Genomic DNA, 62,270 nt, shown 5'->3' with positions numbered 1-62,270 from the left:
GCCCGCCGCCATTGCCGTCGCTTGTTGCTGTCTCTCGTTGCCTGCCGCCGTCTCTCGTCACTCGTTAGCCGTCTCCCATCGCCCGTCTCCCTTCGCCATTGCTGTCGCCCGACTCTGTCACTCGGAGCCCGTCGCCTTGGCCATTGTTTGTCACCCGCCGCCGTCACAGTCCTTGGAGGTATGCTCTAAATCTTTGATAACAATAATGTAGTTTCGGATGCGCATTAGGCACCACTAGCGACTCAGTCGAACTCCTCTTTTGAGCGACTCCGTCGAGCACCTGCAATGGCTAGCACAATATCTAACCGCTATCGAGCACCTTTTGTTGATGCCTCCTCTCCCCTAACCACTTGTAGGTCCTCTTCCTCAAAACCTAAACCCTAATTTGAATATTATCTGAAATGTTTGTGTATTTGTTAAAAATTTTTGGGTACTTTCTAGTTAGGGTTATCTACACCCTCAAAAAGTCTTTGCTACTCGAGAAGCCTCCGGTGAGACTATCGATTGTTACTTGCCACCTCCAGCGAGGTTGCCTTCTTCTATCTCTAGCTTGTAAGTTCTTTTCAAATTTTCCATGGGGAAATCATCGTTTGAGAACTGTGCTTATATGAATGATTTTTTTTGATTTATGGTATTTCTTTTAATTTTTCCTTTCATATTTAGATATTATCATCTTGAAATTCTCTATAAGTATTCTATATGAAGAAGAATCTCTATATGAAGAGGCCAAAGAGGGAGGACGGTGATGAGAATCAGAAGAAGATTCAGTTCCTTTGTTTTCTTTCATTTATGTTAATTTGGATGTTTTTGTACTACGAATTTTGGTTTCCCCCCTTTGTGCTAATTTAGTGTTTGAATGTAGGACCATATTAGGTGGCAGAAGGATAAAAAGACTACTGTACTTGTAGACAAATTTAAGCTGAGTTGTTCGTAGATTCGTTCCTTCTCTTTACACATTTTTAATCAATCAATACTAAAGCTTGTTATAATTAGATGTTTGTTTCAATCTTTGAAGAACTTGTTAAAGATTGTGATTATTGTACCTAAAGCTTGTTATAATTAGATGTTTGTTTCAATCTTTGAAGAACTTGTTAAAGATTGTGATTATTGTACTATAATTATAATACTATGGAAACTATGTTTCAATCTTTGAAGAACTTGTTAAAGATTGTGATTATTGTACTATAATTATAATACTATGGAAACTATAAGCAACAAGATAATTTATTAAATAATTATTTGATACATGAAGTTTATTGAATGATTGACGATCTTTAAAAATGAAAGCAAAGATAATCAACTTGACCATAAAACGAATCACATCATTTTAGTTGTCATTTTTTTAGAAATAAACAAATGGTACTTTATGTAGTAGAGAAATGAGAATGAAGCTTAATCAAAAAAAACTTATTTGGACTATCATTAAAGATGTGTTAAAGCGACAAAGACGTGTACACACGGGTGAAAAGAACGTTGGGCTGGTTTCGGCAAAGACGCCTTACTAAAGAGAGGCCCAGCCCAACGGGTGAAAAGAACGTTGGGCTGGTTTCGGCCGCCCCAACGGTTCAAATAGTTGAGGCGAGTAGGTTTCGCGAAAATTAAAAAAACCAACCAAACCCCCCCAAATTAACCCCGTTCTCTCTCTCTCTCTTCAAAAAACCCCAATCCTGTGCTCCTTCTCCCCCCCAACTCTGAACTCGTCGCTGCCGTCAGAGGCCGCCGTCGAGGCCTGCAGTTTGCCGCCGACTCCCCCTCAAAAAACCCTAGTTCTTCCTCCCCAAATCGGACCTCGCCGCCTCTCTTGCTCCCCATTTTCGCCGGACGCCTTACTTTTAAGTCCTCTACCTCAAAACCCTAACCCTAATATATGACAAATTAAAAGGTATTTGTCGTATATTATTCTGACTTTTCTTTATTGCTATTGAGATTTTAGTGGATTTTGGTTTGTTTTCTAATGGTATGTTTGTCATATATTATCTCTGTCTAGATCTGCTGGTCTTCAGCTTAGGTTTTTATTGTTGTTAGAATTTGTATCGAGGGCTTCAGATCGTTGGAAAGATACGTCCTTTTCTCGATTCAGAGGTCAGTAAAGCTCCTGATGGAGAGTCGAGCGTCTCCCAAATCTCGATGTCAAGAACTGAAGGAGAATTCGCCTCTGTTTCTTTCGCTGATCAAGTGAATGGGTAACTTATCTTCCCCCTTAAATTTCATTAATTTTCTACTTTTTGATGGCGATTTCTTTTGATTGGTCTAAGGATGATTTTGTTTGTTTGTATGTAGAGAATGATCCTTAATTTTAATCACTGTTAATTTGAGCTCCTAATCTGCAGCCTTATGTTGTTTAAGGGTTTTCTTTCTGTGAAGACAAACTGTTTGATGTTGATTTTGAGAAATAACCTGAGTTTAGAGAATAGGATAATATATTTTCTCCCATTTTTGATTAATTGCATTTTTTAATGTCAATTCTATTGATAGTTTAGGGACTTTTATCTGTGTGTATGTAGGGAATGATCCTTTTCGTTGATTACTCTGGATTTGTGCTCCAAACATGCAACCTTATGTTGTTTAAGGGTTTTCTTTGTGTTTAAGACAATGTTTTGTGATGGTAATTTTAAAAAATAATCTGAGTTTTAGAGGATATCATTTTTATATGGATTTGGAATCTGGGTTGTTTACAGACGGAAGGATAGCTACAAACTAGATTGGTGCTACGGGCAAGAAGAGACCACTGGTGATATTTTCTCCTGAGAGATTAAACCTCTCCTTGAGGGAATTCTCAAAGGAGGTAATGGTTGTGTGATTGCTTATGGTGCTCAAGGAAGTGGGAAGACACAATTAGTTCAGGTGACTTCAAGGTCCGTTAAGGTTTTTTTAATCATACAACTGTTTATGCTATTATCATTGTTAAGAGAAAATTTCTATTGTTTTTTCACATGTGTGATCAACATGTCAAACTTTCTTAGATGTTCTTGAATGTTCATTTGCAAGTGGATTTAATAAATTTCACAATCTATAAAAGTTTTTTTAATTGGAAACTGTTTGATTTGTTAGTCGGAGAATTCGCTAGTCAAAATCGGGATTTCACTAGAATGGAAAATGTAGGTGTATAGTTAACATGTTATAGAGACTTATATTCATCTCACAGGCACATGCTCGTACAAAATGTCAGCCACCATGGATTATTTGAGATGACAGTCTACCATTCCGACTTATTTGTTATTTAAGACGATAGTTTGTTTTAAAGGAAAAATATAACATCATTCACATGCTAATATCTTCTAATAACACCCCTCTCGGCACTATCTCAATGAAGTTATCGCATGGTTATGATTCCATCGGGTATTTTTGTCTTCATGCCTCTTTTATTATATTTTCTTTTGTAGTGACACAGTTTCTTTTGCATTGCATTCCCTATTCATAATATTTTTTTACTCGTATGAAAAATCTTCAGTTGTGGGTGTATTTGAGAAGTTATGCTCTTGAGCAAATGGTGCAAGCAACAAGCTCTACTGCTGGACTCAGAACCATCAAGATAGTTGATCAGACTTTGTAGGATATTGGAGAAGTTATTAAAAAACAATTTAGTGCTTTTACCTTTTTTCCAGTCTTCAGTAGTTTTTAGCTGAAATTGTCAGTCTTGTTGACTTTGAAATCCAAATTGTTTCTTCCAAAGATTCATTTTGACATATCACTATTCATTTCCTTTCTAGGTCCATTTAAAGCCAAAGGTCTCGACAAAATCCGTTTGTGCAGAACATCTTGAATTACGTAAAGAAATTCTCACCCTGCTCAATTTACAGAAACATGTTCGTATTCTGAAAATCTGATTATCCTATTATCTTGTATATGACATCAACCTTTTTGCTTTAAATCTATCTCATTTTTTTAACCTATATATAATTTGTTGTTTATTATGTTTGCTTTCTATATTCTTCAAAAGTTTTGCCACCTGTCCATGCGAGCAGCTCTTTGATGGTTAAACCGTTAATATTTTGACTGGAATTATTAATTCCGTAATCACAGGTTTGTAATGTCACCTGCACCTCAATAGTTAAAAACAATCTGTACCAAATAATATGGTTAGCTTTTGGTTTTCACTTATTCACTACGTGGAGCTATCTTGTCAGCTGAACTTAAAAGGACTTATTTTAACTTCCAGTAGAGTAAATATTGCATTGAACTAAAGCTATGAAATCATTTTTATTTGCCATTTCCCATGACCTCCATTTGTTCTATGACAGGTGCAAAATAGTGATGCTGAAGCTGCAAACCGTGACAGTTCATATACAGAAGCATCAAGCACTCCTAAGGTAAATGTTAGCCACAGTTCTTTGTTCAGCAAATTTATATGGTAGTAAATTTATATGGTAGTATAGTCTGAAAGCATCTAATCCATGATACTTCCTTCAGAAAAATGCATCACCTGGTGGGATGTGGAGTCTGAAAGCATCTAATCCATGATACTTCCTTCAGAAAAATGCATCACCTGGTGGGATGTGGCATATAGATTTCTATTTTATATTTTCTATGATACTTCCTTCAGAAAAATGCATCACCTGGTGGGATGTGGCATATAGATTTCTATTTTATATTTTCTAAACGGCAGCGGAGCGTCCTCCAAGTTCCAGAACGATGTCGCGCTCCTGCTCTACGGATTGTATCAGCAAGTAAGGGATCTCGACCGATCTGTTGATTTTTTTTTGTTGGATCTAGGGTTTGGATCTGAGGTTTGCTAGGGTTTTCTTTGGTTTGGCCTGTGAATTGGAGTGGAATGCATGTTTGATTTGTGTAATTGCGTTGAATTTGTGGTGGTGTTGATGGATTTTCTGTGTAGGCGACCGTGGGGCCTTGCAATACAGCGGAGCCTAGGGCTTGGAATCCAATGGAGCACAGCGAGTGGACTAGGTTGGTGATTTTCTTATGTTTAATGATAATATATTTGACAAATTATCTTACTTTTGTGATAATGTTTGAAAAAAAAATTATTTAAAAAATTTGAGATTTTACATGAAACGAGAATGTAGTTCATGTATCGCAACTAGCCTGCATCTTTTTGGAAACTTTGGGGGTTGCTTCTTATGAGATCAAATTAAATGTCCAAGATTGTAGGTTTAAACATTTGCCAGTTTAAATTATAGGACTTTTATTCGATTAGCTCTTTCTGCTGTTGTTTAATTGTCTAAGGACTTGGATTCTTTTGCCAGAAAGTGATTGGGTTCTTTTGCCATCTCTCTGTTGTTGGAAAACATGATTACCTTCTAAAGAATGCATTGTGTTTTTGTCTCTATTAAGAGTGTGATTACACTTGAACATCATTGATTTTTTTAAATTAGGTACTTGCCCCAATGGTTGTATTCGTTGGGGTTAATTAAGACCCCAACGGTTTCATCCGTTGGGGTTAATTAAGGCTCCAACGGTTCCGTTAATTAAGGCCCCAACGGTTCTAACCGTTGTGACTTTTTTTTTAATTTTTTAAAATTAAAAATGAAACAGTTATAACTGTTGGGGCAAGTTTTTCAACCGTTGGGGCAAAGTCAACCCCAACGCGCTTTGCCACAACAGGTGTTTTAGCAGCCCTAACGGTTGTAACCATTGGGGACACTCTCTGCCCAACGGTTACAAACCGTTGGGCTGCTACATTTTGTAGTAGTGGTAATAGGAGAGCTTAGCTCATCATGATAAAAAATTCCCTCTTAATTATACTAATTTGTATTTAGAAACTTCTAAATTTGTTTTTGTAGATTCATTGACACACTCATATGTTGGTTTAATTAAATGATTGTTCATCTTAGAGGAACTTTTTTTTGGTGTCGATATAGTTAGTGTCTGCTATTCAATTTTTATTATATCTCATACCCTAATAATATTGCGAGTTCAAGGATTGTTTAGAATTTAAAAAACTTATTCCTAGCTTTGCAAATGTATTCTCAAATGATATTATTTTTTGAGATTGATCTCGAATTAATTTGGTTTTTGTTTTTGTTTTGTTTTTTTGGTACGTATTGTGCAGCTCGAACAAGAAACCCACTCTCAGCTTGGGGATGCAACTATAATTTCTTATAGATGCGGCTACAATTCCAATTCCAAATAGACACAACCTTCTTTATCACCTTGCAGGCTATAAGTGTGGAGGTAATATTATGATATCAGCATAACGTAATGATTAATTTGCTGCCACCTATTAATTTTTATGTGTCACAAATGTTTGCATCTCATACTTTACCTTAAAGAGGTTAAAACATCTACGGAATGAAGGCTATGTTTACGATAGCTATTCGTGACTAAGTAAGGTGACAATATTATTGTCACGTAGTTAGCCTTTGTTTTATATGAAGCACTTTTTTTTAAATAAATGATGATGATATTAGCATGTGCGAAATTTTAGTTTCTTTCAAATGATTTACATATCATATGGTTTCTTAATATGCATCATGTACAACGCACGTATTGCATCCTAGTACAAAAGAAAAACTTATCTACTGCAAACAGCTGCAATTGTGTGGGGGCTTTATTGTTACTTGCTCTTCTATATTTAATAATCAATTGGAAATTACTAAAACAATTGAAAATGTAAATAGGTGAAAAGTTTGGGAGGGAAATCAATAAAAGACTACTATAAAACGCTAAAACAATTGAAAATGTAAATAGGTGAAAAGTTTGGGAGGGAAATCAATAAAAGACTACTATAAAACGACCATTGCACTCCCACTCAATTCACACCGCTTCCCAAAACACTCGGCAGACTCCCTAAGGTATCGATAGTTCCTAAAACCCTAGTTGCTAGTTCTCTCTCGATAATTGTTTCTGATGGTGATCAAAGCCTCCTGATCTGTTCACAAGCATTCGATTGTAGCCAAGGCAGCCATCAAGAAGATCCAATGTCACATATGCAAAAAGTGCTTCTCTAAGTCTCAAATGGTTTCTCACTACTTGGATGTGCATCCGCAGTACAAGCATTTGTGCGCCGTTTGCTATAACGGCTACAAAAGGGAGTCCGAGAGGATCGTTCACAAGAAGGAGAACGGCAAGGAGGACGCTGAGGTTTTCAACCTCGAGGTGGCGATCAGGGATGATGAGGAGCAAAACGCCGGAGAGCATGAGGAGATTGAAGAGAAGGATGCTTAGATCATGAGCTTATGGTAAGTAAGTAGTAGTTAAACAATGAGTTAGATTTACATATCTAATCTCAATCTCAAGTTGCTTTCTGAGTATCGAACATATATGGTTCCGTTCTATTAATGAAACTTAGTTGTTTGATTTGTTGATCTGGTTCCGTTAGTTGCTATTAATGAAACTTAGTTGTTTGATTTGTTTGATATGATCTTGTATCAAACAGATTTGGTTCCGTTGGTTGCTATTAATGAAACTTAGTTGTTTGATTTGTTTGATATGATCTTGTTTCTGTTTGATCTTAATTTTGTTGCTATTTTTGGGTTTCTTTTTCAGTCAGATATTTTATTACTTGTTTTGTTTTTGGATCATCTAATTAATATCCTCTCATCATATTTTCTATTTTTGATTAATGGCAGTTGTTTGCTGAATTGTTTGATGTTAATATAATCTCTAAGTGGTAATTTTCTAGTTTCTTTTCTATTGGTTGATCAAATTTAATCGGTCGGACGAATATAGCGAATCTCATAACCTTTACATCAAATAGTTGAACCAATCTAAGACTTATGTTTTATTATTTTAATAGAATGAATAATGGCAAACTAGATGGAATATTCTAGACGGAAATTTTCCGTCTAGTTTAAAGCTAACCAGATGAAAAAAAAAATTCGTCTAGTTGATCCGTCTAGAATAACACTAAAGAAAATTTCCTATTGTTCATTTTATTAAAATAATAAAACATACGTCTTAGATTGTCTCAACTATTTGATGTAAAGGTTATGGGATTCTCTATATTCGTCCGACCGATTAAATTTGATTAACCAATAGAAAAGAAACTAGAAAATTACCATTTAGAGATTAGATTAACATCAAACAATTCAACTAACAACTGTTGTTAATCGAAAATAGAAAATATGATGAGAGGATATTAATTAGATGATCCAAACACAAAACAAGTAATAAAATTTCTGACCTGAAAAAACCCAAAAATAGCAACAAAATTAAGATCAAACAGAAACAAGATCATATCAAACAACTAAGTTTCATTAATAGCAACCAACGGAACCAGATCTGTTCGATACAAGATCATATCAAACAACTAAGTTTCATTAATAGCAACCAACGGAACCAGATCAACAAATCAAACAACTAGGTTTCATTAATAGCAACCAACGGAACCAGAGCTGTTCGATATTCTGAAAGCAACTTGAGATTGAGATTATATATCTAATTCTAATTCATTATTTAATTACTACTTACCATAAGCTCATGATCTAAGCATCCTCCTCTTCAATCTCATGCTCTCCGGCGTTCTGCTCCTCATCAGCCCCGATCGCCGCCTCGGGTTTGACAACCTCAGCTTCCTCCTCGCCGTGCTCCTCCTTCTCGTGAACGATCCTCTCAGACTCCCTTTTGTAGCCGTTAGAGCAAACAGCACACAAATGCTTGTACTGCGGATGCACGTCCAAGTAGTGAGAAACCATTTGGGACTTGGAGAAGCACTTTTTGCATATGCGACATTGGATCTTCTTGATGGCCGCCTTGGCTGCAATCGAACGCTTGTGAGCGGATCGGGAGGCGTTGATCACCACCAGGAACGATTATCGAGAGAGAACTAACAACTAGGGTTTTGGGAACTGGCGATACATTGGGGAGTCCGCCGAGTGTTTTGGGAAGCAGTGTGAATTGAGTGGGAGTGCAATAGTTGTTTTATAGTAGTCTTTTATTGATTTCCCTCCCAAACTTTTCACCTATTTACATTTTCAATTGTTTTAGTAATTTCCAATTGATTATTAAATATAGAAGAGCAAGTAACAGCACCTATTTACATTTTCAATTGTTTTAGTAATTTCCAATTGATTATTAAATATAGAAGAGCAAGTAACAGTAAAGCCCCCACACAATTGCAGCCGTTTGCAGTAGATATGTTTTTTTTGTAGTAGGATGCAATACGTGCGTTGCACATGATGCATGTTAAGAAACCATATGATAAGTAAACCATTTGAAGGAAACTAAAATTTCGCACATGCCAATATCATCATCATTTATAAAAAAAAACGTGCTTCGTATAGAACAAAGGCTAACTATGTGACAATAATATTGACACCTTACTTAGTCACGAATAGCTGTCGTAAACATAGCTTTCATTCCGTAGATGCTTTAACCTCTTTAAGGTAAAAGTATGAGATGCAAACATTTGTGACACATAAAAATTAATAAGTGGCAGCAAATTAATTATTACGTTATGCTGATATCATAATATTACCTCCAAACTTATATAGTCTGCAAGGCGATAAAGAAGGTTGTGTCTATTTGGAATTGTCATTGCGATTTCAAATTTAATCCTTGCACTATTTAAGAGCAGAACAATTATAAATATCCCGCTTAACGTGACACAGATATTTTCCGGTTTCAAGAATCCATGCACTTAACCTCATAAATCAAAGGATAATCTCAAATGCATTAACAAAACTAAAATATTTCAAGAATCCATGCACTTAACCTCATAAATCAAAGGATAATCTCAAATGCATTAACAAAACTAAAATACGCAACGCATCACATTAACTTTTATAGAGGATCAAAGGATAATCTCAAATGCATTAACAAAACTAAAATACGCAACGCATCACATTAACTTTTATAGAGGTACATAGTGCATATTAAGATCCTTGGAAACGCAATGGCCTCACTAAAAAATATTGCATCACAAAGGTCTTATGTCAGCTACATTCAATTTATTTATCCATATATTAAATAAGTTCCCTAAGGTTAATAACTAAGAATATATTTTCGCATCTTTCATATTAATATTCTTTGGTAAAGCATAATAATGATCACATGTTTTCCAATGAATGGGCCGAAGTTTCATATAAATACAAAAGAACTCATCAATCTTCAAAAAGCTATCGGGCAGTCAAAATCTTTCCCTCAAAGCTTTATTTGACAGAACTCTTTTTTAAAAGACTTGTAGAAATTTGTAGAGTTAATTTCAACCTAATTATTATCCTAATTACCATTTATAGAGGAGAATAATTCCTGCAATGAATAACAAGTAAATTTACAATGTCTTGATGCGTCCAATTAAGTTGTAGTTACATAAATCATAATAGGCTCACATAGTATTTAGGATAAATCTCATTTCATATTTAGTCAATAATTGTGTTCAAGTGAGTTATAAATAATAAATATTTTTATAGGAATAATGAAAAACACAATTCTAACTCTAAATCGTTAATCAAATTTCATCAGCTTTCTAGCAATGCCAGAGACATTTTATAAGTTAAAAACTAAATCAAAACTTTAAGAATTAGTCAGTTCTTCATAGAGATGAAACTGAGGGGACTAAACATATCACAATCTTAGCTAACTTTTAAAATATATGTTATGTGTTACAAACCAAACTCCATTAGAGCTAGCTCTCTACATGAGGAAAAGATCAGTGAATCAGCCACAACCTTCACTAATTCTACATCTGCATGGATTAAGACCAAAAATTATCAACATCATTAAGACCAACATCAAATTGGCCGAGTAGCCATAGTCAAGTTCAGCAATAATAAAGCGCAGATAAATTTGATGGTATTGGCTTGAATGGAAAATTGATTGATTCTATTTGGAGAGGAATATGCTTCCTTGGACCTTAGTATCTCCTTGGTCAGTCCCTATCATGTTAGCCTTCATAATCTTTGTTGTTCACTATCTTTTTCAATCACTGTTGCCTACTTCAGCTAACCCTACTCCTCCTGACTTCAGGCAGATCCAAGAATATTGAAAACTCGTGAAAACTCAGCTTGTCCTCGTCTCATTTTATCAATCACTTCCTTGAAACCTCTTAGGCTAACCAACCTGTGCCAGTAGAAACATCGTTATTCATAGTATCTTCGAATGGAGATGCATGTATCATCAAAAAAGCAACTTCATATATCACAATTCACTACTTTATGTAATGTATAATTGTCATAACATCTTGATTCTAACTATCAAATGGCAATAGTTAACCCATGGGCAATAATTAAAGCACAAGGCAGCTACACAGAAAAAATAATTCGCAAGTATATTCACATATCATCATATGTCTCATCATAGAAGAAATCAAGTAAGGACTAATTTGAAATTCATATCTCCTGATTAAACAACAAATATGAATTAGAAGAGACAATATTTACCTTATGGGAAGCACATCAACCAATATAGGCATCCATGTATATTTTCCATGCTTTCATGCTCTCTCCTATATTATGAGTTAGCTGAAACATACAATTTGTTGAATATTGGAAAATAAAACATAGAATGCTTGTATATTTGTATGGACTATGACTAAAACTTGGAATATCTCAAAGAAACTTGACATTACTTGATCCCATTCACTAAGTCTAATGATTTTACTAAGCATAAGACATGTTTAATAACCAAATTAGATTAAGAAATTGGTATTGAAGAATGATAGGGAGCAGTGTATTCATATTAGATAGAGAGGATAGAATTTAATGTGGACTTATTAAACCAGCCGATTGAATACAACACGCTTGTTCCTACCTTCACTCAACCCTTGGATACAATAACACCTCCACTTCTCCATACAATTTATTATACAATTCAACACCAATTTACTCCAATTAAAAATTTTTTTTAGAAGTTTCTAAGTACAAATTAGTATAATTAAGAGGGAAATTTTTATCAGGATGAGCTAATTTCTCCTATTACCACTACTACAAAATGTAGCAGCCCAACGGTTTTACAACCGTTGGGGCAGAGAGTGTCCCCAATGTCCCCAACGGTTACAACCGTTGGGGTTGTTAATACACCCGTTGTGGCAAAGCGCGTTGGGGCTGACTTTGCCCCAACAGTTGAAAAACTTGCCCCAACGGTTAGGGCAAGAAAATTTCATTTTTAATTTTAAAAATAAAAAAACATCCACTGTTGGGGCCTTAATCAACCCCAACGATTGTAACCGTTGGGGTCTTAATTAGCCCCAACGAGTACAAAGAACCGTGGCTAACATTTACCTTAGGAGTGCTTGATGCTTATGTATATGAACTGTCACGGTTTGCAGCTTCAGCATCTCTATTTTGCACGTGTCATAGAACAAATGGAGGTCATGGGAAATGGCAAATAAAAATGACTTCATAGCTTTAGTTCAATGCAATATTTACTCTACTGGAAATTAAAATAAGTCCTTTTAATTTCAGCTGAAAAGATAGCTCCACGTAGTGAATTAGTGAAAACCAGAAGCTAACCATATTATTTGGTACAGATTGTTTTAACTATTGAGGTGCAGGTGACATTTCAAACATGTGATAAAGGAATTAATATTTCCAGTCAAAATGTTAAACGGTTTAACCATCAAAGAGCTGCTCGCATGGACAGGTGGCAAAACTTTTGAAGAACATAGAAAGCAAACATAACAAACAGCAAATTATATATAGGTTAAAAAAATGAGATAGATTTAAAGCAAAAAGGTTGATGGTGTTGTGCGCAGCGAAAATTTCGGCAGAGTTTCTGGTGCACAATAAGAGAGAAAGATCGATAAGAATTCTTGTTTCTTAAAGGGAATAAGAATCTGAAGCCTAATATCCCATCAAAGTGGGATATTAGCTCTTACTCTCGTCAGCTCTAGGACTGCGCGTCGAGGGATCCTAAAAAACTATTACAATGGCCACAAACTCAAACAACCAATTTTACGTGGTTCGGCAAACTGCCTACGTCCACGGGGCAAGGAGGGGGAGATCTACTATTAAAGAGAAAAAGAATACAATGGGTTTACAACTCTCACAATCTAAACCCAAAAGGGATACTAAAACCTAAGAGACGCTGCACAGAACTCCTCTTCAAAACAGCCAAAAAGCTATCTGTTTTTCTCTCTCTGCTTTGCTTGCATGCCGCCCAAAAGTTTCTTTTCACCCTCTGCTCTTTACCCGTTGCAGCCGCCAAAAGCCAAATTTCCTTTGCCTTGCCGTTTATTCCCCCTCAGCCTTCGCACCTTGCAGCCGCCAAGCAAACTCTCTCGCACGCCAAAACCTAAGTCACCGAATAAATGCTATTTATATACCTACAGCGTAACAATCGGGTGGGCCTTTGCATTAATGTCCGCAATGAGGAAAAACAAAAAAAAAACAAAAACGCGTCTTTGCTTTGCTTCAATCACATGGTGGCCCCCACTGACTCTCCTCACGCGGTTTCACGTTCACAGATGGCATATACAAGATAATAGGATAATCAGATTTTCAGAATACAAACATGTTTCTGTAAATTGAGCAGGGTGTGAGAATTTCTTTACGTAATTCAAGATGTTATGCACAAACGGATTTTGTCGGGATCTTTGGCTTTAAATGGACCTAGAAAGGAAATGAATAGTGATATGTCAAAATGAATCTTTGGAAGAAACAATTTGGATTTCAAAGTCAACAAGACTGACAATTTCAGCTAAAAAATACTAAAGGCCGGGAAAAAGGTGAAAGCACTAAATTGTTTTTTAACAACTTCTCCAAGATCCTGCAGAGTCTGATCAACCCTCTTGATGGTTCTGAGTCCAGCAGTAGAGCTTGCTGCTTGCACCATTTGCTCAAGAGCATAACTTGTCAAATACACCCGCAACTGAAGATTTTTCATACGAGTAAAAAGATATTATGAAAAGGGAATGCAATGCAAAAGAAACTGTGTCACTACAAATGAAAATATAATAAAAGATGCATGACGACAGAAATACCCGATGGAATCATAACCATGCGATAACTTCATTGAGGTAGTGCCGAGAGGGGTGTTATTAGAAGATATTAGCATGTGAATGATGTTATATTTTTCCTTTAAAATATAACCATGCGATAACTTCTTTGAAGAATGCATGACCAGCATGTGCCTGTGAGATGAATGTAAGTCTCTATATCATGTTAACTACACACCTACATTTTCCATTATGGGGCTGTTTGGTTCGTTTCCTTGATATAGAGAAATGCAATTCCATGTAAAAAAACACAAGTTTTGAGTTTTCTAAACTTTTCCAAGAAATAGATTATTTTGCTTTGGTTCACACATAAAAAATGGTGGGAAACCAATATATTTAATTTTCTTATGTTTGGTTCGCATAGAAAAAAAAGGAAAACTTTTGTAAACAAAGCAGAGAAGGAAAAAAAATCTGACGGTTTGGTTCGCATAGAAAAAAAAGGAAAACTTTTGTAAACAAAGCAGAGAAGGAAAAAAAATCTGACGTGACAGAGTTTTCATCAATTGTAAACAAAGCAGAGAAGGAAAAAAAATCTGACGTGACAGAGTTTTCATCAATTTCACTTGGTTGGGAAAGGAAATCGGAGAGGGGGAAAAATCTTAGTTGGCGGCGATTTCAGCAGAGTTTTCCCTCTTCCATTCGAGCGAACCAAAGCGGCACAAAGAAATGGAGGTAAACAAAAAAACTGACGTGAAGGGATAAAAATCTGACATGGAGGGGTTTTCTGAGTTTTCCACCCCTTATAATAGTGAACCAAACAGCCCCTATAGTGAAATCCCGATTTTGACTAGCGAATTCTCCGACTAACAAATCAAACAGTTTCCAATTAAAAAAAACTTTTATAGATTGTGAAATTTATTAAATCCACTTGCAAATGAACATTCAAGAACATCTAAGAAAGTTTGACATGTTGATCACACATGTAAAGAAAGAGTCATAACATCTTGTTTCATGATTTGGCTGAAACCAAGTTAAGTAAAGGAAACCAGAGACGCATAGACCTAATATATCCATACACGTATTTGTCGCTTTAACACATCTTGAATGATAGTCCAAATAAGTTTTTTTTTAATTAAGCTTCATTCTCATTTCTCTACTGCATAAAGTACCATTTGTTTATTACTAAAAACATGACAACTAAAATGTTGTGATTCGCTTTATGGTCAATTTGATTACCTTTGCTTTCATTTTTAAAGATCGCCAATCATTCAATAAACTTCATGTATCAAATAATTATTTAATAAATTATCTTATTGCTTTAGAGTTTCCATAGTATTATAATTATAGTACAATAATCACAATCTTTAACAAGTTCTTCAAAGATTGAAACAAACATCTAATTATAACAAGCTTTAGCATTGATTGATTAAAAATGTGCAAAGAGAAGGAACGAATCTGCGAACAACTCAGCTTAAATTTGTCTACAAGTACAGTAGTCTTTTTATCCTTCTGCCACCTAATATAGTCCTACATTCAAACACTAAATTAGCACAAAGGGGGAAAAATCAAAATTCATAGTACAAAAACATCCAAATTAACATAAATGAAAGAAAACAAAGGAACTAAACCTTCTTCTGATTCTCATCACCGTCCTCCCTCTTTGGCTTCTTCATATAGAGATTCTTCTTCATATAGAGTACTCATAGAAAATTTCAAGATGATAATATCTAAATATAAAAGGAACAATATAAAAGAAATACCATAAATAAAAAAAATTCATTCATATAAGCACAGTTCTCAAACGACCCCAAGGAAAATCTGAAAAGAACTTACAAGCTAGAGATAGAAGAAGGCAGCCTCACTGGAGGTGGAAAGTAACATCCGATAGTCTCGCTGGAGGCTTCTCGAGTAGCAGAGACTTTTTGAGGGTGTAGATAACCCTAATTAGAAAATGCCCAAATTTTTTTAACAAATACACAAACATTTCAGATAATATTCAAATTAGGGTTTAGGTTTTGAGGAAGAGGACCTACAAGTGGTTAGGGGAGAGTAGGCAGCAACAAAAGGTGCTCGATGGTGGTTAGATACTGTGCTAGGCATTGCAGGTTCTCGATGGAGTCGCTCAACAGAGGAGTTCGACTGAGCCGCTGGTGGTGCCTTTCGAATCGCTGGGTGAAGAGAAACTATACGAAACAAAAAAAAAAATGCTATTTCCGCTACTTCCTCCTTTCGAATCGCTGGGTGAAGAGAAACTATACGAAACAAAAAAAAAAATGCTATTTCCGCTACTTCCTATTTCATAGTTTTGAAAGTTACTTCTGTAACTTACTTCTTACTTTCAATACTTTAATTATCCAAACGGGCCCTAAGTCGTCAAATTTTGATACTATAATAGACGGTTAATTATTCATTTCATGTCTGACAAATTGCCAATTATCACCCCAAGTATTAACTATAAACCTACAATTATACGCCAAATATTTGAACTTGTTTCTTCTTTTGTCATGACCGACAAAATATTAAAACCCTTGTATCCTTCCAGTTCTCGTAGATAGACTCCGGAAGCGCTCATTTTGAATATATATTTACATAAAAATATAATGAAATAAAATAAAATTGAATTGAGTTAAAAAATTGTTGGATCACTTCTGCCTATAAACGTAAGCATATTACCCGAGTCTGAGGATTGGTTTCCTCTACCAATTCTATCTTCAACGTAACTAGTAACTAGTTTTCAGGTCCTGCAAATGTTTAACAATCTGAGAGCATATGACTAAAAATAGACAAGAGTAATGTACTTAAATAAATTAACCATACTGCATATATAAAAATCTCACATACAGAGTAATGCACTTGACTAAATTAACCACACACTGCATAAACATATTAAGGTACCTGACTGAATTGGCCACACCCTATAAATAAAAACCTCACATATCGGAAACAAGATCGAAATAACGAACAATACATCTATCTACCATGGGTTTGGAGTGATCCAAATGGGCGGGACATGATACCTGTCATTTAGTTGGGTAAACTCTTCAAAATACTTATCTTTGAAGTTATAAATGGCCATGTCACAAGCAGAGTATTCATGGATCTTCTCCTGGTCCAAATTTCCCCTTGCAATGATGCTATGGAGCCCTCCATGATCTGTAAAATATATGCAATTTGGCTTGCATCCTTGGTATTCACCTGCAGGCACACAAAATGAGTAGTTCTGACCCACGAATATCGCGTGATCTCCCAAGTTTTCCATCTCAACCCATTTAAACTTGAATTTGTGGTTAGTTGGGATTCTGCGGTCAAGGGTGGTGTTCCAAGTTTTGAGGGTGGAGTAGCCAACACCTTCAGGCTGTGGAGAAGAATTGGAAAAAGCAGATTTTTGGTCATAAGTCGACTCATGCACAGGCATAAGTCGACTTATGGTAAGTCGACTTATGTTGGTGCATGAGTCGACTTACGTTCTGCTCTGGATTGTTGGTTTTTTGCTCTGCCAAGTCGACTTATCAGGTCTGATAAGTCGACTTATGATCTCTTCTCCAGTTGCTGTTTTTCGCTCTGCCAAGTCGACTTATGCAGACTGATAAGTCGACTTATGACGGGTTTTTTGGAAAGTTCAGGTTCCTATTTGCAGTCTGTTTGGGTTTCTGTTTTGGTATAAATACCAATACGATTTGAGGGTTTTGTGTGGAGAATTTTGGGGTTTTGGAGCACAGAAAAAGAGAGATCTTTCTGAGCTATTTGTTAGGGTTATTGGTTGAGAGATTGAGAGATTTGTTGGTGAGATTAGTTGGTTCGTTTGAGCGATTTGTAATCTCAATTTGTACTCTCCTTCTCTATTAGTGAAAACCCACCCCCTTCTTGCCCCGTGGACGTAGGCAATTTGCCGAACCACGTAAAACCTTGGTGTTTGTGTTTTGTTTGGTCTTTCTCTCGGCGTTCGTTGGTTTGGTTTCTCAAAGCATCAGTCGCAACAAGTGGTATCAGAGCACGGGCAACGCTTGGGCTATTTGGAGGAGTAGATCGCTTTGGAAGTTCATCTAGGGCTTCGTTTGGTGATAAAGGTGGGATCTTTTTTTGTAAAAATCTCGTCTTTTTCAGTTTGGATCTATTTCTCGTTTGTTTCCGCATTGGTTTGGTGGTGCCTTGAGGATTATGGCCGAGAAAGAAGGAGTTGTGGGCAGTACTTCCGGCGTGAAGACCGTCCAAAGCTTGAATATCCACTCAATGAAGATTGATGTGGAAAAGTTCAATGGCACAAACAATTTTGGACTTTGGCGATGCGAAGTCATGGATGCGCTCAACGCGCAAAATTTGGAAGATACGTTGGAGTTGGACGGGAAACCGGACAACATTGATGAGAAGGTTTGGAAAAAGATGAATCGAACGGCGTGTGGTGTGATTAGGTCTTGTCTCACTCAAGATCTAAAGTATGATGTGATCAATGAGACTTCTGCAAAGAAGATTTGGGAGATCCTTGAGAGCAAGTATTTGACCAAGAGTGTGGAGAATCGCTTGCATTTGAAGAGGAGGCTTTACCGCTTCCAGTTGAAGAAAGGAACCTCCATTGGTGATCACATGAACCACTACACGAAGCTTCTTGCGGATTTGGCGAATGTGGATGTTAAGATTGAAGATGAGGACAAGGCGTTGTTGCTATTGAGTTCCTTGCCTGACGAGGAATATGAGACCTTCGTTCTTACTCTTATTAATGGGAAGGCATCTCTTTCGTATAGTGAGGTCACCGCTGCACTTGTGAATTATCAGCTTCGAAAGAAGGATAAGGAGACTTCGTTTGAGCCGGTAGCGGGGGCGTTGGTCGCAAGAGCAAAGGGTCCAAACCGTAGTGGGAGGTCGCAGTCTAGAGGGGCACATCTTGGAGTTCGTAAGAATCAATGTGCCTTTTGCAAAGAAGATGGACATTGGAAAGCCGATTGCCCAAAGTTAGTTGATCGAGCCGGGAAGAATAAGGGAAAAGCTATTCAAGCTTCAGAGGCGAATGTTGTCAAGGCTAGTGGCAACGATTCAGATTCGGATTCTTCGGGCTACTCGTTATCTGCACTGCCGTCAGTTTGTGTTGCCTACTCTACAGAGTGGATATTGGATTCGGGTGCTACATACCACATTTGCCCTAGGAGGGATTGGTTCTCCAGCTTTCAGGAGTTGGAAAGAGGGGATTTCGTGCTCATGGGGAATGATCACAAATGCTCTATTGGTGGTATTGGTACTGTTCGGATCAGGATGAGTGACGGGGTGATTCGGGAGTTGGTTGGAGTGAGGTTCGTTCCTCAGTTGAAGAAGAACATCATTTCACTTGGAGCTTTGGAGGCAGCTGGCTATAGGGTGACCTTGGCGGATGCACGCTTGAAGGTTACATTTGGGTCCATGATTGTGATGAAGGGCGTCAGAAGAAGAAATTTGTATTATTTGCACGGAAGCACGGTGATTGATAGGGAAATGACGACTTCATCAGATTCGGCTAGACTGTGGCATTGTTTGGTGCTGGGGTATATGATTGGTAATACCGTGCATTGGTTGTTGAGGAGTGCTATGACCTGCAGATTGAAGTCCTGTGAGCACATTAGGATGAGCGAGACCGTGGTGGAGTTTGGCACTTCTATCCATCGAGCGAGGGGTCTTTTTGGAGGTGTTCAGTCAGGCATTTGGGGGCCTTCCAAGGAGGCATCATTGGGAGGTAATCGTATCTTGGTTTCCACAGTTGGTGATTGTTCTAGGCATTATTGGGTCGCGACCAGTTCCCGTTGGTGTAAAGTCCTAGAAGTCAACAACAATTGGAAGAAGTGTATTGGCAGAAAGGTAACTCATTGTTTCAGCTTTGGTAGGGGTCCTTTCTTGCGTTGGTGCCGAGCTCACGGCAATAGGAGACACTTCATTGGTGTGGAGACTTTGGGGCGACGAGATGAGATGACAGTTTCGATGGGTCGTTCCTTTCTGGAGGAGGATCGGCGTTTGATGTCGAGCATTGGCATTGGTGTGCGGGCTTCGACATATTTGGGTCATCTTATGCATAGGTCGCCGACTGCTGCTTTAGGAGTTATTAGATCTGGTGGAGCTGCTTCAGATTTTGGGTCGCGTCGGATATTTGGATACCCAGCATTTGGTCACATCGTGGATGTGAGATTGGATCCGATTGCGCGTTTGGGGTTCGGAGGCTCAGTTGATTATCGTTTGGGAGCTTCTGATTTTGTTCTGAGCAGGTATGTCACTTTTGACTCTCGGCAGGTGGAGAGTGTTGATCAGGTCATTTGGATATCGCAGCAGGTGGAGAGTGATGCTACTCCACGTTGGGTGGAGATTACTCCACATACTCCAGATCATACTGCGTCATTTGGGATTCCAGCTAAGGTGACACAGGTTGGAGATCATTTGGTTTTGGATGCAGATGATGGATTGGTTTTGGATTCAGTTGCAGCTGGTAGATATAGTTTGGATATGGCCATTGGTTTACCTCAGGTGGAGGTGTTTGATTTGTCTCAATTTGGGGTCATTGGGAATACTATCAGTTGCAGATCGTTTGGTGATATTGGAGAAGAGTTGCAGACTTTTCTATTTGATTGAGGGCCTTTGGAGGCCGTTTGGGTGAACTACGTGAAGGCTTGATTCCTTGGGCAAAGGATACGTAGGCAGTCATTTTGATGCAGCCGATTTGGTGAGCGACATCGACATTTGGGGTGAGTGTTCACACTCTCATTTGGGTCTCAGCATGTGAGGCATTTGTTTGGTTGGTGTCGGCTCAGTTTTGGGAAAACTTCGCCGAGGTGGAGAATTGTGGAGAAGAATTGGAAAAAGCAGATTTTTGGTCATAAGTCGACTCATGCACAGGCATAAGTCGACTTATGGTAAGTCGACTTATGTTGGTGCATGAGTCGACTTACGTTCTGCTCTGGATTGTTGGTTTTTTGCTCTGCCAAGTCGACTTATCAGGTCTGATAAGTCGACTTATGATCTCTTCTCCAGTTGCTGTTTTTCGCTCTGCCAAGTCGACTTATGCAGACTGATAAGTCGACTTATGACGGGTTTTTTGGAAAGTTCAGGTTCCTATTTGCAGTCTGTTTGGGTTTCTGTTTTGGTATAAATACCAATACGATTTGAGGGTTTTGTGAGGAGAGTTTTGGGGTTTTGGAGCACAGAAAAAGAGAGATCTTTCTGAGCTATTTGTTAGGGTTATTGGTTGAGAGATTGAGAGATTTGTTGGTGAGATTAGTTGGTTCGTTTGAGCGATTTGTAATCTCAATTTGTACTCTCCTTCTCTATTAGTGAAAACCCACCCCCTTCTTGCCCCGTGGACGTAGGCAATTTGCCGAACCACGTAAAACCTTGGTGTTTGTGTTTTGTTTGGTCTTTCTCTCGGCGTTCGTTGGTTTGGTTTCTCAAAGCATCAGTCACAACAAGTGGTATCAGAGCACGGGCAACGCCATCTTCTTCTTTATCTGACCATACTCTCTCTCTCTTACAACTTGTAGCAAGTCTCCATTTGTCAACACAACCAGATACCTCTCACAGTCAAGTAAATCGTCCGGTGAATATGCAATTTGTTTGATCGTCTTATCACCTGCAAAATCGTAAACAACAGCTACCCCGTACTCATCAACCGCATAAACCTCACCCTTGTACCAGATGACATCTTTGATATACAAGGGGGAACCCTCTACATTAGTCCACTTGTCATCTCCGACCCTACAAAATGATAGCACTTCAAACATAGTGATGATTGCAATCACTAGTATGCAATCTTCATCACCATTCAAATTTCTCCTCTTATTTGAAGGATCTGATGATATGACACCCTTGAGAACAAATCGGAAATCAGTGTGTTCATCGTAATTGACCCAACTAGTGGGATGTTCGAATGCGTCAAGCGATGGGAGAGGGATTTGGGCCCTTGTTAGCGGATTCAGCAGCTGTATGCTTCGACCTTGTGTATCAACCGTGAACAACCAACCATAACGGGATCCAACAGGCCACTTATTTCTTATTTCTGGCACGACAAACTCCCCGTGCCGTTTCCCATCTGAAATAGAAAAGAAGTTGATGTTTTCCCACTCGTTGTCATTACACTGCATTAGCATTGGCAGGGGAGGGGGTTTACTAGGCAGGACACAGAGGCACAATGGTAATTTCGACGGAAGTGAGTGAATATTATCCATGACAAAAGAGCGGAATTTCCTAGAAACAGCACCAAACCGAATAACATCTGCATGACCAACTATCTTTTCAACTATCAGTCGCAAGATATCGATAGGGAGTCCATCGAGTGAGCCCATTTTTTACAATATTTCTGAAAACAATGAGTACCAATAAAAAAATTAAAGAAAGAAATAAGATGCTATAGGCTAAGTAATTAATAAGTTAAAACATGACGCAAAACAGTAGCACATAATCACATACATTCCAACCAGGAAGGAGGACATATTTAGAACAATTATTTTCATTAGAAATTAACTCTTAAATCTAAGATTGCAGGTCATGTTTAAATTGAAGGTCAAAGATTATGATCACTAAAATTGAGGAAAGACAATTGGCAAAAACTAGTTCCTAAACCAAAGCTAGAAAATTATCAAAATAAACGAATACGCGTATCAAAGTTCTAGGCATTCAATTTTGTAGAAAAATGTCATTCCTACTACATACATATATATAGGAATAGTCAGTGGTGGATAAATGATTTATGGAAAGTGGTGTCAAAACATAATAATATTTAACACAACGCTCACCAATTAGTTCTCATATTTTGATAACAATACATAATGACATCATTAAAAACACTATCAAATATAACATTTGTAACTATGTCCAATACATAACTGCAGTTTAATTAACTTTAACCAATGGGGTATATAAGCAGAAAAGTCTTAAGTTTATAAAGAGAACTCTTTTTAAACCTTGACCTGGTCCAACTAGTTTATATCTCAAGTTGGTCCAACATTTTCTCTTTATTTATTGCTGCGGGCTGAATTTGCAACACAGGAATTTCATTTAACCTGGGCTTCATTTGCTTGTATGGCCCTATGGAAATCAAGCAACTAAATAAAGGAACCAAAGGAAGTGATGCCACTTGACATCACTGTCTTGGATGTGGATCTGCCTGAATAGTGTACAATGATAAATGAGAAGGGAAGATTGTCAAATAAAGCGAAAAAAATAAAAGCACTAAACTATAGATAAAACAATATTGCTAGGTGGGTTTACATCCTAACCAACGCCTTCTCAATCTTAAATCTCCACTACAATATATACAAAATTGTAGTTCATCTCTAATATAAGTAAGAATAAGAATAGGACAATGTTTTCAGACAATTCAAATTTCAAATTTGTCCAAGAAAGCAACCATGTTAAAACTTATGTACAAAAAATAAATCAAGTTTTCCATGTCATCAACTACTAAGATTGATGGCATGGCCAAAACTGGGTAATAATTATTTATACATGATACCTAAGTGATATACTTTAAATATTTTTGTATTAAATTACTTCATATATACAAGCACATATATTACAGAAGCTTTATTCTTAAGTTCAATTTTTGTAATTTAAAATAACGTAAAGATTATATATCGCTAACTTTTAAATAAAAAAAATGTCTAAAAAATGTTACATATATATGAAGTAGATAGAAACACATGAAAAAAAATGTCCTTTATGTATCCGCATCTTATCGCTATAAATGATTATGTAGTCTTTTTCAAGAAATTACGAAATTATTCTGCAACAAAAGATGGATTTTTTCTTCAAATATTCTAATTTCCAAATTCAGATATGAAAACAACCCTATTTCAATTTTATTAAGGGGGTGTTTGGTTCAATAGTGGGCAAGAATAGGATTAGGAATCCCATATTTTCTATGGATTCCTAGCTAATCCATAAAAAAGTTTAAGACAACTTTATGTTGTCATGGAATCCTTTTTTTCATTTATATGTTTGTTTCATAACATGAAAAAATAGAATCAAACTTTATAGAAACACTCCAATTCCTATTCTTTAGTTTGGTTTGGAATGAGAATAGGATTTGGTCTCATAATAATATATGGTTTGCGAAGAAACGGAATCCCAAAAAAAAAGAGAGGGGGAATAGTACAGATGCGTCAGCTTTCTGCCCCAAATCCGCCCAAATCATTAGGATTTTGGTTTCTATAAAATCACCATACTTTCTTAACTTTATAGATTCCGAAATCTATAAATTTTTGGTGAACCAAACTCAAGAATAGGATTAATAAAGAATCGTTTATTTACAATTTTGCCATTGTCAAACCCAAATCCTATTCCTTTTCCATAAAAATGGTGAAACAAACATCCCCTAAAAAAAGAGACCAAACCGTAGCAATGTCATTAACCTCCGTTGATGACATGACAAAACTATGTAATTTTTTTAAAGAAAGGTTAACATGATCTATGTATTGCATCAATTTTAGCAACATTAATAACAAAACAATGATCAATTAAATTAGTTGGAGTAGAAGATCTGCCGACCCTTGTAGTCGCCGCTGCGGCCCCCGTCAGATTCTCCATTCAGATCCGAAGACATCGCCTTCGGATCGATCTACTCCGGAAAAGGCTCGAATCTACTTCAGATTCGACGCAGGAGTTCTTGAGAGGTGAGATCGGAGGCTAGGGAGAGAATTTGTTGGGCATCTGCTGCTGCTTTTGTGTTTTTTTATTAGGTTTGGGCTTTTCTTTTTGTTGGGTCTGGTTATTGGATTTTTAGAGAGAGAATTTGTTGGGCTCTTCTTTTTGTTGGGCTTTTCTTTTTGAGAGGAGGAAGAGGCACGAGCAACACTAGTTGAATATATATTCTATTATTCTACTAAAAAAACAGGGACCATCCTAACCTTCAAGTTCATTTTAACCTTCAGGTTCGTTCTATTTTAAACCTTCGGGTTTCATCCAAACATTCGGGCTCTATTTTAAACCTTCGGATTTCATCCTAACCTTCGGGTTTCTTTTAACCTTCGGGTTCTATTTTAAACATTCGGGTTCCATCCTAACCTTCGAGTTCTACTTTAAACATGGCTGCAAACTTTATTGAGAGGTTTTCTCAGCTTGATATGAAATTTACAGGGACCAATTACCATGAGTGGTCGATTTCTGTGCAACTTCTTTTTGATGCTCTCGATCTCACGAGCCACATTGATGGCATGCCGCCTCCTAAATCTGGAGCTGATGCTAAGCAAACAGTGGCATGAGCTCTTGCAGACCGTCGAGCACGTTGCATTATTTCTTCCTTCGTAGAGATTGATATCCACATGCAGTTTGTTAGTCTCCAGACTGCACTTGCCATGTGACGCCAATTACAAAGACTTTATCAACAATCTAGTCATGCCCACTCATATTCTGTCTACCAAGAACTCTCTTTTGCTCAACAAGATGAGCGATCCATCTAAGAATTTTATAATTTTATGCATGCTCAATGGTGCCAACTTGCAATAATGGAGGAACCTTTGTGTCAAACTTGTGCGACTTGTTCATGTGCTACCAAACAGAGTCGTGTTCGCGATCAACATCGACTATTTCAATTCTTGATGCGTCAGCGACCTGAGTATGAGTCATTGCGTAGTCAAATTCTTCATCGGTCACCACTACCAACTCTTGATGATGCCTTGGCCGAACTCATCACTGAAGAGACTCACCAACATGTCCTAAACACAAAGACTACTTCTATTCAAGTGCTCTGGTTGCTCAACAACCATCTGTACCACAGTCATCTTCGGCCACTGTCTCAGCACCATCAGTCTCTTCTAATAAACAAGGAATAATTATTGTCGGTATTGTCGTCGTTCTGGACATATCATCCAAAATTGTTTTAAGCGACAACAAGCTAAAAACCGACATCCTCGTCAATGATCGACTGCTACAGTGACAATTTCTGGTGCTAAATCTTTTGCCGATGAGTGTTCTACAAACCCGGTTGTTTTCTCTGGTGCTCCTGAGGAATCTACTTCGAGTGTTACTCTTTTTGTGCCACAATTGATCAAGATGCTTTAAGGGCATGACACCTCTATCTTCTCTCCGGTTGATGATCCAAGTGTCCTTACACCCTCTCCATTAGGTACCTCTGTTCATATTTTTTCCACTATCTCTGGCCCCACAGGTATACAGAAAAATATTTGGATACTAGACTTGGTATTTCATTTCATATGACTCCACATGCATCTGTTTTATCCTCCATCACCTTTACATTCTCAAGTCAATGTTTTTACAGCAAATAGCTCTTCTTTCTCTGCTACACATAAGGGATCTATTACTGGTCACTTATCTGTTCCATCTGTTTTACACATACCACATCTTTCATTGAACTTACTTTCAGTTAGTCAAATAATTGATCATAATTGTATTGCAGTTGTTGACTCTACTTCTTGTTATGTGCAAGATCGTCAGACCGGAGCCTTAATTAGTCAGGGACATAAGCGTAATGGACTTTACATTATGAATCATCTAACACTACCATCCACTTCTATCACCCATTCTGCATCTGTACACTCTGTCACCACTCACGCTGATGCTTTTCCCATAGGAGATCTTTGGCATCATCGATTAGGTCACTTATCTACTGATCGTCTTCGCTTTCCATCAAATAATGGCATTTTGGGTAGTTATCCTATTTCGAGTCTGTCTACTTGTATGGGATGTAAACTATCTAAACACGTCAATGAACTTTATCCTCTTAACAAGTCTCAAAGTAGCTTCCCATTTCAATTCGTTCATTCGAATGTTTGGGGCCCAACCCCCTTGTCGTCTTGTAATGGTAATAAATATTATGTTATATTTATTAATGATTTTTCTCGTAACACTTGGGTTTATTTTATGCATCACCGGTCATCTCTACCTCAAATTTATAAAGATTTCACTACTATGTTCAAAACCCAGTTTGGCATTACTATTAAAAGCTTTCGATCTGATTCTGGTGGTGAATCACTCATGAGTTTCGTTGTATTCTAGCTGATCAGGGTACTCTTTCACAGCTTTCATAGTCCTATGCACATCAGCAAAATGGTGTTTCAGAAAGAAAACACCGTCATATTACGGAGACTACAAGATCATTACTCATCTCTAGCTCCATGCCTAAACAATTTTGGGCTGATGCTGATGTTGTTGCTACAACTATGTATCTCATCAATTTGATACCCTCTTCAGTTCTTTTTGACATATCACCATTTGAAAATTTAACATCACGTCATCCTTCTTATTCACATCTTCGTGTATTTAGTTGTACTTGTCTAGTTCTATTACCATCTCATGAAAGAGATAAGTTATCTCCTCGTTCTGCGATTTGTGTTTTTCTTGGATACAGTCTTGAGCACAAAGGATATCGCTGTTATCATCCAATTAAAAAGAGACTCCGCATTTCTCGAGATGTGACCTTTTTGGAAAATGTTTCATATTACTCTAGACAGTCTATCAATGACAATAATACATCACCTACTTTCGTTGATCTTTCATTTCTTGAGCTTACCACACCTTCGATTCCAGTAGATTCATCACCTTCCTCTCCATCTCCATCTTCATCCTCTGATGATCACCAAAGTGTACATGTTCCAGTCTCACCTGCTGACCATTCAAACTCGGCTCCGGATGATGATTCTTCACTAGCTGATCGCCGCTATCATCTCTGTATTCGTAAGGCAAAACAATTTTTGGTTGTCTTTCTTCATCTTTTACTCCTACTTTTCATGCCTTCTTAACAGCCATTCATTCGCATCATGAGGCTACATCTTATCATCAGGCTGCTTCTTCTCCTGAGTGGCGAGCAGCTATGAAGGAAGAGTTAGCCGCCCTTCAAAAGACTGGTACCTGTGATCTTGTCTCATTACCTCCAGGCAAAGTTCCAATTAGTTACAAATGGGTTTATAAAATTAAAACATGTTCAGATGGTACAATAGATCGGTACAAGGCTCGTCTAGTTGCTCGAGGATTTACCCAAGAATATGAGATTGATTATGAGGAGACTTTTGCTCCTGTTGCTAAGATGACATCAGTTCGAGCACTTATTGCTGTTGCAGCTGCTCAACAGTGGCCTCCCTATCAGCTTGATGTGAAGAATGATTTTCTTCATGGTGATATTCATGAAGAAGTTTATATGCAACCTCCTCCATGTCTTCCTCATTTGTCAGGACAAGTTTGTCATCTTCGTCGTGCATTATATGGCTTAAACAAGCTCCTCGGGCCTGGTTTGAGAAATTCAGCTCTACAGTACTTAATATGGGCTTTAATCAGAGTGAGGTCTATCATGCGATGTTTGTTCATACCTCTAGTCGAGGCCGCACTGTTCTTCTTCTTTATGTTGATGATATGGTCATTACTGGCAATGATACTTTATTTCTGAATACTGTGAAGACTTCTCTACATGAAAATTTTGAGATGAAAGATCTAGGACATCTTTGATATTTTCTAGGACTCGAAGTTGCATATGGACCACGAGGATATCTTCTTTCTTAACAAAAATACATCACTGATCTTTTGGCTTGAGTTGAGTTGACTGATGATCAGATCACTGACACACCTATTCAGCTCTATCAAAAACTAACACCTGATACAGGAGAACCCTTAGAAAATCTCACTCGGTATCGTAAAATTGTTGGTGCTTTGGTGTATCTCACTATTTCTCGACCAGACATTGCTTATGTTATTCATGTGGTGAGTCAATTTGTTCAGTCTCCTACCTCAGCTCACTATGCTGTTGTACTTCGTATTCTACGCTATCTTCGTGGCACTTCATCTAGAGCTCTTTTGTTCTCCTCAACATCAAAGCTACAACTGCGTGCCTTCTCTGACTCTGACTGGGCCGATGACATTAGCAATCATCGATCTATTACCGTTTTTTGTATATTTCTTGGTGATACTCTAATATCATGGCGAGCTAAGAAGCAAGATGTCATATCAAAATCTAGAGTTGAAGCAGAGTATCGAGCTATGTCTAATACTACCTCTGAGATTATCTGGTTGTGACAGCTTCTGCGTGACATGGGCATTGACTGTCTCTCTCCGACTCCTCTCTATTGTGACAATCAAAGTGCAATAAAGATTGCTACTAATCCAGTATTTCATGAGCGCACAAAACACATTGAGATTGATTATCATTTCAAGCGGCATCACTTTTCAAAGACTAAGGCGATCTCTTTACCATATGTTTCTTCTGAGCTTCCAGCTTGCTGATTTCTTCACCAAAGCTCACACCTCCAAGCGTCACAAATTTTTACTTTTCAAACTCTCGGTGTTTGATCGACTATGAGTTTGACGGGGGTGTTAAGAATATATTAGGAGATTATCTACCTTATTAAGATAAAAAATATGATGGAATTATGCTGGAATAATTACATTATTCCTTACCATATTTGTACAATATAACTTGTATATATTCATGGTTCATGGAGGGAATACATCAAGCCTTCCTGCTCAATAATTCTTCCACATCTAACAAATTCAAACCCAATAATTTATTGGATTTAGAAAATGCCCTCTAGGTATTCAAACAAAAACTTTTATTTATTTATTTGAATTAATTAATCTGATTTTGGAAAAATATGGTCAAACATAAGTTCAAGCTAATCATATTCATAAGAGGCGATCTATGAAGAATAAAAAGACAAATCTACACAAAACTATAAAATTAGGTTATCCAGTTTAGGAATAAAAACCTAGATCTAATAAGAAAAAGATTGACCTAATTAGGGTAAGGGGCTGTTTGGTTGACTGAGAAACTAAAAAAAGGAAATCAAAACACCCGACACACCCATGTGAAGGTGTTTAATTTCCTTTTCTTTTGTTTGGTTGAGAGAGGAAAAAAAAAGATGTTGTGCGTGTGAGACCCACCCACTAATAAGAAACCATCTTTATATTGATTATAATAACATATACTAGATTTCTAGAGTATAGTCTTCTTAAAGGATGTCTTTGGCATGATGGACATTCTCTGTTATATTCATTTGCAAGAGACACTATGATGAAATAATTTTCACCATTAAGAGTAACAATTTATCTTTGAGTTTGTATCAGTGAGATGAAATATTAGGATACAGTTTCTTATGTATCTCAGACCTACAAAGAGAATAACTTTTAATCAATATTGATTTCTTAGCATGCATTTTAGTATTTTTATGATAATTATTGCTTTGGAAAAAATTGATTATGTTTGTACAATATTTGAAGATGGATACAAATCGAGAGGAACTTGCGCGTAAAATGTGTGGTGCAGCCGCTGCAACCGTAGTGATTTTGATGATGGCATTCCTCCATCATTATCAACACGCATATCGTCGACTTAGAAGACAATGTATCCTTGTGATCCGTCGAATACACGAGATTTAAATAGGAATGACCATATGCGTCGTATATTGAGTAGTAGTAGCTCTAGCTGTCAAGACTATCTCAGGATGCGCATTGAACCTTTTTTGAACTTAGCTCAGATGATGATATATGGAGGCCTATTGAAAGACACAGTCCATGTTCCTATTGAAGAACAACTGGCCATGTTCCTTTACATAATGGAACAGAATCTAAGAATAGAACTTGTAGAATTGACTTCATACATTCCGGATAGACTATTAGTAGATATTTCAACATAATTATAGGAGCTATATGCAGTCTTTGAGACAGGTTCATGAAACAGGCCCCAAATAAAACTCCAGCAGAAATAAAAGAGAAGAGTGAATAGTTTCCCTATTTCAAGGTAAATTAACTATATTGCTTATAAATACTTGTAGTAACTTTATTAGGATAATACTAATAGAATCTTCGATAACGTTTTTTATTCAGGATTATATTGGTTTAATAGATGGAACACATGTAGATATAATTGTCCCAACTAAACATGTTCCTAGATTCAGAGGACATAAAGGGATCACACAAAATATTTTAGCTGCAGTGACACCAAATAAACAACTTACATATGCCATGGCTAGTTGCGAGGGAGCTGCTAATGACTTTACAATTCTTAAAGATGCACTAGCTTTGCCTCCTCGGGGTGGTTTGTGAGTCTATGAGGGCAAGTCATCAACAAAACTATGATTGAAATGATGAATTACTTCATGCACATATGCTATTGTAATCTATTATCATTTACACTTTAGGAAAATATTATTTGTGTGATACTGGATACCCAATAATGTCTAGATTCATCGCCCCTTATCATGGGGTACGTTATCACTTGAAAGAATATATTGAAAAAGTTACCAACAATTGCCGAGAGTTATTCAATCTTCGACATTCCTCTCTTCGAAGCAAGATAGAGTGCACATTTGGAATTTTAAAAAATCGATTCAAGGTTCTTACTTCCAGACCTCATCATCCCTTCCCAACTCAAGTAGACATTGTACTTGCAAGTACAATTATACATACCTATATTGCTATTGCCGATTCGTATGATAAACTTTTCAATGAGAATGTAGATATGATTGAGGAGGATGGAGATATCTTGAATGAAGATGGCACATCCAATGTTGATTTTACGCAACAAATGACTCAACAAGAACAACTTGATTCATGTGAAGAGTGGAAGTTACGTAGAGATCAGATTGCATATGACATGTGGGTTGATTACTGTCAACGACACAGTAGAGGGAATACTTTTGAGACTCCTTTTTGATAGATATGATGTTGTATGCAATGTTGCTATTTGTTTCTTAAATATGTTGTCACTTGTACGCAATGTTGCTATTTTGTAATTACTGAAAGTTTATTGTTGCTTGTATGCAATGTTAACCTTTTGTACACAATAGTAGTACTTGATAAATGTTTATGCCTTTTGTTCTTGTGTTTCTGAGTGAAGACAATTCTTATCTCGTTTTATTTTGTCAATGGCTATTCCATTTGTTAGGTTTTTCCGGTTGTTCTTTCTTTTATGTATTTCCATATTCTAATGTATTTTCTCTATGCAATAAGCATGGATAATCAAAATGGGTTTGTTCGTCCTGGATTTTATTCTAAACCAATGGATAACCAAGATAGAAGAAACTCAAATATTTTATTTCCTGAAAACAGCCCAACTGAAGGAATCTCCCAAGCTCCATTTGGATTTGGTCAGTTCCAAACTCCTATGATGTCGAGTATGCTACCTATGATGCCGAGTATGCTACATTTGTTCTAAAACCAGAACAGATACATGTGTGTTGTATCTGAATAGATACTAGCATGCTTTATTTGTTCAAATTCCTTTTTATTTGTTCTTTCAAATAATTCTAATTGTTACATAATGCCATGTTTGTTTCAGAAAAATCCGAAATTAAAAGATTATATCAACAAGCCACTGAAGCATTTTGATGATTTGAAGCTTATCATTGGAGATGATTTTTTAACCGGGGAGTTTATAAAGAACATATATCACAAGTTTGAAGTAGACAGTGATTCGATAGATCTTGATTCACCCATCCATGCAACAACATCCCCTGTTCACGTGGGATCATCCTCAGATGTAGACGCAAATAGAAAGGATAAAAGTACCAAAGCTACTCCCAGGATTGAAAAATTATCACATGCAAACAAGCGTCGGGGTGCATGCCATGAAGATCCTATAGTGATGACTAACTTTCTTGATAAAGTGGGTGAAATTGCATGTGCACTTAAAATTTCAATCAACATTGGAGTGAAAGATTAGCTGACAATGTTCATGCTCTTCATCAGTTCCCGCATCAAAATTTCAATCAACATTGGAGTGAAAGATTAGCTGACAATGTTCATGCTCTTCATCAGTTCCCGCATCATGTATTAGATCATGCGTTTGAGCTTCTATATGACAATGAGAGGGATGCTATGCGATTCATAGCAAAACCATTGGAGTCTAAAGTGGTTTGGATGAATAACGATGTGGCGTAGCACGGTTTAACCACTAATATAGATGTTGAGGACAACATTGAAGAGTCTTTCGAATGCCTTATTAGTATCATTGTGGTTGATTTATGGGAGTCTATGACTAAATGGTATCTTTTGGTTTGATTTCCTTCATATTAGTATCATTGTGGTTGATTTATGGGAGTCTATGACTAAATGGTATCTTTTGGTTTGATTTCCTTCAGGTTGAACTTTTTCTCAGTCTATGACTAAATGGTATCTTTTGGTTTGATTTCCTTCAGGTTGAACTTTTTCTCTTTGTCTGGGTGCATGTTTTAGTGCTTTGTTATGGGAATTTGCTTGTGTCTGTTGCTTGTTTGGTTCGTTTCCTTGATATAGAGAAATGCAATTCCATGTAAAGAAACACAAGTTTTGAGTTTTTCAAACTTTTCCAAGAAATAGATTGTTTTGCTTTGGTTCGCACATAAAAAATGGTGGGAAACCAATGTATTTACTTTTCTTGTGTTTGGTTCGCATAGAAAAAAATGAAAACTTTTGTAAACAAAGCAGAGAAGGAAAAAAATCTGACGTGGCAGAGTTTTCATCAATTTCACTTGGTTGGGGAAGGAAATCGGAGAGGGAAAAAATCTTAGTTGGCGGCGATTTCAGCAGAGTTTTCCCTCTTCCATTCAAGCGAACCAAAGCGGCACAAAGAAATGGACGGAAACAAAAAAGCTGACGTGGAGGGCTAAAAATCTGACGTGGAGGGGTTTTCTGAGTTTTCCACCCCTTATAATAGCGAACCAAACAACCCCTATATGTAAGACTTTTAAACTTAAATTAAGTAGTTGTTTGATCTTAATTTTGTGACCTCGAAATGTCAGTAGTATAGGACGGGTCTTAGGGACTAGCTTGGATATTTGAATTGCTATCAACTTGATATTTTTTCTTTTTATATGTGTTTGTTAATGTTATTTATTGAGGTTTGTTATTAAATGGAGGAGGGAACTCCGATCACATGAGTTTCCTTTGAGTTTATACTGCTTGTGAATTTCATTTTGTTTTATTTTTGGTTGAAGAGATAAATGAGCAAAGTCAATATTGGTGTAAAGAGATAAATGACTCACAAAACTGCTTCAGGAAATGAGCAAAGTCAATATTGGTGTAAAGAGATAAATGACATTATTTGGTATCTAGCTACGAATACATGGTAATGTGAGTGAAACGAATTATTTTTCTAATGGTTTATTTTGAGAGTAAATGACTTTATGATAGAGTATGATAATCATAAGAAATAGTTATGAGATTTTTGTTTGTCTTTTATGGAGGTAATCTTACCTATGGTAATATTATCCATTTAAGTGGGGTCCACATGACTACCAGTTTACAACGCACACGAGCGTTTGTAGATTGTTTTGCTTTGGTTCGCACATAAAAAATGGTGGGAAACCAATGTATTTACTTTTCTTGTGTTTGGTTCGCATAGAAAAAAAAGGAAAACTTTTGTAAACAAAGCAGAGAAGGAAAAAAATCTGACGTGGCAGAGTTTTCATCAATTTCACTTGGTTGTGGAAGGAAATCGGAGAGGGAAAAAAATCTTAGTTGGCGGCGATTTCAGCAGAGTTTTCCCTCTTCCATTCGAGCGAACCAAAGCGGCACAAAAAAATGGACGGAAACAAAAAAGCTGACGTGAAGGGCTAAAAATCTGACGTGGAGGGGTTTTCTGAGTTTTCCACCCCTTATAATAGCGAACCAAACAGCCCCTATATGTAAGACTTTTAAACTTAAATTAAGTAGCTGTTTGATCTTAATTTTGTGACCTCGAAATGTCAGTAGTATAGGACGGGTCTTAGGGACTAGCTTGGATATTTGAATTGCTATCAACTTGATATTTTTTTCTTTTTATATGTGTTTGTTAATGTTATTTATTGAGGTTTGTTATTAAATGGAGGAGGGAACTCCGATCACATGAGTTTCCTTTGAGTTTATATTGCTTCTGAATTTCATTTTATTTTATTTTTGGTTGAAGAAATTGAATGATTCACAAAACTGCTTCAGGAAATGAGCAAAGTCAATATTGGTGTAAAGAGATAAATGACTTTATTTGGGATCTAGCTACGAATTACATGGTAGTGTGAGTGAAACGAATTATTTTTCTAATGGTTTATTTTGAGAGTAAATGACTTTTTGATAGAGTATGATAATCATAAGAAATGGTTATGAGATTTTTGTTTCTCTTTTATGGAGGTAATCTTACCTATGGTAATATTATCCATTGAGTGGGGTCCACATGACTACCATTTTACAATGCACATTATGCAAACCAAACACACTTCTTTTTTTAATTTCATGAATTGATTAGAATGCAAACCAAGCAAAGGAAAAGATAAAATTAAAATTGGTGAGGTGGATGTCAATTTTCTCACTCGTGTCATAAATACACAACAAGTTTACTAATGACAACAAAACAGGCCCTCGAAGTAACTTCCGAACCCTAATCAGAACCTACCACCTTTAAGATTCTGACGCGTGTCCATCGCAAGAGTCACAAAGAGAAGTAAACAAACTAGATGGGCTTTGTAAACGGGCGCTAGATGGGCTTCCTATGGGCTTGGCTTTGTAAACGGGCTCGGGGTCCCAACATTTATATAGCTATATTCATGACAAAAACAATGCACATAATAAATAATTAGCATAATAATTCTTTCTGAATATTTCCAGTGGAAATTCTTTTCACATATGAATGAACCGAGGAAAGCACAATATCTTTCCATCAGGGTGACATGAGATTGATATTGATTATGCTTCATCAACTAGTTCAAACCTTGAAGTTTGTCCCATTTAGCATGGGAATTGAGTTGATGTTAGCAGAAATTGTTGCAGCAGATACATTAGCTGAAATAAAACAACAAATGATCACATCAATAACCATAATCAATAAAATTCAAATAATGACAATCCCCATCCAAGATACCGGCACAACATTAATATCAAGTCTTTGGACAGTAATATTAACTTGTAAGTGATACCTTGTTGCAATGATCAAACATTGACAATAACTCTGACGGGGTAGATGTCTCTTCAACGAACTCGTCGTTTCAACATGAAAGTTTGAGAACTAAATCGCTCTTAGATATTTTTCTAGGCTAAGTTGGTTGCAGGAGGGGGGTTTTATTTGTAGCCTCCAAGTACTCCTTCAACAAAAGCCAAAGTTTTATTCGCGTTTCCTTAAAAAACCCATATCGATTTATATGTTCCAGTAAGCCCAAACTAGACCTTGGCCTTGTATTTTTCCGTTTAGGAATCCGATATAAAATCTAGGGTTTTCTTAAATATTAGTCCATTACATCTTCAATAAATTTCATATTAGTCCACCACCTAGTCTCTTAAATCTTCAACAATTGCACATTACTCCCTCAAGCCTTATAAATCGCATATTACTCCCTTGACTCCTACGGGATCTTGGAAAATGGTTCATCAGTTAGTATTTCAGTTAAAAACATTTATCATTGTTGAGTAACCAAAACTCTGCAATTACTGAACTACCTCTCACTTTGATATTTCAACGATTTGTGAAACTCAACTTTAGATTAGAATCTTTTACTAATCATTGGAGAAAAAATCAAGTAAATTTAGATTTATTTTAACCATGTCCATATTGGGTTTAAACTTAGGGCTGAGCAAAGTATAGTTTAAACTGATTAAAGGATCGAAACGCCCGAACATTTCCACTTCGGTGCGGTTTTTATAGTAAGTTAGGGTAGGATCGATTTAAGCTTTCTGTTGATGTTAAATGATTACACAGTCAATTGAAAATGGTTGGATGGGGGTGAAGTTAATGAGGGGTCACTTCCTTCCCTAAATATTCTGTTCTGAGTTGAGTGATTGAAGCCTGCACAAGTAGAAACTCATGAGAAGCCGGAGCTTGGTTCCCCCGTGGTTCCTCTGACGATCAAGTCAGCTGGTGAATTTGAGTGGGGAGAATGATTCTTATGTGTGCAGTAGTTTGCCGATATGGCTTAAGAAGCAAAAGTAAAAAGTCATAAGCCCCTTTCTGTAAGAATAGTACCTCCTCTTTATGCTGATGGAATAAGAGTAGAATTGTTACTTCGGCCGAGCACAGCTTGCGGTGAAGAAGCATGAGCTGGAGGCTGCGTCAGCACCAATTTTACACGCGTCGCTCGATGAGTGGAAGAGAGATCACATCAGCATTAAATGTATCACGCCTCGCTTCCCAAAATACTGGGGAATCGGAACGTGAACAAGCCCGCGAATTATTAGATTAAGGAGAATAAATAAAATTAAACATTTTTCCTCAACCTAATACGCTAAGCGTCAAGAAATAAATGCAAAGGCACAGGTCCTCGATCACAGTAGCGAGAATATAATAAACAATTCAGAATAGAAAAAGTCATATCACAAATGGAATATCATACGAGACATAATATTCTAGTCAAACACGCCCTTATTACAAAACTATCCAATTGAATACTGGAGAGATATATAAAAATACACTGATCAAAAGGAAATAAAAGTGCTACAAAAATAAACTGAAAGGAATAACTAAGCTTCGGTTTTTTCTGTCCGGTTTGCAAAGTACTCCTGCGGAGGATCCTCTGGTTCTGGCGCATCTCTAAGCTGGACTTGTCCTTCCTCTAAGTCTGACATACACCAGAGAAAACATGTGTACTTCAGCGTGCATGGCACACGGTAAGACCCCACAAAAGAAAAGAACGAACGAAAACCCAATGCGAAAAACGATACAACAACAGAAATGACAAGAAACGTGCAACTGAAAGTCCAACAAAATCAACATGCGAAAATACTACTAAAACATGATAATCATAAGGCTAATTGCACACTGTAACCGGGTCGAGTACTAGCCATCCTAAAAACTCACTGGTGCACATCTCACATAGAGTCAATATTCATATTACCGGATAATTGATTGTTCACAAATCCTCTAGGCGCATCTAATACCACTACATGAATCAGTCAGAGGACTACACTCAATCCGATCTCGGCCTGGTCCGAACTCAGGCAAAGCTCAGGTGATAAAACAGGTCACGGACTAAAGTGACTACACGAATTCACTTTAGCCCAACAAATCAACCCCAGTGACTACACGAATTCACTGGCGCAAGCCTGGAAGATACATCAACAGTCACATCCGATCACATGAATAAAGACTTCCCCATTCCAACTCTTCTCATTTTTCTAAGTCAACAATCAAAGTCCACAATATCTCTGGTTCACCACCTAGGCTTTACTACTCCCTAGGCTTTACTACTGACATCACTCCTCTTAGAATCGACCCCGTCTCTCATCACACACTCCTCTCGGTGTACAAGTGTATTACAAAATGATCTCACAATGAATGCTCAATTACAAATGGTTTGTTCTCTAATACATGATGAGAACTAAGTGTAAGCTCACTCAATCACATCCACAATCCAAATTATACAATATATGAAAATACTCAAGCTCAGTGGTTGTGTGTGAAACAATAAATAACAATAAAACTAAACTTAAATCAAACTAGCACAAATATATATAAGAATCAAAATGTAAATATGCTAGAAGATAAGTTTAGAGAAACTTCTCTAAGAATCAAGAGTGAGAGAGATTGTGATTGAAGCCCAAACACTAAAGATATGGTCTCCTCCTCTTGTAAAACTCTCTTCACATAAACACTTGTAAAACAAACTTAAATAAACTTTAAACACCCTTTAAAGTTGTTTAAAAACTCTTTTGGTAGTAGGAAATAGTTATAGCAAAGGGGTATATATAGGGTAGAAGAAAACAACCCAAGAAAACACCAAAACTCTATTAAAATAATAAAATAAGCAAAATCTGAAAAATAGTCGTTACTGTGCAACAACTAGTTTATAAATCGACTTAGGACAGGGTATAAGTTGACTTGTCTGATATAAGTCGACTCATATGAGTTATAAGCCGACTCAGCAGACGAAAACATTAAACTGCACAACAGATCATAAGTCGACTTGACAAGGATAATAAGTCGACTCATCATAAGTCGACTTGCATGATTTTTAAGTCGACTTAGCAGATTCAAAATGCATATTCCAGCACAGTTCATAAGTCGACTTGCTACAGTACATAAGTCGACTTATAAACATGCACAAGCACTGTTCATGTATAAAATCTGAGTTTTGAAGTGCCTAAAAAATAGCAAATAAATTACAAAAAAATAAAGCTTTGGGAAATGTTTATAAATATGAAAATTAACATGCTACAAAAAGAATTTTTCAATTTGCACTTTCCATTGTAAAATCTCATCATTTTGCAAAAACACTCAAATACATGTTTGTATAAACACTTGATTTTTGACTTAAACTAAAGTTTAAAAACTTTTGTATGGCTTTATAGACTTAGAAAAAGGTACAAAATAATATTGTCAAGTCTATAATCCACAAACACAATATTTTCTCAAAAATTCTATTTTGCATAAGATATGCATTTTACAAAAAACAAAATGATAAATATGAAACATATGAGTATGTATATGAATATATCTATTGTTTCATATTTGTATAGCTAGGAGTATGTATATGAATATATCTATTGTTTCATATTTGTATAGCTAGACCAAAAACAAAACAATAAATATGAAATATGTAAGTATATATCTATTGTTTCATATTTGTATAGCTAGACCAAAAACAAAACAATAAATATGAAATATGTAAGTATATAATTATATAAACAATTATATTTATTTCATATTTATATAAACTTGAAAACTTTAAATGTGTATGTGTGTATATGATTAAGTATATGATTGAGCTTGAAGTATTTACACACAAAGTATAAACCCTAAACTATAAAAACTATACCCAAGCAATCTTGATCTTCAATAAGCTTGTCTTGGTTTGCTTTGCCGATGAAGATTGATCATGAATCTTTGACTTGAATTACGAATTATTTCATTCCAATTCCGCCAACCTCCATTTGATATGATCGTGTAGGCTCAATCCAACCAACCACTAACATTGATGTTTGTCTAGAATATCTAATGAGCAAAACAAATACTAGACAAATGATGTTAGAGATTGTTTGTAAATCGTCATCAAAACAATGTACTAAAATTTGAGACTAATGAGCAATTATTGAGATTTGACCAAATTACAAGACCTCCCATCTCAAAAAAAAAAGAAAAAAAAGAAAAGAAAAGTAAAAGAAATATAATCTAGTCATATATTTATTTAAGAATTCTCATTAAAACTAAAACTATATATAATTAAAAAGTTCTAATAATCAAAAAAATTAATGCTAATTAAATCATAAATATCCATAATTTAAAGAAATTTGTCCTAATAAATTCAATGAAAACATATTCAAAAATTATAAACAATATTCTAAAAATTTAAAAATAACAAAATTCCCCTTGAAAAACAATAATTTCAAAAAAAACCTTGAAACTTAAAAATTACAAATAAAAAATTCAAAATTAGAAATAACCCCAAAAAATTCAAAAATAAAAAACAACTACCTTGAAAATTCAAAACAAAGAAAAACAAATTCCTTTATAATCTAAAAATTTCAATCAAAGCTTAAAAAATATAAAAAATCTAAAAAAATACTAAAAAAATCTAAATATTACAAAAAACCATAGAAAATGTGAAATTGCAAACAAGCCTGCTGAAATATAAAAATTTCATACAATCCCTTAAAATTTTAAAATTGAAAATGGCCACCTAAAAACTTCAACAACTATAAATATTCATACTTCTTTTATAACACGAGAATTACACACAATTTTCTAAAAGATCTGAAAATTACAAAAGAAACCCTTTTGAAAAATATGAACATCATAAAAACTTTATTGGGGGTTTCCTACAAAAAGTTATTGGTGGTTAAATGAAAAAATTTAAAACTTATTTGGGGTTATTTGTTAAAATTTTCAAGGGTTTTCGGCCAACATTTATTGGAGATTTAATGAGTTTCAAAGATATCTAAGGTTTAATGTCAAGTGACCAAATTTTTTAAGGATTTAATGAAATTTTGCTCATATATTTTCTAATTTTGATGGATAGAATATATAGATGATTACAGAAAAAGGGTTAATTTTACAAAAAACCTTGTGAACATTTGGAGGTGTTGCACATAACCCCCCTGAGTTTTGTTTGTCTTACATAACCCTCTTGATCTTTAGGGTGTCTCACACAATCCCCCCTAAACTATAAAATTTTCTCACAGAACACCCTTACATGAAATTTGCAAATAACTACAATTTTTTGAGAGTAATTTAGTGGCGAGTGTATGTTGCCTTAAATGACAATTAAAAAAGTTTAAAAAAATTTACTCAAAGATATTTTTGTTATTTACAAATTACAGAGAGAGGGGTTGAGTGAGATAAGGTAAAGATTTTAGGCGGGGGTTGGGGTTGGGAGACATCCCATAATTCAGGGGGTTTATGTGAGATAAATAAAGTTTAGGGGGGTTATGTGCAACACCCCCAGAGCTCAGGCGGTTCTGTGAAATTAACCCTAGAAAAAAATCATAAACCCAACATAAATAATCAAAGTATTTAACCAAGTGTAATACACATGCATTCTAACTAGTCATATTATATATATACTCCTTTAAAAGCATGAGTTCGGGAAAAACATTTTATACTCAATATTACCCTTCATTATTTTAAATATTTTATTTAAATATTAATATATCCTAATCATAATTATATCTTATCCTAATCTCACGTGAACTATCTATAATTCAATAATTTAAAAAATAATATTAAGAAAATATATAAAATAGCTTTACCGTAGTAGTTTGTTACTGTAAAGAAGTTATATGAAGTTAAAGAAAAAAAATCTTCTGTAAAGACTCTCAACATGAAATCATGGATCAATTTTGAAAGTATTATAAAAAACCTAAAAAGTTTTAAAATTTTACAAAATACCCTAAAAAGTCTAAAAGTATAAAAAAATATCCTTACATTAAAATTTATAATTAACACCTCAACGTCTCCAAAATTATAGAAACACCCTCAAAAGTTCAAATTACAAATAACCACTTTGAAATTCTAAAATTTTAAAACATAAAAACAACATAGATGAATTCAAGAGATTACGCTCAGGAACCTAAATTTTTAAAATTTGCCAAAATTAGCCTTAAAGTTATAAAAATTGCACAAAAAACTCCTTCAAAATTTAAAAATTGCAATAAACTTTAATATTTCAAAATTTATAACCGGTATACATTAAATCTAGAAACTATTGAAAAATCACTGAAATATGAATTTTTTAAAAATAACCCAAAGTTTTAACAATTATAAAAAACACCCTCAAAATTTCAGAGTTGCAAGAAATATCTTGACATTTAAAAACTATCACCAATACATGAAACTTAGAAGTTACAACTGTTAGACCCTAGAGGGAGGGGGGGGGGTTATTAGGGTCTTATGCTAATCTAATCTGATTTTATACCAATTAAAACTTATTAACATATATATTCTTTTAGGATAGATATACAATATGATATGAGCAAGAATATACAATATGAACAATGAGATACATCCTATATGATAAAAATATATGCAAGGATATATAAACTAACACAAGGGTGATATAATCAAATTACAAATGTGATAGGGTAAAATATATAAGAGTAATAGGCAATTGGCGATACAAGATAAATGCATAAGCAAATGCGCCAAAGACAAACTCAGACACACTCAAATGATCATGGAGTTCGGACCTTCCGTCCTACGTCTCCGCTCCCCACTCCCGGGGAGAAATCCACTATCACAGTCGGGTTTTCTACGATCACCCGAATAATATTTACACCTCACAATGTCGGTTTTCAATGTTCACCGATCAACGTTCACACCTCACAATTTCATTCACGGAGTTCGGTCCCCACGATCTACGTCTCCGCTCCTCACCTCGAGAAAATCTCCACTACACACTCGGTTTTCTAGCTAACCGAAAACTTTATAATCTCACAATATAACAATAAATTGATTTGTTCTCTAATACAAGGCGAGAACTCAATTAAGCACAACTCAATGATACAATCTCACACCAACCCAAATATACTATGTATGCAAATACTAAAAGCTCAATATGGGTGTGTGTAACAATGAGTAAAATCAAATCAAATCAAACTAAACTCAAATATAAATACTAGCTTAATAGAATGATAATCAAACAATACAAAATATAAAGCTAGATAGAGTTTAGAAAACTTCTCCAATAAATGACAAGAGAGAGAGAGAGAGATGGATTGAAGCTCAAATATCAATGAATTGATCTCCACTTCCTCTTGTGAAATTCTTCACAAACCAAACCCTTAAACAAACTTAAAACCAAACTTAAACTCTTTTTAAAACTTGTTTAAAAAACTTTTCTTCAATTCTCTGTTGGTAGAAGAGGGGTTGAGGGGTTTTTATAGGAAGAGAAACCAACAGCCAACACCCCAAACAAAACAACAAAAATCCCAGAAAATCAGGAATACAAATCTGTATAAAAAGATCCGTTGGGGTGAACGGCGGTCGATCGTGGAAAACTCGCGGTCGACCGCGAGCCATCTAAGAAACCCAGAAAACTTCCAGAGACTTACGCGTTCGACCGTGACGGTCGACCGTGGGAATTTTCGAGCTGACGGTCGACCGTGGCGGTCGACCGTGAAAGTTTTTGCAGCCCACTAAGCAAAAGACACAAGCGCGGTCGACCGTGGCGGTCGACCGCAAACTGATATATGAAATGACAGTTTTGAAACAGATTTTGAGACTTTTAAAAATATGTTAAAAATAACAAATGAAGTCTAAAAATAATAAAACTTTAGGAAATGTATATAAACATGTAAATGAACATGTTACAAAAAGAATTTTTCAAATTGCATTTCCCATTTGTGAAAAATCATCATTTTACAAAATAGTCAAAAACATGAAAATGTAAACATAATAGTTTTGACATTTTAGCTTAACCATGTTTTGAAACATTACAAAAAGATTTTATAGACTTAATAAACGATGTATAAGATTATTGTTAAGTCTATAACCCAAGAAAACAATATTTTCACAAATACAATAGAAAATGAAACATATGAGTATGTATATGAAAATATATTTGTTTCATATCTAAGTAGTTAAACCAAATCACAAAAATAAATATGAAATATGTAATTTTATATTTATAAACATGAAAGCCAAAACTTATGTTGTATATATATATGACTACATATATATATATATATATATATATAAAGAAACCAATAAAATGTGTGTGTATATGATATTGAGTTTAACGTACTTAACACACATAATATAACACCTAAACTAAATTACCTAAGCTTGATCTTGATCTTCATTGTAGCTCAACTTGGTAAACTTACGGATGAAGCTTGAACTTGGGTCTTTAACTTGAATTGTATGGCTTCACTCCACAATTCCGCCAACCTCCATTGGATATGATCGTGAAAGCTTTATTCCATCCATCCTCTAACTTGTTGTTTGCCTAGAATAAATACGAAAACATAAACACTAGATAAACAATATTAGAAATAAATTGTTTGTTAAACATCATCAAAATAAGAAGGCCAACAACAACTACCAAACTTAAAAGTAATTTTTTTTAAAAACACTCTTAATATTTTTAAAATTACAAATCACACCCTCAAAGTTTAAAACCACAAAAATATCTAAAGTTTCAAAACTTAGCAAAGAAAAGTGTAATTTTTTAGTATTTGTTGATAAATATAAACAATAAGAATTGATTAAAAACATCTTGTTAAGGAATAAAAATTTTAAAAATATATGGTAGGTTAAACATTATCATCACTATATAAATAAAAGTAAATGTATATAATTTTACTAATATATTGAAGCAGTAAAAATACATAAGTAACGTTAATTGATAGAAGTTTAAGTCCATAAAAATGATAAAAGACTATAATATAATAGCTTAATATTAATTGATTATGATTTAGAGATATTAACATCTGATGTTAGTAATATTTATAGGGTAAAAGAATATAAAGAATTATGTATGGAAAAACTATTATAATGTTCAAAGATATCATTCAAAAGAATCAAACTATTTTCATTACAAACGGGAAAGTGATAGAAATAAATCTATAGTTAGGAAAACGTCCATGAATCACTTGAATTGATATTAATATAAGGCATATCTATTAAAAAAGCATCAACTGAGTTCTATTGAAGAATAATTTAACAACATTATCTCAATCAAAGAAGAATTCTCCATGGAAGATAAGAAAAATGAGTAAGTATTCATAAATTTCATACTTTATTCTTTAAGTACTAATTATTAATATTATAATCTAAAGCAAACTGGGAATGAAAAATAAAAGTATTTGGTTCAAATCTTTGTGGAAGACAAGGATAGAGCAAATGTAACATTATTAACATAACAGAAATTCTTATTGGATGCACATCATGAAATTTTATTGTAGAGAAAAAAAGAACTAGCTTCTAATCTTATTTAAGTAATAAATTAGGACTATAAAGGATTTCATATATATGAAATTAACATTTATTTTTATTGAAATAGAAAAAAACCAAAGGCTGTTTTCAAGAAATTCGTGTCCAACATCACAAATACATTCAACTTCTTTGTTCTTATTGAAATAGAAAAAAAAAACTAAAGGCTATTTTCAAGAAATTCGTGTCCAATATCAGAAATACATTCAACTTCTTTATGAAGTTAAATGAGAAAATAAATAAAAGATTAATGAGCCTAAGGAAAGATAACAACATAAAAAATACTGCTTCAGCATGATGTCACAATCGATATAGATGATAAAGACACTACTCTAGAATTCCTTAGGAAGAATATAAAGATAAAAAAAATATTGATCTCAGCTCAATAAAAAAATAAAACAAAAGAAATTAAAGAAATGTTTTCTGAATATTTTAAATAGTGGTTTTAATTGTTTTGAGTGCAATTATGAATCTTTAGAGGAGAGTTTCATGAACTTTTCCCAATACTTTTAGATGCTTATGTGGATACTTGTATCATGTAAAAGTATACTAGAGTTAGTATTAATCTTTAGTTTATAATTTTTTATGAAGTTTATTAATGATTAGGAACAAACTTCCTATTCTTTTTTGTATCTTTTAGCATACTTTTAATCAGTCATCTTGCCTTATTGGTTTTAAATATTCATCTTCCTTGTATAATATTATTTTAATATTTTTTTAACTTTTTGCAACATTGTACTTTCTCAAGTAAAACTTAGTTTTATGTTAGTCTAAGTAATATGAAAATTCAAATTGGCTTCATATTATATTTGTTGTCTATCAATTCAATTATCAACATGAAAATTTATGTTGGGCGTAGCCATTTAAATAAACATAAAAGAAAATTAATAATCACGATGTTAAAGTTTAGAGATAAAAGTGAGCAAAAACTATTAAAGCGGAACTGATGAACAAATTTTAGTTAGAAAACAAGTCAAAAATACATAATCATGGTATTTAACCACGTGCACTGTACGTGTATAAAACCTAGTAATATCAAATATACAAGATTATAAAACCAAAATTAAAAATTTACAAATTGAAACTGTTTACTATTTATTGGATGTAATGTAACAAACATGAACTACCTAAAAGTAACTTCGGTAATGATTTCGACATGTGGGTAAAAATTATGAATAACATATTGACTTGTATGGTTAGGGGCTGTTTGGTTGCACACTTTTTGAGAAAACTTTTCTCAAAATATCTGACAGTGGTAATTTTGTAACTAAAAGTTTTCTATAGATTTTTGTAAATTGTGTTTGGTTCAACAAAAAATTTATAAAAATATTTTCTATAAAATATCAAAAACTACCAAATTTTACAAAAAATAATTTCCTCTCAAAATAAGAGAAAATCAACAGGAAATCTGACACCTTTCTTATTTATGTTGGTCTTCTTGTTTTGATGATGATTTACAAATAATTTACATCTAATATTATTTGCCTAGTGTTTGTGTTTTATATTTATTCTAGGTAAACAATATGTTAGAGGATGGATGGAATCGAGCATTCACGATCATATCAAATGGAGGTTGGCGGAATTGTGGAGTGAAGCATATGCAATTCAAAGTTAAAGATTCAAGTTTAAGCTTTGTCCGCAAGTGTACCAAGATAGAGCTTCGTTAATGATCACAAGCTTGGGTATTTTAGTTTAGGAGTTATATATTATGCGTGTTAGTACTTTAAGCTCAATATAATATGCACACACATTTTATTGGTTTCTTTGTATATATATATATATATATATATATATATATATAAGTTAAGTTTTGGTTTCTATGTATATTTAGTTATATATATATACATACATGGTTTTGAGTTTTCAAGTTTTAATATGTAACAATTGAATATAATTAGAAAACATATTTTTGTTTCATACTTACGTGCATATATATGATTTCATCAACATTAATTTTTTAGTTCAATGAAATCATGTTTTAGTGCATTATATGTGTATTTTGACAAAATACTATATTTATTGTTTATAGACTTTATAACAATAGTTTATATCTTTCTTCAAGTCTACAAAATCATTTTGTAATGTTTCAAAACATGGTTAAGCTAAAATGTCAAAACTCATATGTTTATATTTTCATGTTTTGGACTATTTTGGAAAATGATGATATTTTTAATTTGGGAGGTCCTTTCTAAAAACCAGTTTTTGTAGCATATGTATTATCATGTCTACAATCATTTTCTAAAGTTTTATATTTTTTGAAATTTATTTTATATTTTTAAACAGGATTTTAAAATCAGAAAACTGCTTTCAAACTGTCACTTTCATATATCAGTTTGCGGTCGACCACCACGGTCGATCGCGCCTATGTTTTTCCCTCAGGAGCCAGCAGAGACTTTCGCGGTCGACCGTCACGGTCGACCGTCAGTCTGAAAATTCCCACGGTCGACCGTCACGGTCGACCGTAAAAGTTTCTGGAATTTTCTCAGTTTCAAATATGGCTCGCGGTCGACCGCGAGTTTTCCACGATCGACCGTCGTATGCCCAACGGTTCTTTTTGAACAGAATCTGAAAAAATCTTTTTTTGGGTTTTTGGGATATTTGGTTGGGGGTTTTGCTGTTGGTTTCTCTTCCTATATAAACCCCTCAAACCCCTTCTACCAGTGATAATCCAAGAAGTTTTTAAACAAGAGTTTAACAAGGGTTTAAGTTTGTTTAGTATTTGTTTAAAAGAGTTTTGTTTGTGAAGAAGTTTTACACAAGTGGAGGAGATCATCTACATTCCTTGGGCTTTATTTTAATCCATCTCTCCATCTTGTTTTTCAGAGCAGAATTTCTAAACTCAATACTAGCTTTGTATTAATTCTTTGTTGTTTATTATTTTCATTAAGCTAGTATTTTCAATTGAGTTTAGTTGATTTGATTTCACTCATTGTTTACACACACCCATTTGAGCTTATTGTATTTGCATACATTGTATATTTGGGTTGGTGAGAGTTATAACAATTGAGTGTGAGCTTTCATTGTGTTCTCATCCATATTAGAGAACAATCTTTTATTGTAATTATTCTTATTGTGAGATTCACTTTGTAATACATTTTGTACACCGAGAGAAGTGTGTGGCGAGAGTCGGAGAGCGTCCTAAGAGGAGTGGCATCGGTTGACGAACCTAGGTAAAGGTTGTATCCGAGTACTTGAGAGAGACACGTCTAGTTCAACACTTGAGAGGGTGTAGAGTGGGATTACAAGAGTGTGTTAGTTGTAGAGTTTTCGGTAAACTAGAAAACCATATTGTGTGGTGTAAACGTTATTCGGATAAATGTAGAAAACCCGGTTGTAATAGTCGAGATCTCCTCGAGGTGAGGAGCGGAGACGTAGGTCAAGTGGTTAGACCGAACTCCGTGATCATATCGTTTTGTTTGTGATTGCATTGGCGTTCTTATTCTTATATTCATATCTTATATCGTCTTTGTGTATTGCTCTTCATATTGCCCTATCTCCTTTGTAGATTGTTTATTTTACCCTTGTGTTAGTTTATATATCCTTGCTCATATATTTGTAATATCTCATTGCTAGGATATATTCATTTATTCATATTGCTTATCATATCTCATATATCTTGTTGTATTTCATACTTGCTAGGATAACTTATTAATTAGTTTTAAATTGGCATAAAATCGGATTAGATTAGCATAAGACCCTAATCACCCCCTCCAGGGTCTAACAATTTAATCAACAAAACCCGTCCATACCCATTTTCCTCAACTGTGTTATTTTCTCGAACTGCATCTAGGACGAAAATTCTCAATCTCGTTCCCGCCCCAAATCCATTCGTTCCCACCTCGAATCCAGCTGGGTTTGGTCCTTCGCGCCAACTACCCTGTAATCCTATGCTAACACTACCCCAAACTCCACTTCTAGGAAATCCCAACGCGAATCTAACACAAAGCCATCTTCAAGCAAGAGACCTCGACACTCAAATGATGATGAGTTGATACGTAGCTTTGTTGAGTCAATGTCGAAGTCAATTAGAAATCGACACATTATACATTAGACTAAACAATTAGCTGCAGCTTTGAAGAACCATAATAACTCTTATAGTGACAAATTCCTTGATAAGGTTTTAGATCATTTGTATGAAAGTGAGCGTGATGCTAGGAGGTTTTTTATAAAAACAAAGGAGGCTCAGAAAGAGGTTTCTTGCAAGTCTTGTTGCGGCTCAAGGATGGGACACGTCATAGTGTGTTGTTGTTCTGTGCACACAACACTCAATTTTGCTACTTCACACGTTTTGTTATAAATCGCTCGCAAACTTATATTTTGTTAATTGCAAACTTTAGATGTTGCAATTTGTGCTTGTTGTCGAGCTATAAGGCTGTTTTTTGGGTTTTTTGGTTGAAATTTGTGCTCGTTGTCGAGCTATGAGGCTGTTTTTCCATTTAATCTGCTGATTCGAGCTTGTTTAGCTCTATATTGTTGGGTTTTTTGGTCGATATTTGTGCTCGTTGCCAAGCTTTGAGGCTGTTTTTTCTATTTAATATGCTGATTCGAGCTTGTTTAGCTCTCTATTGTTGGGTTTTTGGTCGATATTTGTGCTCGTTGTCGAGCTTTGCGGCTGTTTTTTTCCATTTAATATGCTGATTCGAGTTTGTTTAGCTCTCTATTGTTGGGTTTTTTTAGTCGAAATACATGAAGTCGTGAAAATGCGCCTTAGTTGATACTCGAATCAAGCCCTTAAAGATTCATGTTACTCGATTGTTACGATACTTTCACATCTCTATGTCACAAATTCTAGTATATTAAACATCCTGCTTTTTTCGCTTTTAGGAAAGAAGGGTTTCAATGCGTGAAACGGAGAGATCTCACTGAAGCTCTAGCCGATAACCTGCCTTCAAAGTCTATTCGCTTTGGGGTCCAAATTGTAGCAGTTGAAATTGATCCTATTACTTCGTTTCTCAATATCTACATCGAAGATGGGAGCATCATTAGAACCAAGGTATGCACTTTTTTTTTGCACAATGTAGTCACGCTACATATTGTAAAGTTACGCAACATCTTGGCTGTGCATGTACAGGTTGTGATCGGATGTGATGGCTCAAATTCAGTAGTGGCGAAAACACTGGGGCTTAAGCCAACAAAATTATTAGGATTTAGAGTTGCACAAGGTTTTACAAATTATCCAGATGGACACAAATTAAGTCCCCATTTTCTTCTTATGCCTGCTGACAAAATATTGCTCGGAAGAGTTCCGGTCAACGAGAAGTTTGTTTTGGCTCATTGCGTGCTAACAAATTAAGCCCCCATTTTCTTCTTATGCGTACTGACAAAATATTGCTCGGAAGAGTTCCGGTCAACGACAAAATATTGCTCGGATGTGATGGCTCAAATTGATGTGTGTATACTTTTATTTTCTGCTGTAGAACTAGTTTGTAAGAGAACATCTCGTAATGACGGTTGCTCATTGAGTTTATTTTGGATGTGAGAAAAGGAAGTTTATTTTGTGTTTCTCATTCGACCGAACCTTGATTTTTTACAAATGCATGCAATTTCAAGATAATCACAACAAAGTTCATTTCCCTTGAATATATAAAACAATTCATGCATGTTGTCAAGGTTCGGGGCAAGTTATCAATTTGTATTCGAGCTTGTTTAGCTCTCTATCGCTGGTTTTTTATAAGATTTAAAGATGTGAAAATTTTGTATATGTGCATAGCCATTAAAGTGATAAAGATGGTAGTTGACACTTTTTTATAAATTTGGCATATGTAACCAAACAAAAGAAAAGGAAATCTTGTTATTTTCTATAAAGTTATGAGCCATTTTCTTGTTTTGAACCAAACAAGCAAAGTACAAAAAACAAGAAAAATGATACTTTTTGACTTCTCAAAACTTTTCCTATAATTTTTTTAAGAAATATAAGGAAATCATATTTGGGTGGAAAACATTTCCTATAATTTCTAGAAATTGAACTAAACACCCCCTTAGAACCTATTAAAAATCCGATAAATCTGCAATATCTGTTTCTGATTGGATTACTATGGCCTAATTAACTCATACTATTTTTAATATAAATTATATACTTAGAGAGATATTTCAAATTTTAAAAATGATTAAATCCTCCATACTCATCAATAACAAGAGAGCAAAAGAGAAAAAAAAAACATAAGAACCAGATAACAACCAAAACAAGATCCATATCTTAAATTTTTGGGGTTTTCAGATATTAGTAAATCATAGATACTTTGATGTCAGTCCTTCAATATTCATATTTTGATATTAGTCTCCCAAATTATCTTAATATGTCGGTATCAGTTACTCTAGTTAGTTGCTGTTAAAGTGAGTGGAGAATATTTTGTTTTCTCGAACTTTTTTCTTGAATGGACTGTTATACCTCCTCCTCGCCTCTGACCTCCTCTCTTCCCTCGACCACCGTCGCTGCCCCCTCTCTACTCAATTGCTCCTGTGAAGGTAGTGGTGACGGTGGAGGAGATGAAAATACTTGTGGGAGGAGGTTATGGAGGTGGAGGAGATGACAAATGTGGAGATGGAGGAAGCGGCGATAGAAAATACTTGTAGTGAAGGAGATGGAGGCGATAGGGAGTGTGAGAGAGAGGAAGGGGTCATAAGTTAATTCCCTGACAATGAATAGTGGTATCCTCATCATGATTTAAAAGAGTTTTAAACTAATATCAGCATATTTGTTGTAAATATAAATACAATGAATGTGGACATTACTAGAAGAAGTCTCTTCACCTACTTGTGACTTTTAGTATTCTCTTCCACATCTATATAATGTAATCCATGGAAAACAAAATGAATGGAGGAATGAGGAAGATGAATAAAATGAGAATCACTTTTCTCCCTATTTCTTCTCTTGTCTATTTATATTTACATTTCATGTTTGATTCTTACTGTTGATATATATGATATATGTAGATATAACAACAAAATTACAACACGTTATCAGCACGACAGCTCTAGCTAGCTGGTTCGTAATCGTCCATTGGAGCCATCAATCATTCACATCTGCAGCCTGAGGGAAAAATCGTTGGCATCTCAAACCAGTATATGAGGTAAACGTTTTCAAATGGAATCAACAAAGAGGTTGGCACCAATTTGACTTCATTGTTTCTTTCAGCTAAATTGGGTTTATTCCAATCCAGTAACCATCCTGCTATAAGTCCCTCGCTCTCCCTCTTTCTAGTCCACCATTTGACAAGCACTTGACTTACCAAGGACTTTATATTAGGCATTAACTGAATAGAGTGACATGAAATAAATCCACCTAAGTCTCCTAATCATGTGCATGTCCTATAAATAACATATGTGTTAAAGGGTATGTTCAAGAAGTTTTAATTTTCTTGGATAAATTGATGTGGCTGATGCAAATAAAACACACGCAGACTTAGTTGATGATAAATTGTCAAGTATATTTTCCAATGAAGAATTGTCAAGATGTTACATAAACCAGTGTAAAACACAGATCATAAGGCAATATAAACATGTGCAGCATGTTACCTATATATTTAGTGTTTATGCAGGTCGAATTTGCAAGGAAACCATTTAATCATACACTTAATTTATACATAGTAGCATGTTTGCCATAGGGATTTGACTAATTGGGTACATTGAGGGGCGCAATACATGTTATCGCCAAATAATTCTTCTAGACTCAAATTGTCATAATTCTTACTGCTAATTGGGCACATTGAGGGGCGCAATACATGTTATCGCCAAATAATTCTTCTAGACTCAAATTGTCATAATTCTTACTGCATACTTCATAATTAGCTGTTATAACTGACTATTTACATAAGTTGTTCATATTATGAACTAGTCAGATTAATAATTATTACTTGTTGAAAGATATAATCTATTGAACTTGGTCCAAGGTTTTTGGAAACTAGCACCTGCATAATTTCAGATTGTTCTACTTAAGAATATAAAATAATAATAATATTGTAATAGATGTTTGAAAAATAGAAAACTAGATTATGAAACAAAAACAATCATATTTTGCTCAATATATGTATGTACAGTTTCAAATTGAGGTTTTTTTTGTTGTAGAGGATCTTATTGTTTATTTCCTTACAAAGCCAGGTTTTTTTTTTAATTCGTTGTTTTCAACAGATGCATGACAAAAAGTGAACTCCTTGAGATTATATAAATGATTCTTGTTATTAGGAGCTAAAGTCAAATTTTATTTCATTCTTACTAGTTCACCCTGGGGTACTTAATTGCTTCTTTATACAATCAAGTGATGCTATTATCTATTTCATTCTTACTAGTTCACCCTGGGGTACTTAATTGCTTCTTTATACAATCAAGTGATGCTATTATCTGCAATATTAGACATTAAAATAACTCTTCTTTATACAATCAAGTGATGCTATTATCTGCAATATTAGACATTAAAATAACTTACTTGTGCTTGTGCTTGTGCTTGTTGTCTGGATTGAAAAGAAACTTTGTACTTGGTTATTTTACATTCTACAAAATTAAAAGTAATTTAACATTTATTTTAAGTGAGTTAGAGGTGTTGCATGTAAACTTTTCCCTTACCCTTGCTTTGACTATTAGCGTATAAGATTGTCATTGGTAAGACGAAGAGCTATGTCTTGTTGGGAATGAGAACGACATTTGGAATATTCATGCATTCCCTCTTTCTGTGATGTAATGGTTACAATTAATTACAATGGGCATAATTATATTAGGAACTCTATCTATTCTTCTCTTATTTATATTGACACCTAAATCTTCCATTGTTCAGCATAAAATGTCATGCTTGTATAATGTTTCTAATCCTTGGATGGTGATATTGGAACATAAACTGCATATCCGAAAATATTTATGATGTATTTCATGTTTGACTTTTTTATACTTGATTTTGGTGATTATGTGTGATCTTATTAAAATGTGAATATTTCTAATTTCTCATGCACTAATCTTTCATCCCCATGATTAGTGCACTGAGATATATGATAGAAATTATTACTTGTCTTTGGCCTCGAACGTTCATTTTTACTGGACACCCTTGTGATTTTTGCACGATTATATCTCTTGATTCTTTAAGTATCTTTGTCAAGAAGGCAAACACTTTAAATTTTCTAAGACGTGAAAAATTAAATGCCTCAGTGAAAAAGTATTCACTTTTCTGGGCAATCCCTGAAGGATTGCTTTGATCTATGGAAGCCAATAATTTGAACGAAAAGTTCTTTCCCCATTCCACGCAAATAATATTGTACTCCTGCAGCAATACATGACCAAGAATTGCACTTAGCATTATGAATTGATATCTACATTAGTAGTCGCAGAGAAACACAACCAATTGATGATTAGAAATCAAAATGTCAGACTAGTTAGCTTACGAGTTGTGTTTGTATCACATGCTACAATTCAGAAAATTACTTATACGCGTGGACAAGGGGAAGGCTATGAACATAGTAGGAGATCTTATCCTGTAGCCATTTTTGGATTTTAAATCCTCGACTGAATACAATTCAACAAGTAACCTTGTACTCTTACAATAGTACAACTAAAAATTATATTAAGCATTATGAACTAATCCTTGCATTAGTAGTTGTTAAAAATACAACCAGCTGTTGTGAGGAACCATAATGCAAGTTTAATTGATTCAGTCATAGTGCCTGAAGCACATGCCATAATTCAAACTAATATTCATAAGCTTGGACGAGGGGAAGGTAATGGATCTTATCGAACTATTTGGTTTCTCTATATTTGGATTATATACATTTGTCAGATAATTTTAATTTATCTTGATTTTGCTTTAAACTCTTGTGAACCTATGTGGTTTTTATTCATATGTGTATATTTTAGAATTTGTCTGACCTAAAATACACCATGTTGCGATAAGTTTGAGATTTAGGGACCCAAATTCTTTTAAACTCTGGCATGAGCGATTGGGTCATCTTGGACAAAATATGATTCTTCGGATTTTCTTAAATTAAATGGGGCATTCAAACCAAATCCGACCAACTACATATCACAATTTCCCCCCTTTATCTAATACGTGGTGAAGAAGCAAAACATTTCCCATCTGTGTATTCTTTATTTGCAGTCTATGTTTCTATATCACCACCATAACGTGTCTCTATGGGACCTCGGTGAAGGTACATACATTATTTATGAAACTCCGTTAATAATTTAGTACCTATGGCCTATGTTAGGGGATCAATTTATAATTTGGTACGCTGACTGCATTTTTATTGAAGATCAATTCTCGACATTAGAGGGAGATTAGTGCCCAAAATACAAAATAATGTCAAGAAATTCTATTGGTGAAAAAGATATTCAATATTTATATCCACGTACTAGTCAAACTGAACCAGAAGTTCACATGATAATCTGCTAAGAAAAGAGTGACTAAGCCCCGTATTCATGTTGAGTATATCATTGATGATTTGGTATGCCAGAAGCATACTGTGCCAGAAGCATATGAAAAAGATAAAAGTCCGCGGCAAACTAAATTCTATATAGAAAGACAGTCACTCCCATAACCACCGGAAGAGGTTCATCCTGAAGATGGAATCTCTAGTAAATTGCACGTGCACTTGATAATCATAATATTGGAGATGCGGAATGGCCAAATCCAATTGTTAAGGGAAATGACGAGGATTTGGTTGACATAAAATAAGAATTAAAGTGACCACGAATTTGTGAAAAAGGAGAAATATATAATATAAATATAAAACTTGTCGACAACATAGTTGCCTCTATAGTTGCTCTTACTATCTTCGAAAATAATCTGGATCCAGAACCTAAGTTGGTAGTAGAGTGCTTGAAGCATTCGGACTAGGTGAGATGGAAAGTGGCAATTAAGGCTGAGTTGAACTCGCTAAAGTATTTTGAACCTGTAGTCGATATATCCCTGCAGGATATAAACGGGTCTTCGTAAGAAAAATAAATGAGAATTGTAAGGTGGTGAGATATAAAGCGAGATTCATAGCTCAATGGGTTCACGTAGAGACCCGACATCAATTTAGATGTAAAATATTCTTCTATTAGTGATTGTATTACGTTCCGCAAGTTAATACTTATGGCAGAAACTATGAATTTATATATGCAGTATATGTACGTCATGACCACATTTTTATATGAGTCATTAGACGCTAATATGTTTATATGAAAGTCCCTGATAGACATAAAATTCCTGAATTGAGAGAAAATGAGAATCGCAACATGTATAACATTAAATTATAAAGGTCGTTATACAACTTGAAACAGTCGGGTAGAATGTGGTATAACCGACTGAGTGAGTTCCTCTTGAAGAGGAGATATGCAAATAATGATATTTGTTATAACTGACTTGATCCTATTATGAGTTGCTGGGTTGCTGGGTAGCTGGGTTGCTGGGTTTTGTTGCTGGAGGGCTTATGTTTATATATTAAGTTTCAGTTGTTGGGTTGCTGGGTTGCTGGTTTTTTTGCTGGAGGGCTTATGTTTATGTATTCAGTTTCAGTTGCTGGGTTGCTAGGTTTTGTTACTGTATATGAGAGTATAAGCTTTTGATTTGGTCTGGGTTGCTGGGTTTTGTTACTGGAGGGCTTACGTTTCAGTTTCAGTTTCATTTTCATCTTATGTTTCAGTTTCAGTTTCAACTTTTGTACACAGTTTCATATACAGGTTTTGTTTACTTTTTTTGGTTAAAGGGGCCTGAAACAAATTTTTTGACTCTCATATACAGTTTGCTTGTTGACTTGTTCTAGATGGCTTGTGCTTTAAACTTGGTAGCTGGTGATTTTGTTGCTGGCACAAGTAAAAAATAAGGTTTCCTAGACGGAAAATTCCGTCTAGGATACCTAGAATTCCGTCTAGAATGCGTATTCTAGACGGAATTCCGTCTAGAATACGCGTCTAGTATGTTTCCGTCTAGGATGTAGTATTTTAGACGGAAATTCCGTCTAGAATACATTCTAGACGGAATATTCTAGACGGAATTCAAAACCATCTAGAATACATTCTAGACGGAATATTCTAGACGGAATTTCCGTCTAGAATATTTCATCCTAGACGGAAAAAATTTCCGTCTAGGATGAGTATTCTAGACGAAAATTCCGTCTAGAATACTCATTTTAGACGGAAATTGATGATTTTAATTTTTTTTATTTTTTTTAATTTTTAAATTATCCTAGACGGAATTTGAGCATCCTAGACGGAATTTCCGTCTAGGATGCTATGCTACAGTAGTTTTTTTTTTTTTGAATTCTACTTTGAGTGCATGTACACAATATTTAACAAAAAAAAATTAATATTCATATCCAACACAATCTAATTATATTCCAATATCAAATCCCATTATATTCAAATAATACATTCACCAAAATAGTAGAGAGATACATAAATTGTTTACAAACTTTTACATAAATTATTTACAATGGCTATGACACTGCAGAAGCTTCTTCAACTCCTTCCCTATACATTTACTCAAGCCCTCTTCTTCTCCTTCTTCACCTTCTTCCTCATCATCCTGAGTGTAACATAAGGACACAAGCAATGCATTAATATCAACGAAGTGAACAAAGAATGTAGAGTGTAAGATATAAGATGTGTATGACGAGCACTTTCAAAACTGTTTTGTATATTGTTATATGTTTGATTAAGTGTATGCACATATCAAAGAAGTGAACAAAGAATGTGTGGCCGTTGAAGTGTCGGACACAGGCTGCTTCATGATAGAAGTACCCATGTACATGTCCGATGCAAACATATGCAATGACCCAGTAAACTGCAAGAACCCACAAATTTCTAAGAACCCAATAAATAATGGAAAGCATTCATGCAAGGAACTACATGATTTAAAATGAAAGAACATTAATTGTTAACACAGGCTCTTGCAATAGATAGAAAATAACCAAATATGCACATGTATGGTATGCTATGTAACCTTTGTAATCTCAGAGGAATGACAAAATGCGCATTTCACAGCTACATCAGCATATGTAAGATATCAGTGATACCAAGTTGTTTGTCATTACAGTCACCTCCATGCTCTATGTTCAATTTCTGTCTCTTTACTTCTCTAATATTGTCTGCTTCAGTGTAACCAAAGGGTGGATATCTCCACCTTTTTAGTCAACAAAAGGAAGGAGATAAGAACAGATAAACCAGAATAAGTTACGTTCCAGTCCTTCCAATTTCTCTTTAGTACAATTATTGCCTGAAAAGGAACTTTTCTTTTAAATTGTCATAAAAGTATGATCCAAAGAACAGATAAACCAGAATGATGAAAACCCTATTATCAGAAACATGGAATTTACCTTCATGTAAATTTCTCTTCAAAGAAACACCATTTTGTAAATTCTCTTTGCTAGCAGCCTAGCACTCTGCCTTGAGAGAGGATTAGCTTTATATGGCAATTCAATGCCTGCGAATATGACAATAAATGCAAGCAAATTATCAAACAGATCTTCTTTTCATAAAAGAAAAAAAACTCAGTAGATCAAATAGATAACCTGAAGAAAAATTCGTGTTACGACATGTGTCAACTTGAGACCCTTGTCTGTTCTCATCAGCATTGTGATCTGAACTAAGGGAACCGTCATTAGTAAAAGTATTACTACAGTGAATTAAGGCCATTATAACACATATTAGCCAAAAGAGCAAAGCACATATGCAAATTGAAGGGTAATCACTATAACCTGCTATAGATTGACGGCCTTGCTCCCGAACACTAAAAAACATAGCATCAATTAGATTATATTATAATTACTAGCGCAGTGAAATCAAGTCCAACTTCTGACCACCTAATTGATTAGATTTAATTACATGAGTTGAAATAAACTCTGGTAATACCAAGCAGAAGTTGGGAACTTGAGATACTTAGGACGATTGCATCAGTTAGATTTAACAATGGTGCACAATGTAATCAAATTAGGCGATATTATTATACTAACAATTGTTTAAGAATAAGCTGAAATTTAACTAGTTGAAAGCTAATAAAATAAAATTAGATATTATTATACAAACATTTCTTGATAAATGCATTAAAAAATGATGCACGAGCTTTTACAAGATATTAATATTCAAGCATTTCCAGGTGCTTGTATGTAAATTATATATAACAGGTGAATTGGTTAGGGTAAATCTCCACTTCACATACTCAACGTGCATGTTAACAAGAATGATGAAAGTGTAACGCCCCTCCCCGGAATCCCGGAGTCGGTACGCTATTAGATCTGATGGACTAGCCTCACAAACCACCACATGTCTTTTCAGCACGTTTTATCCTCACTCACACGCTCCCTGGAAAACTTCCCAGAGGGTCACCCATCCTAGAATTTCTCCAGGCCAAGCACGCTTAACTTTGGAGTTTTTAAGAGTTGGGTTCCCGAAAAGAAGATGCATCTTGGTGGTATGAGTATTCCAATCAAATCTATCAATACTAATCACATCACCCTCTCAAGGGTTGGGGTATTACATACTCCCCCACTTAAACTCACAACGTCCTCGTTGTGCCAAATCATATCATCCAAGACCGTATCATCCGTGTGAGATTCTAGAGGTGGCTCCTACGGCCTCAAGAGGTGGCTCCCGCCCTCTCGACGTAGCACTTTGCGCCGCATAGCACTTAACTCTCACAATTCCGGTTGGTTTGGCTCTGATACCATTTGTAACGCCCCTCCCCGGAATCTCGGAGTCGGTACGCTATTAGATCTGATGGACTAGCCTCACAAACCACCACATGTCTTTTCAGCATGTTTTATCCTCACTCACACGATCCCTGAAAAACTTCCCAGAGGGTCACCCATCCTAGAATTTCTCCAGGCCAAGCACGCTTAACTTTGGAGTTTCTAAGAGTTGGGTTCCCGAAAAGAAGATGCATCTTGGTGGTATGAGTATTCTAATCAAATCTATCAATACTAATCACATCACTCTCTCAAGGGTTAGGGTATTACAGAAAGTCTAATTGAGACGGAAAATTACCAATCAGCATGATGACAAGCCTACAGGTTAAGCAATTCAAGGACCCCATTGGGTTGAGACTTTCAAACTACATCAAACTGAAGCATTGCATGTTTAGATTCATGAAACGAGCCGGTTCAATGATTTCAAAATAGACCTTTATGATGTAGCCATGGTCACAACCAATTGGGATGAAGTTACAGCATGGTCACTCAAGCATCAGTATCCAACTATTGTTGACATTCAAAATTAATAGTCCAAAATTTACACGCTACCATAGATTATAAAGAAAATAAGTCAAATCTCGAAGAACAATGCTAAAGCAATTCCGAAGAAAGATTATAAGTACATGTTTCTTTCAACTGCTGAGCACTCATCTTATCAAATAAAAGTACCCTCTCACAATACTTGTTATACAATGTGCTAAGTAGAGATCTCAAACATTGTGCTAAGAACAAAATAGTAGTGTATTAAAAGGTTTTTCAGTGGAATTGGCTTGCAATTTGTGTATTGACGATAAAACTTGTAAATCAAATCCCTGTATAATCAAGAAACCCTTCAGACCCCTGAACCCTGAGTCAGCCGACCGACTCACCTACAGCGTCCTGGGCTCCTGCGCCTCCCGTATCGCCTGCACGAGCGCCGCCGTGGCCATCGCCTCCACGCTCCGGTTCCTCAAGCAAGTCACCGACGAGCTCGAGCCAGATCAAGGGTCGAGCCAGATCAAGTGGTCCACCGACACCAAGGGCCCCGCCAGATCAAGAGCCGAGGAGCTCGAGCCCGTCGACGGCGAGGAATCGAGCAGCGCCCGCTCGAGCTCGGCGAGGTGGCCGGCGAAGGAGGGGGTGGGCTCCAGGGAGAAGGCGGTGATGATTTGGTGGGGTTGTAGGGGTCGTCGTCTCCGTCGCTCGAGCTTTGCGTTCGACAAAGAAGTGGTGTACCAGGCGAGGCTGTAGCCTGTGAAGAGGACGAGAGGGAGGAGCCAGAGGTTGAAGAAGAGGGAGAGGAGGAGGCCGAGGATGGTTCCGATGAAGTGGAGGGTTTTTGGGGGGTGGGGGAGGGGGGAATTTGGTATTTTTTTTTTAATATGAGCCAAAACATCCTAGACGGAAATTTCCATCTAGGATGTATTCTAGACGGAAATTTCCGTCTAGGATACCTGGTAATATTAAAAAAAATTAAAAATATAAAAACCGTCTAGGATACTATTCTAGACGGAATTTTCTGTCTAGAATATTTTATCCTAGACGGAATATTCTAGACGGAAATTTTCCGTCTAGTTTAATACAAACTAGACGGAAAATTTTCCGTCTAGAATATTCCGTCTAGGATACACGATTTTCTACTAGTGTGGAGGTCTGTTTTTTTGCCACTGGTGGTCTGGGTTGCTGGGTTTGTTGCTTTTGATTTGGCTACATTACCTCCTTATTCTTCTACATCATTATTCTAGAATGCCTTGTATGCTTGCTGGATGTGGTTGTGCTGGTGACGTTGACTGAGCTAACATGTATATGAGACTCCGCTTTGGGTTAGCTTATGTTTCAGTTTCAGTTTTCATCTTTTGTTGTGGGCTTGATTGAAGAGTAAATACAAGAGTATTTGTTTCAATGGTTGTTTTCAATGGCTACTTTGTATTCTTCTAAGTGGGCAATGATGATGGTCTTAGTTAAGAGAATGCAATCTACAATGTATTGCTATGTTTAGGTAGGGCAATCTAGGATGAGAATGCAACCGACATCGCGTTTACAATGTTAGGTAAGGCAATCCATTCATGTGATTGCAACCTACATTGCATCCATAACGTCGGTGAGGCAATCCATTCATTTGATTGCAACCTACATTGCAACACCATTGTTAGATGAGGCAATCCATGTATTCAATTTTAATACCTATATCTGAGCCCCTAACTTGGTCCTATTATGAGATTTCATGCTGCTGGTCTGGGTTGCTGGGTTTGTTGCTTTTGATTTGGCTACCTTACCTCTTTATTCCTCTACATCATTATTCTATGAGCCTTCGTATTCATAATCTTGTGGTTGTGGTTGCTGGTGGCTTTATTCTCCTACATCATTAAATCAGACTATATCGTATTCATAATCTTGTGGTTGTGGTTGCTGGTGGCTTTATTCTCCTACATCATTAAATCAGACTATATCGTGCTGGTGGTTGTGCTTTAAACTTGGTAGCTGGTGATTTTGTTGCTGGAGGTCTGTGTTTTTGCCGCTGGTGGTCTGGGTTGCTGGGTTGCTGGCTCTTTGTTGCTGGGTTGCTGGTGATTTTGTTGCTGGAGGTCTGTGTTGTTGCCGCTGGTGGTCTGGGTTGCTGGGT

At 35.5% G+C, this 62,270-nt stretch overlaps 1 protein-coding gene and 3 long non-coding RNA genes across 10 annotated transcripts; 1 reads left to right on the top strand and 3 right to left on the bottom strand.

Moving 5' to 3' along the window:
- Window positions 1,592-6,616, top strand: LOC109844259. 7 transcript variants are annotated; one of them, XR_002247944.1, is made up of 8 exons: window positions 1,592-1,882; window positions 1,988-2,183; window positions 2,679-2,844; window positions 3,711-3,768; window positions 4,242-4,310; window positions 4,544-4,667; window positions 4,835-4,905; window positions 6,011-6,616. It is a non-coding gene; the product is annotated as an uncharacterized LOC109844259 (long non-coding RNA). The 7 variants fall into 7 exon arrangements; XR_002247945.1 differs by having other exon boundaries at window positions 3,711-3,806; XR_002247943.1 differs by having other exon boundaries at window positions 2,679-2,855.
- LOC109844262 lies at window positions 7,380-9,558 on the bottom strand. The gene is made up of 2 exons (XR_002247954.1): window positions 8,932-9,558; window positions 7,380-8,861 (listed from the first exon to the last, which is right to left on the bottom strand). It is a non-coding gene; the product is annotated as an uncharacterized LOC109844262 (long non-coding RNA).
- LOC109846041 (putative F-box protein At5g55150) lies at window positions 21,196-22,062 on the bottom strand. The gene has a single exon (XM_020415264.1). It carries the CDS (start codon window positions 22,060-22,062, stop codon window positions 21,196-21,198), a length of 867 nt encoding a protein of 288 aa, XP_020270853.1.
- LOC109844263 lies at window positions 58,150-58,719 on the bottom strand. The gene is made up of 3 exons (XR_002247955.1): window positions 58,679-58,719; window positions 58,493-58,561; window positions 58,150-58,197 (listed from the first exon to the last, which is right to left on the bottom strand). It is a non-coding gene; the product is annotated as an uncharacterized LOC109844263 (long non-coding RNA).

This window comes from Asparagus officinalis, chromosome 6 (genome assembly GCF_001876935.1).
Source record: "Asparagus officinalis chromosome 6, Aspof.V1, whole genome shotgun sequence".
Lineage (NCBI taxonomy): Eukaryota > Viridiplantae > Streptophyta > Magnoliopsida > Asparagales > Asparagaceae > Asparagus > Asparagus officinalis.
This window is presented reverse-complemented; position numbering and strand designations above follow the sequence as displayed.

Coding starts and splice junctions, on each gene's coding strand:
- LOC109846041 (XM_020415264.1), bottom strand. CDS start 22,062: ATGGGCTCACTCGATGGACTCCCTATCGATATCTTGCGACTGATAGTT.